Source organism: Cnephaeus nilssonii (genome assembly GCF_951640355.1).
Source record: "Cnephaeus nilssonii genome assembly, chromosome: 20".
NCBI classification, from domain to species: domain Eukaryota; kingdom Metazoa; phylum Chordata; class Mammalia; order Chiroptera; family Vespertilionidae; genus Cnephaeus; species Cnephaeus nilssonii.
In genome coordinates, this window is record NC_137091.1 from 14350732 (window position 1) to 14418643 (window position 67912).

Sequence of the window (67912 nt, forward strand, 5' to 3'; positions counted from 1 at the left end):
TTTGGAGAAATGTATTTTTAGATTCTTTACCCACTTTTAAATTTAGTTATTCGTCTATTATTGAGTTGTAAGAGTTCTTTTTTAATATATTTTTATTGATTTCAGAGAGGAAGGGAGAGGGACAGCTAGAAACATCAATGATGAGAGAGATCATTAATTGGCTGCCTCCTGCACGCCCCACACTGGGGATCAAGCTCACAACCTGGGCATGTGCCCTTGACCGGAATCAAACCCAAGACCCTTCAATCCAGTGGTGGCCAACCTTTCGTACATCATGGACCACCATGATGGCGACCGCTGCTTCAGTCCACAGGCCAACACTCTATCCACTGAACCAAACCAGCTACTTTCCAGTACCATTTTTTGAAAAGGCTATTCTTTGAATTGAATTGTCTTGGCTACCTTTTCAAAATTTAATCTTAAATATAAGGGTTTATTTCTGGACTCTTAATTCTATTCCACTTTTCATACATCTATCCTAATACCAGTAGCACACCATCTTGATTATTGTAACTTTGTAATAAGTTTTGAAAGCGGAAAAGTGTGAATCCTCAAATTTTGTTCTCCTTTTTCAAGATTGTTTTGACTACTCTGGGCCCTTTGTATTTCCATAAGAATTTTAACATCAGCTTGTCAATTTTTACAAAAAAAAAAAAAAAAAAGACACCTAGAATTTTCATAGGGATTATATTCAATCTGTAGATCAATTTGGGGAATATTACCATCTTAACAATATTAAGTCAACCAATCCATAAGCATGGGATTTTTTTTTTACATTTATTTGGGTCTTTTAAAATTTCTTTTAACAATGTTTTGAAGTCTCCAGAGTGTAAGTATTATACTTCTTTTGTTAAATGTATTCCTAAATATTTTGTGCTTCTAAGAGGTGTTAGGTAGGTACAGTTGGATGTGCACTGAGCTGCAGTGTGGCTTGTTGGGTCAGTGATTGTGGAGATAAAGTAACACCTATTGATACTATTGTGAATAGAATTGTTTTCTTAATTTTATTTTTGGGTTGTTGATTGCTAGTATACAGTTGATTTCTTTTTATGTTGATTAACCTTGTTGAACTCATTCTAACAATTTCTTAGTGAAATTTTTAGGCTTTTCTATATGAAAAACTTGTCCTCTGCAAATTGAGATAGTTTTACTTTCTCCTTTCCAATATGGATGCTTTTTATTTCTTTTCTTGCGTAGCTCTCTTTTCATTCCCCTTTAGGAGGAGCCTGGCATGCCTCACGAGTCAGCAGAAGATTTGTTTCATTTCAACGTTGGGGGCTGGCATTTCTCAGTTCCCAGAAGCAAACTTGCTCAATTCCCAGACTCCCTGTTGTGGAAAGAGGCTTCAGCTTTGACTTCTTTGGAAAACCAGAGGCTGTTTATTGACAGAGATGGTTCCACATTTAGGCACGTGCACTATTACCTCTACACCTCCAAACTCTCCTTCTCCAGTTGTGCAGAACTGAACCTGCTCTATGAGCAAGCACTGGGTTTGCAGCTGATGCCTTTGCTACAGGTAAGACTCTTCTCTTCCAGGAGTGGTGATCAGTAAACATAGGCCTTACATCACTAAGTGTTGTTTTGTATTTTGGTTGCTAAGATGACCCTCTTAATGGGGAAGTGTGATGAGTAAGTTAAAGTAATAATACACTGAGAATGCATGTTCTGAATAAAGGATTTCATCCTGATTCTGCTTAATCTATACCAGCAGCCAACATGGACCCAGAATGAGACTTACCACTTCCTGAGAGTATGCTCTTGACTCTTGAAACCCTATTTTAAGCTTCTACTGTTTTTGTTGTTGAATTTTAAAAGGTGAAAACTTTACAAATTGTAGGGTTTGTTATATACACTGTGTCTGAGATTTAAAATCGAAAAGATTGATCAAGAGTAGTACTTCTCATTTTGCCTGTTAGGTCCACAACATTTACAGCAAAGCAAAAAGTCCTCCAAACTGCATAATCTTTCCTTTGCCTTCACTTCTCTGTTTTCCAAGACTCCTTGTTTTCTCATTGTGAGTAATAGCTTTAAATGCCTTTACTTATAACCATTAAAGTATCACCAAAGACCATTGCCTTTTTTCTTAAATTTTCTCCAAATTACAGAAATCATTTCTGTGGCTTATCTTTAGTATATTTCTAATTTTTGAACAATGACATTTTTGAAAAAAAAAATGTTTTTATTGATTTTTAGAGAAAGAGGAAGGGAGAGGGATAGAGAGATAGAAACATCAATGAGAGAGAAACATTAATCGGCTGCCTCTTGCACACCCCCTAGGTTTTCAGGGGATCAAGCCTGAAACCTAGGCATGTGTCTTGACTGTGAATCAAACCAGTGACCTCTTATTTCATGGGTTGACACTCAACCACTGAGCCACACCGGCTAGGCTGCAATCACTTTTTTTTTTTTTTTTTTAATCCTGGAAGATGACTGGGAAGGACCCTTAGCTAGTCTTCAGATTAATCCCACCATCTGGACAAGGTGTTACTTTATCTCCACAATCACTGACCCAACAAGCCACACTGCAGCTCAGTGCACTACCAACTGTGCCTCCCCAACACCTCTTAGAAGAAAATTGAGGGAGACCATGCATGTCTGGGTCACATAGGAATGAGAACATTTATAATGTATATTTTTATAGGAACTCCTAACTAAATAATTAAATGTTTTCTCTTAAAAGTTATTATATATTTAGAAATCAAAATGCTTAACATACTCCAGTGCAAGTGGTTGTAGTATCCTTTTCAAGCTACCCACCTGAATTTTAAAAATTTTCAACTACTCCAAGAATGGACTACTAGAATTGCTTACAAGTGGCTTCAAAATCACTTAAAATGGCCTGGCATGTCAAGATTGCTGATGACTCTATAACAAGGCACCGATTTGTGGGGAAAAGGAAGGAGCCACTTGTTCACTGCAGAAAATCAAAGAGACAAAGGCAATTTTTTTTAAGAACCATTTTTAAATCACTTAAGCCTGTAATACAAACATTTATCAAACCCTTTAACGCCTTTGCTGTCTTCACTTCCCAAATTGAGACAAAATATAACTGAAAACAACTTCTAAATGGGAGGTAACCACTCAGAGGCCAATGAGTTGGTCCAATTCCAAAACTCCAAATTGTGTGCGGTAGAGTATTCAAAGAATCATGTGGATTGGCCTTTCTAAAACAGACCGTAAAACAAGTGCTTATGTTTTGGAAATGGTGTTTTCAAAAATAATAAACATTTAGGTTGGCACAACCGAAGCTGTATTTATTCACTGAAGCTGAGTGTAAATACAGCTGGAGAATGAACAGTCATCAAGCAAATCAACAGCCTCACACATTTCCATCACTTTCCTCACTAAGGCCTGTTCAGAGACTCGGTTTCTTGCCTAAATGTACAAACAATTGCTTGGAGAAAATGGAGCTTGCCAATTCTTCGTCTAAAGACTCTTCTCAGGCAGCACAACTTAATGCATTCAGCCAGTATTTACTGAAAGCATTCTACCACACTACCTCCCAGATTTTAGTGTCTCCATTTTGCATGTGAGGAGCCTGAGGCTTTGAGAGGTTACATGACAAGTGGGAGGCAGCTGGTTATTCCTATGAGCTTTAAGGAGAAAAGGAGATGATACAATAAAAATATAATGTGAACTACACATGTAATTTTAAATTTTCTAGTAGCCACATTTAAAAAAATTAAAGGCAGGTGATATTAATTTTAACAATATTTTTTATTTAACCCAATATATTTAAAATTAGAGGCCCAGTGCACAAATTTGTGCACGGGTGGGGTCCCTCAGCCTAGCCAGCCAATGGGGCCGATTGGGGCTGTCTTGCCCAGTCCCGATCAGGGCCGGTTGGGACCAGCCAGCTGCTGGGAAGGACTTCAGGAGGTTGGCTGTGGGAGCACACTGACCACCAGGGGGCAGCTCCTGCATTGAGCATCTGCCCCCTGGTGGTCAGTGCGCATCATAGCAACCGTTTGACCCATCGGTCAGTTGTTTGGTCATTCGGTTGCTTAGGCTTTTATATATATAGATACTATCATTTCAACATGTAATCAAAATATTAAAATTGATATATTTTACATTATATTTTTGTACTAAGTCTTTAAAATCTGATGTGTGCTTTATACTTATGACATATCTCAGACAGTCACATTAGCCTCATGTGGCTAATGGCTACCACATTAGACAGCACATAACTAAACTGTCCTAAACAGTTGGTGTTCTTCACTGTAGAATCCTTCAGATTTAGCCCCTAACAATAAAAATGGGACCTTGCCTCCCATTAACTGAAGTTCCCATGCACTCAACAGGTGGAGAATCCAACTCAGGATTATCTGTAACATGGTAGGCTTTGTTGGGAAGCCATGAGAAGGAGCCAACAATCAGAATGAGATGAGAAGCTTCTAGAAGACAGGCACCTGGGTTTACATTGCTTTGCTCTCCACTCCTCATCCCTGCACAACTGCAACCCTTATCTCTCTACCAATCCCCACTCACCTGCCTATCCCATCTTCCCCCAGCCTGTAGCTTTGGCCTCGAAGGGCACACTTGATACCTATTATTGCCTTGATTTTAAATGTAACATTTATTGTGAATTGAGCAGCAATCACAGATCAAGCACTAGAGATATAAGAATGAATCATGCCCTGACCAGTTTGGCTCAGTGGATAGAGCGTCGGCCTGCGGACTGAAGGGTCCCAGGTTCAATTCCAGTCAAGGGCATATACCTTGGTTGCGGGTAGGGGGTGTGCAGGAGGCAGCTGATCGATGTTTCTCTCTCATCGATGTTTCTAACTCTCTATCCCTCTCCCTCTCTGTAAAAAAATCAATAAAAACATATTTTTAAAAAAGAATGAATCATATAGTCATATAATGTCAGGCAGAAGTAAGTGCCACGAAGAATAGAGCAGTGTGCCTGGCCGGCATGGCTCAATGGTCGAGCGTTGACCTGTGAACCAGGAGGTCATAGTTCGATTCCTGGTCAGGGCATATGCCCTGGTTGCAGGCTCAATCCCCAGTGTGGGGTGTGCAAGAGGCAGCTGACCAAAGATTCTCTTCATTGGTGTTTCCCTCTCTCCCTCTCCCTTACTCTCTGAAATCAATAAAAAAAAATATATTTTTTAAAAGAGTAGAGCAACAGCCCACATCAGAGCATCAGGCATCTCTGAGCACTGCTGCTCCTTTGGAAAACTTCCATTAAGTCCCAAAGCTCTGCCAGCAGTGCATTTGTCAGCCATCTTTTGGCAATCACCCCCCCGCCACACACACACACACACACACACACACACACTGCTCCTGTGCCATCCGTCTTATGTTGCTTCTGATTGACTTACTTTTCATTACTATCTAGGCCAAAAACAACATTAATTATCCTTGTGCTAGCAATTAGCCATCTGAATTCAAATCTGTATTTTCTTTAAAGAAATCTTCTAATAACTTTCTGGATCATATGAAGAATAAAAACTCTAGAAGTAATATTCAGGCAGATAGAAGTGGCATTGAAGTCCATAGAAGACCAACCGCACACTCTATGGCAACTTCAGTTAGCAAAGGCAAAGGACAGCTGGGAGTCTAGCTCTGTGAAGTACCCTCCCTCCCTCCCTCCCTCCCTCCCTTCCTTCCTTCCTTCCTTTCCTCCCTTCTCCCTTTAGAGTTTTGTGGCATTTATGTCACTGATGATGGGGTGGGGATGAAATAATGGTGAGAGATGAAGGTGGAAAGGTAGTTTGGATTCTGACCACTAAGAGAAATGAAATTAAACTTAACATTATTTCCTTTAATCCCTACAACACTACCTCCCAGATTTTACTATTTCCAATTTGCACGTGAGGAGCCTGAGGCTTAGAGAGGTTAAGTGACAAGTAGGAGGCAGCTGGTTAAGAGCAGTGGTTAAGAACATGGGCTCTAGAATCTTGGGTTCCATTCCCAGCATCTCCACTTACTTGGGACACTAAATACTCTTTCTCTTCCTGGGCCTTGTTTCCCATTTGCTAAATGGGACTGATAGTGCTAGATCCTACTTTGTGGGTCGGGGGTACATTAGGAGGATTTAGTTTAAAAGTGCCTGGGCAATAAATGTTAGCTTTTAAAGGACAGTGTCAAGACTCAAACCCCAGTCCTTCCACAAGTCCACCAGCCACCCTAAATGGGGAAGCCTCACAATGGTCCCCACCCTTTGCAGATCTTTAGCAGTTATGTGGGTGCAGTTTATAGCCATAGCCACCAGAGGGCTCTTCTCAAATCTCAGGATTTCCATGAACAATTTCACAAGCCTCACCTGGGTTGACAGGAATTAAAAGCAGGTTCTTTTATTAGTTTCATACTGAATATGAGGTTTTCTATCCATTATGTGGCCCTTAGAGGAAAAAACTGGCCATGTGATGCCTTTGCAGGATGACTTTTCCAGCTATATCCAAAAATGTCTTAAGAAATTTTTCTTCTAAGCTAGGGACAGAAAAAAATGGGCTTGATGTTATGATAACCTGCCCCTTGAGCAGGACATTTGAGGGAGAATGGGTTCCTGAGTTCAGGCGGCATGAAGACACACAGCCCACCTGCCTGGGCTTCAGCTCTGCCTAGCTGGGGTGCTCCACTCCCGCCTCAGCCCACCCCTGGTCACCTGATCCTTGAAGTGGAAGAGTGCTTGGGCAAGTCACAAGTCCTTTGACCACAACTGACGCATCAGCAAAATCGCAATGCAGACACCACATCTGCCTCCCAGAGCTGTGTTGGCATAAAGGAGCGAATGGGTGTGAGCACTTTGAACAACGTACCCCGTGCCACCTCCATTTCCCTAGTTAGTCCAGGTTCCATGGTTAGGAGGAGCACAAACAAGCAAAGCACAACAATTATAACAGGTCAAAAGGGTTTTTGAACTCTTAAGGGGAAATGATAACAGAAAATCTCAAGTTTTTGATAGTTAAGTAGAAGTTATGCTTAAGATTGTGTAAAATAGATAACTATTAATCCACGTAAATTATAATCCAAAAATTATTTCAAAAATCAGGAGAGAAATCATCATTGAGATTTTTAATATCAGCATGTCATCTTACAGACCTAAATTTGTACATATTTGTGTGATTGACTCTATTCCAAAACATTTATCAAAGTAAGTCATGTACTATTTTTTCTGGTATTTTACCCTAGAGCTGTGATAATTATTTGGTTTAGAATTTCCATCTTCTTTATCCAAGACTCTAGATAATCTGAAGGAAGGGAAACACCATCTACGCGTGCGGCCTGCAGACATACCTGTTGCCGAGAGAGCATCTCTGAACTACTGGCGAACGTGGAAGTGTATCAGCAAACCCTCGGAATTTCCTATAAAAAGCCCAGCCTTCACAGGTATAATCACAGGCTGACCCTCCCGAAGCCCCCACCAGCTTCCCTTCTCATCCTAACAGAAGTGGCCTCCATCCAGAGAGTACCCTGATTTCTGAACTAGTTCTGAATGACTTCTCTCTCTCACTGTCATCTTCTTTGATCCTGTACCCTGTCCCATGCCCTCTCCATGGCTGCTCACCCACTGGCAGCAAACCTCCTCCTCCACATTCATTCCTCTGCATATTGGTTTCACTCGGGCAGAGCCGGGCTGAATTCCACGCTTCCTAGTAGCCCGGGAACTCCACCTCCTTTCAAGTCACTCTCACCACCACACAAGGAATGTCCCCAAGTGTTCCCTGTCTGATGTGTGCCTTGCAGGATGGATTAGCCTAACTGAGACACCAAACAACCAGTCACGATTATGGATGGGTTTGGGGCTTCCAGGAGATCAAAAGGATCTATTTTTACCTGTAGGTCACAATGGTTGGTTTGATCAATTGGAAAGAACCAAATAGATAACCAATGTGAATTTAATAACTTTGGATACATAAGCCAAAATTTTATATCATGTCCCACTGCCCTTCACTAGAGAAAAACTAGATGTCCATGCCCTGCTCCCCCCACACTCCTGCCAAACCTTAGGGTTACATCTAAATACAGAGGAAGCAGGCACCAGGCAGGGACCATCTCCTGGGTGGATCTTTTCAGCTTCCTCTGGGACCCCTGGGTCAGTGAGCGTCCTGGTGGCCGCTAGGAGGTGGTGACACCCTTTGCCCGTTCTCCTCCAGGCCTACATGATAAGGCACCTTTGGGGCTCATGGACACACCACTGCTAGACACGGAAGAGGAAGTGCACTACTGCTTCCTGCCCCTAGACCTAGTGGCCAAGTACCCAAGCCTGGTGACCGAGGACAACCTGCTGTGGCTGGCTGAGACTGTGGCCCTGATCGAGTGCGAGTGCAGCGAGTTCCGGTTCATTGGTGATTGCTCTATGGCGGGAAGAGGGCAACAGTGGGGGTCGGGGTGGAAGGAGGGGAGGGGACTGATAAGAGAGCGTCCACTCCTCCCCACATAGAGGCCCAGCTTGGTGCTTAGGACCTCAGCGGCTTCCCTGGGCAGAGGTGGAGGGGGCATGACAAAGCCTTTGGGGAGGCAAGCAGAATCCCAGCTTTAGACTCCTTCTTGCCTCAGGGCTATTTTGTTCCTTGTTCACTGGGGATGGCCTGGGTGTAAGGGACTGCAGCAGTATCAGGGACCACAAGAGGTGGTGTGAAGGGCAAGGCCCTGAGCTGGACTCCAAGGTCAGCTACTCATCTTGTTCTGCCCTTATGTATCCAAGTGGGTTCCAGGCCTTGGTTCCTCTCACCAAGGAACCCTAGGTTCATCAAATGACAAAATAGGGGTATTTCAAAGGATGGCCCCTACCTGCTCTCACTTCCATTAAATAAGAATAAAAGGGAAGGAAGGTGGATGGTGAGAGTTTCCCCAGAGTCCTTGTAGAATTATCCACCTGAATTAGTGACCTAAGGAGGGGTGAGATCTTCAACCCTGGACAGAAGAGAGCCTCCCTCCCCCCACTGCCCTAGGACAAGCTCTGGTGGGGGTGTGAACTGAATGACCCCTTTGATTCTAAGATGCTGCTGCCACCTAGATGAATAGGGCAGGAAACACCCCATTGTACTACGGGCCCAAAGCCTGAAACCCCAGCCATTCATATTCATTGCCACCTGGAAAGTTGTGATGTGCTTCTGAGTCTTCAAGTTGATTCACACAGGGCTTTAGCGTGGGCTGCACCTCTGCCTCCTACACTGCAGTCCAGGCAGGGACAGACTGCAAGTGCCACCTGCCAGCCCAGGCTCAGCTGGGCCCTTCCTCTCTAAGCAGCAAGACAACTGCCTTTTGGAATGACCTGCTCTTGGGTCAAGACTCACAGGGTAAGTCTCAGTGCCAATGTGCTCACCAGGAGGTCCTGGCTTGGGAGCCCCAGGCCAGGCCGTGGGAGACCACACCCATGGCCTCCAATACAGGAAGACAAAGTAATTTGTGGTCTTTCACCTTGAAAACCACAGACTTAAAGCTAATCTAACCAGGTATGTTTAAAAAACGTTTCAGAACAAGGAGAACCTAGGATAAGTTGCAGCACGAAACACCTGTCAAAACCTGGACCTTCAGTTAAATTAGAAATTACTTCATTAACTCATTTGGTTTTCCTTTGCTTTTCAAGTGAATTTTCTTCGCTCACAGAAGATTTTACTACCGGATAATTTCTCCAATATCGATGTGTTAGAAGCAGAAGTGGAAATTCTGGAAATCCCTGCACTCACTGAAGCCGTGAGGTTGTACCGGATGAACATGGGTATGTCACCCGGGGAAACGTGCCCTCCCCTTCACACTCGGGTGGTCAGGCTTGCGCTGGAAAAGCCAAGGGCAAACATTTCCCCTCCCACAACCTCTTTGGGCTTTGGCTGGCTGTGCAAGAAGCAGGTGTTTGGGCTTAGAATCAAGAGGAGGAATGTTCATCTGAAGCCCCGTGTGGCCTCTGTTCAGCCTCCCCACTGAGGGTGGATGGCTTACAGCCAACAGGGGCTGGAGGTAGCCCAGCTCAGCCTAGATGGGGAAACCAGGCCAGAATGTCCTAGGAAGGAGGCTGGGCCTGATGGCAGACTTCCCGGGGGCCAGGCAGGTCTGCTCTGCTTGTGGAAGTGGAGACACTGGAAACTTAGAGCACCCACCTGCCACTCCCGAATTCTGTTTTCCAGGCACGGTGCGGGGTGGGAAATGCTTGAGCAAATTCCTCACTAGTGCTTCAGTGTTCCCACCCACCTCCAAATTCCCTTGTCCCCTATTTCGAAACCCCTGGCTGCTGTGTCTGTTTCTGCCCTGACCTGACACTTCCTGACCCTGACCCAGTCAGGCCTTCATGCTCCTGGTGCTACTTCATTCCAGCTTGCTCCTCCCCTCACGGTTCTTATTTGCTTTTCGTCCCACTCTGCAATCCCTGCACATCCATTGAAGTTTCTGTGCATGTTTCAGGAGCTGGCTGCTTCAGTGTGGCCTCAGCAGGCGTTTGGAGAATGTATGGAGCCAAGCATGTGTGAAGTGAGGTCTGCACACCACCAGACATTTATCCCATGGGAATGGGCCTTTCCCTGTGTTCAGGTCCAGCTCTCCCAGCCTCCCTCCTGGCAGATTAATTCCTATCCTATTTGGGGGCCATGGCTTTTCAACCTGAGATAAGCCTGGAGGCTTGCAATTAGTCGATTTAGAGGGCTCAGCTAAAATAGGTCAAGATCAGCTCCAAAAGGGTGACTGTGTGTGTGTGTCCAGGCTTACTGTCCTACAGGTAACACCAGATAACAGGTCTGGGGGCCTGTCCCAGGCTCTACCAATCCACTGAAGGGGGTGTGACTTCAAACCCCTCCCCCAAGGGTTTCTGTTCCTCAGAGAACTCGGGTCCCTGAGGGAAGGTGGAGAGGGGCCTACTCCACAGAGCTATGTGAAGGCGGGCTCTGTAAGCCGCGGCAGTCCCCCAACGAGTGTGGGCTTGGCCTCTAAAAAGCACCACACCTAAGGGAAACGGCTGCAGTAGCCCTGGGGACAGGCTCTGCTCCTGTCCTGCTTCGCCGTTTCGGACAAGGTGCTTCATTAGCCTCTCAGCTGTGATGTGAGGCTAGCACTACCCCTCTTGTGGGATTGCTGTTGGGATTGGAGAGGATCCATGAAAATCACCCGGCAGCTTGCCCATCAGCCCACTGTGGCCACTGTAGACTGTGCATTGTGCCCACTGCAGGAGAACAAGGGCCTGCCCGTGAGCCAGCAACCCAAATGCCCACCTCAAAGTAACACCTACTGTGTCTTTGGGGGAAATTCTGCCCAGAAGGGAGACAGTGTGAATCCGGGAAGCTGGAGCACACCTTGGTTCTGTGCTATGGCTGCTGAACTCTCCCCTGGCCGGTTACCGGAGAGGTTCCTGCAGAGGCAGGGCCAGGTGGCTGCCGCGCCCCAAATTCTGAACTCCAAATGTTAGTGATGCAGCAGATTTCTCTCTTCTCCCCACCCCCTCCCAACTAGTAGTTTTGACCTCTAAACCTGACTCAGAAATGAAAAATTATACTGATTTTGAGAAGATCCAGACCTGGGCTGTGCAAGGAAGTAAGCTGGTTCTAAACCTCTTCAGTACTAATTCAAAGCAGCAGGAAGGAGAGCCAGAGGTCCCAATATAGGAATGACTACGAGGGGTCTAGGAGTCACCCTTTCTCCCGGCACAGGTGGCTGTTCCCGGACCTCCTGTCCTCCCCCAAGCCCAGGGAAGGGGGGCCGTGCAGCCGGCCTGGAGTCTGTGAAGCCGCTGTACATGATGGCCCTGGGCGTGCTGGTCAAGTACCCAGACTCCGCACTGGGGCAGCTCCGCATAGAGAGCACGCTGGACGGAACCAGACTGTACATCACGGGGAATGGGGTTCTCTTCCAGCACGTCAGGTAAGGCCCCCCTCAGCACAGCTAGCCCCTCGGTGGGCTTTGCCTTTCCCTAGGAAACACCTGGGCCCCACCAGCCAGAGGGAGGAAGTGTCCTTAGAGGCAAACCCCTCATCTTAGCCACTCCCACCACCATCACTGAACCCCAGCCTCAGAGGGGAGGGCTGGTGTCAAGGTGCCAAGGTTCCCAAACTGGCCCCTATCTCTGTTCTCTGCAAACCATGGCTCTGGTTCTGGCCCTAAGCTAGGTCTGAGGTGACCAAGCCACAGTCACAACCCTCAGGACGCTGTTACCGACCCCCCCATGCAGATCCTCCTACAAAGGTCCACCCCCCAATCCTTCAGAGGTTCACTGGACACACAGAGAGGCCAGAGCTAGGGATGAGTCTCCCCGAAGTAAGGCAAGGCAGGCTTCACAGAGGCGGTGATACCTGGCCTTTGCCTTGAGGGATGAGCTCAGAATGTCTCCATTAGTGCAGGGGCATGGATTCCAATCCTGCTTTATATGAGGAGAGCTGAGATTCGGAGTGGGACTTTTTTTTTTCTTTTAACTTTTACCCGAGGATATGTTTTTATTGATTTTTAGAAAGACAGAGAAAGAGGGAAGGAGGGAGGGAGGGAGGAAAGGAAGGAGGGAGGGAGGGAGGGAGGGAGGGAGGGAGGAAGGAAGGAGAGAGAGAGAGAGAGAGAGAGAGAGAGAGAGAGAGAGAAGAGGGGGGGGGGAAGAAACATCAATCAGTTGCCTTTTTGTATGTGCCCCACCTGGGGATTGAACCTGCAACCTAAGTATGTGCCCTAACAGGGATCGAACCGTAGCCGTTTGGTGTAAGGGGCAATGCTCCAACTAACAGAGCCACCTGGCCAAGGTGGAGCAATTCTTTTAGGTTCACAAAATACATTGGTACCAAAACTAAAGATAGAACTAGGTTTTTCTGAGTGCCGGAGAGAAGATCAGCCAACCCTCAATGCTATCCTATCCCAATATCGTTGTTGTGGGCCTTTGTAGCCCACCCCTATGTCCCAGAAGACAAAGACAAGCACCTTTGGATGCAGGGGGTTGATGTGCAGACTTTCTTGGGCACACAGGGTACTAGTCAACTACCAAGTCCGTGGCAGGTTACCACATAATGGCTGGATGTCTTGGGCAGATACTTATGAGGATAGAAAAGATGTGGCTGGGCCCTGGCCTGGCTTTTCAACCTGAGAAAAGGCCTGGAGGCTTGCAATTAGTCGATTTAGACTAGAGGGCTCAGCTAAACTAGGTCAAGATCAGCTCCAAAAGGGTGACTGTGTGTGACTAGGCTTACTGTCTTACAGGTAACACCAGATTCCCAGTTAAATCAAGGAAATGATGTTAGTGGTGCAGGACTGGGGCTCTCTGTGACACACCTCTCCCCTGGGCAGGAACTGGCTGGGGACTTGCCGGCTGCCCCTGACCGAAACCATTTCTGAGGTGTATGAGCTCTGTGCCTTCCTGGACAAGAGGGACATCACCTATGAGCCAATGAAAGTGGCTCTGAAGACTCATCTGGAGCCGAGGACTCTGGCACCCATGGATGTGCTCAGTAAATGAAGCTTCTTGTTTTGAATTTAGCATCAGGGGAGGGTCTGGAGGATCAGAGGGGAAAGATGGGGCTGGCCAGGGCCAAGAACTGTACATGGAAAAAGAAAGGAAAGCCAGACAGACGAACATTTGTGGGCTATGCCTAAAGGGAAACTTTCATGGGAAGTGACCCTTCTTACCCCAAGCCCACAAGTAGCCTTGGGCAGTACAGACTGGGCAGTTGAGACTGACCCAGTACGGGGCTGCACGGTCCCCGAGGCATGCCTGCTCCAGCACTGGGTGCTGACACGCTGTGCTCATCCATCCTCACTGCCATCCAGGGAGAAACAGTCCCTGAGTCTATTTAACCAATGAGGCAGAGGCTCAGGGGAGTAACTTGCTCAAATTATAGAGTTAGATCATGACTGAGCTGGAGTGAAGTCTGAGTCCAAAGACAGAGTTGTTCTCACCATCTGCCTATAACCTATTAACAAAAGTTTTTCTGGTCAAGTTTAGTCTGTATATTGTCATTCTGCAGCATGCAATATTTGTTGAGCACCTACCATATACCAAGACAAAAGTAGACACTGGGTGTACAAAAGTGACCAAAACAAATGCAGGCCTTATTTTCACAGAGCTCACAATCTAATTATGTATCTCTTACCCCTTACCTAATTATAATCTAGTTATATACCTATCGCTCATTACAAAGCTCAATAGAAACTGGTTCCCAAATATCTAGTCATCCCCAGAAGAAAGCCCCATTCTCCAGCCATGTCTAGAGGCCTGTTCTCTAAAGAAGTTGTCAGTGAACTGATGAGAGCAGGCGCTATGACATTCACCAAACCATAAGCGCCAACATAACCAGGGACTCCTAGCTCCAGTCAAAGTAACCACATGAAAAGCTTCCTACCCAGGGCACACCCAGCCGGAAACCAGAGGCAGGTAGCAATGTGAGCAGACATGAACCTCAGTTCAGCTTTCTTGAGAGAGGTGGGTCAGGGGAGGAGCGATGCCCTTGGGGTTGCGATTCCAAAGGGCTTACCTGTCCCATCCCAAGTCCCTGGCTTGGAAACCAGGAAACGAGAGGGTGAGCCGCAGGAAGCCCTGAGTAGCCGAGAAGGTTGGTGTCAGGGATTCCAGCTGCTTCTCAGAATAGGCAACACAGTATGACTGGTGAAGATATTGAGTCTTAACATGCAATACACTGTTGACCAAAATTTACCTTCTGGCCTAAGTGATATGTCCTCTCTCATTGGTTTCCTTAGATGAGGAGTGGATGGCAGAGATTACTGTGTATTCCCCTCAACAGATCATCAAGGTTTATGTTGGAAGCCACTGGTATGCAACCACCCTGCAGACCCTGCTGAAGGTACTGCTGCCCCAGGCTTCTGTAGCTGAGCAGCTTTGGAACCAGTCACCTGACCCTTACATAGCCTTCAGCACCTGCTTAGAGCAAGGACCTTTTGCCTGCTCTTTCCATAGGGACAGCTGGGAAGGCCCTCAGGAGTCTGGGTAGGGAGGAGGCCAGGCTGAGGGGCCTGGACTAAGAAAGAGGGAGGGTGGGGTTCCAGATGCCTCAAGAGGGTGGTCTAGGAACCAGAAAAACTTTAAGCAAAGACGATGTGTTTCTTCCTAGATGCTCTGCTCCCCAGTATGGCTCTCTGTGGCCAACAGATCCCAAAGCCTCTGTTCTAGAATGGTCGGGAAAATGAAGCTAGAAAAGACTGATCTGCTTTACTAAAGACCTAGCCCTTTGACTAACAGATTAACCATCTGGTGTCCAATCCCTTACAGTATCCAGAACTGTTGTCCAACCCTCAGAGAGCGTACTGGATCACATATGGACAGACCCTGCTGATCCACGGAGATGGCCAAATGTTTCGACACGTTCTCAACTTCCTGAGACTTGGAAAACTGTTCTTACCATCTGAATTTAAGTAAGCGAAGGAAGGACAGTGCACGATGAAACCCCATTCCTCTGTATCAAAGGAAACAGGTCTGCAGCCTTCAGGGAGGAGGGTCTAGTAGTTCCAACATGTGAACTGCTGTTGGAGGCAGCAGCTTTGCAGGCCTATGCCCCACCCACACTCGCACCCAGCTGCCCAGTCCGACATCTCCTTGTCGTCCGCAGGGAGTGGCCCCTTTTCTGCCAGGAGGTGGAGGAATACCACATCCCGTCCCTCTCAGAAGCCCTTGCCCAGTGTGAGGCGTACAAGTAAGGGGACTTTGCTCCAGGCCCCACGTTCTGGAGTTTGTTCCTTTATATTCCTCATGGGAATCCAGTTTTAAGTCCCACCTCCCAGTAGGACCTGTTCTCCTTGGGGTTAAGGGGGTGGGGCAGGCCAGGATTGGGCATTGACTTACGCCAAAACCCTTTAGACGTCCCTTCTCCCCTACTGTCCAGAGTTCACTCTCAGCCGGCCTGCCCGACAGGGCAATGGGCTAGAAGCTTCTGCTCACTAACCAATCCTCCTTGGAGTCTGCAGGTCATGGACCCAGGAGAAGGAATCTGAAAATGAAGAAGCTTTTCCCATCAGGAGGTTGCATGTGGTGACGGAAGGGCCCGAGTCACTGGTGGAGTTTGGTAGAGATGCCAAAGAAGTAAGGCCCAGCCCTCTTTAGTTTAGTGGTGTCCTCAGGACACTCCCACAAAGCTCAGGGCAGGCTTTGCTACTGGGGGGCGGAGCAGAGTGGTGCAGCTAGCATAGTAACTGGCTTCTGAACCTGGACGGAGGCACAGGGCACATTGGCTGCTGTGGCCTGGGATACTGATGTCCCTTTGGAGTTGAGAGGCCCCTGGGCTGACACCACCCCACTCAGACTAAGCAAAGCTCCTTGGTGGACCACGTGGGGGATGGGATCATCCTGGGTGAGCAAGTAAAGTCTCGGAGGCCCAGCTTATTAGACCTGGGGAGGCTCCAATGTGGAAACACAACATGCCCAGAGCTGTTCTGCCCTCCCTCCCCAGACCATAGCCTGCATGCCTGGGGACTTCCAGGACTGCAATGACAGGACTCCCTGGAACAAGGCCAAGGGGACCCTGGCCAGGTCCAGCCAAATGGAGGAGGCTGAGCAGTACTCCAGGACCATCCAGATGTCCTTGTGCCGAGGTGCCAAGCGGGCAGGCAATCCCAGCACATACTCCCACTGTTCCAGCCTATGTGCCAACCCCAGACACTGGGGGGCCTGCCCTGAAAGTCCCCCCAAAAAGAAGTCCACCACAGTCAACGTCACACAGAAATGTGAAACCAAAGACCCTCCTGTCACACCCATGCAAAAACTCATCTCCTTGGTGAGGGAATGGGACATGGTCAATTGCAAACAATGGGAATTCCAGCCTCTGCCGGCTCCTCTGAACAGTGCCTTGGAGGAGGCCACCCTGCAGCTCCCCTCGGGGAGTGAGGCTGCTTCCCAGCCCAGTACCTCAACTTCCTGGAAAGGTCATTCCACAGCCTCAGAGAAGGACCCAGGTCTGCAGGCAGGGGCTGGAGCTGGAGCCAAAGACAAAGGGCCAGAGCCAACGTTTAAACCATACTTCCCCACAAAAAGAGCCGTCACCCTGAAGGACTGGGGCAAGCAAAAGTCAAAGGAGAGAGGTGAGTCCAGCTCTGTGCCAAGCAGCAGATACCGATAGTGACTAACACAGAGGCATGGCTTTAGGGGCCGAGAAACCACATAAAGCGTTTGGGAAAGGGGCGCCTATGAAATAATGGAGCACAGAGGCGGCTGGGGTGAGAGTCAACAGAGGAAGGAAGAGAGCCTTGGTGCTGTGGAAGCAGGTCATCAGTCTAGCTGGAGGCCAGGCTTCACCTAGAGGCAGATAAGACTGAAGACAAAGTAATCAGAACAGGTCTTGTGGCCCAAGTTCAGGACCTGGCACTTTGCTCTGATCCTAAGGGGAGTGGGCAGCCATTGCAGCATTTTAAACAAGGGAGTAAAATAAATTAAAAATAGTCGGCCAGTGTGGCTAACTGGTTGAGCGTCAACCTATGAACCAGAGGGTCATGGTTCGGATTCCTGCTCGGCACATGTCCGGGTTGCAGGCTCGATCCCCAGTAGGGAGAGAGCAGGAGGTAGCCGATCAATGATTCTCTCATCATTAATGTTTCTATGTCTCTCGCCCTTTCCCTTCTCTGAAATCAATAAAAAAATTATTTAAAAACAAACAAGGGAGCAGTCAGGTGTGCATTCAGAAAGCTGGCTCCAGAAGTTAGAGTGGGGAGTCATTCTAGATGAAACAGGCTAGACAGTTCGGGGGCAGAAGGGGATTAAGGATTGGGTCAGAGGGGTCAGGTTTCTGGCTTGGGTGACTGCAAGGAAGTGGATGGCTACTGAGGTGGGATGGACAGGGCAGCGAGCTGGAGAACGCGGTGTGCTGTGTCTGGGGGAGAGGTGCAGAGCACAGGTGCCAAGGATGGCCACGATGGGCTGCTTCCTCTGCTCTGTCAAACACTCTTCAGAGTGGACATACATCAAAGGCTCGCCCAAAAAGCTCCTCCCATTTTATAACTACCAAGGTCCCCAGTCCCCAGCTGGGTTATCATCGGCCTTATTTGATACCAGTCTCAGTTCAGCAGCGAAATTTGGAGAGTTCCTTGGAGTCCTGCAATTTAGGATTTGGCTTGCCGTGATTCCAGGGCAACGTAGAGAGGAGAGCCAGGACAGCCCCCTGCCAACCCAGGGTGCCACTTCCGAGAAGCTGGAGGCAGCAGCTGCGGGAAGGTTGGGGTGACTGACTGTATTCCAGAGGTCCCTCCCTGCTTGAGCTCTGAGGTGGCTTAAGAACCCTCCCCCGACACTTTTTCAGAAAGCCCTGACCCTGAGCAGCCTCTGCCTGAGGCCAGTGACCTAGGCAGCGCAGGGGTCATCCTCAAGGTGAGCCACCCCCCTGTGGTGGGCAACGATGGCTCCTGCATGTTCTTTGAGGACAGCATCGTCTACACCACACAGATGGACATCCTGAGGCACACACTGCCCTCAGCCAGCCCCCTGCCCCGAGGTGAGGATGCCTGAGGCCGAGCCCCCCGAGGGTCCTCCAGGGGGAGTATCCCTCAGAAGCCCTTCCACAGGCTGCCTCTAAGGCCCTAGATGTGGGCAGAAGGGGCCACATCCACTCTCTCCTCTTAGAGGTGACCTTCCTGAGTTTCTCTCTGTCCTGGGAAGAGATGTTTTATGCACAGAAATGTCACCGCTTCCTGACTGACATCATCCTGGATTCCATCAGACAAAAGGACCCCAAAGCCATCACAGCCAAGGTGGTCTCCCTGGCCAACCGACTGTGGGTATGTACACGACAGGTTCCCTCTCCTCCTGTCCCCTGACCCCACAATAAGTGGAGAGTAGGCCAGGGGCAGAAGGGTGGCAAGAGAAACCGGGACAGGGAAGACAGGGAAATGTCATTTGGACCAAGCCTTGGCCAAGGCAGTGTGGGGTGACAGTGCCCCCTGGTCCCTGCAGCTACTGCAGGCCCAAGGGAGCCCAGCTGTGCATCCCACTCTGAGGGGCTGAGAGCAAATACGTCAGGCAGCTACCCTGGCCCTGCCTGACCGTGGGCTCTCCTGGCAGACCTTGCACATCAGCCCCAAGCAGTTTGTGGTGGATCTGCTGGCCATCACCGGCTTCAAGAATGACCGGCATACCCAGGAACGCCTGCACAGCTGGGTGGAGGTGAGAGCCACCTGCACCCCACTAGGATGCAGGATGCCTCAGAGGGGCACTGTGTCTTGCTTCCCAGAAGGCAAGGTGGACAACTAGACCTCAGGTCCCTGGGTCCAGTGGGGGGTGGGGAGGAAGGACAGCTGAAGTTACCCAGTCCAGAGTGGTCAAAAAGCAGTATTCAGGCTACTTGGTTTTCTAGTTTTCCTCCAATGATACTAATTTTGCCTTCATCACTAACAATAGCCACTCTCAGGGAAGCACATCATACAAGCCCAAGACTTTGGGATGCTGAAATCAGAGAAACTATTGGGAGTCAGACCTTTTCAACAGGTGATACCAACTTCGCCTACTTAACCATAATGTCACCACTTTTGTACATTCCTTTTATACCTAAGCTGCTTTAAAGCATTTTTATATGGAAAAAGAAAATGTTCAGTAAGGGCAAAGAAATGACCCAGGTTTTTGTTTTTTGATTCCTTAAAATGATTGTAGGCTTCAAAGTTTATATTTCACATTGTAGGTGAAAAAGATTTAGCTAATTTCTCTTTAATCTGGTATTTCTGTAATCAAGTACATTATTGTAACACCTTTACCACACACTCACTAGTGCCAAATTATTAGGCCTCTGGTGTCATTAGAAAGGTGAAATCAGCATCTACAGCTAGAAAGTGGGAAAATAGGGGCATTTTTTGACCCTCGGGTCAGTTCCCTGATAGCCACTCTTAGCCACAGCCCTGTAAGGTGTCCGTAGGTAGAAATGGGCCCAAGAGCATTGAAGTTTCCCAACAACTGGCCTTACCCTGTCCCTGCTCCGGCCCCAGCCCCTTCCCAGCCGGGAAGACCTGCCCACACAGAACTAGAGCAGGCAACTGGACAGGAAATCAGGGATAAGAATGACCTTCCTTTCCAGCTCACACTGCCTTTCGCCAGGAAATACGGCTGCTGCGTGAACCTGCTCATCCAGAGGGGCCTGTCTAGGTCTGTCTCTTACTCTATCTTGGGCAAGTACTTACAAGAGGGCTAGGGTACCCAGAGACACTACCCCCACATGTCCCGGGCTTCCAAGACTCATTTGAACCAAGGATGTCCCAGAATGCATGTATCAGTCTATTTTTTATTATAAACAAATAAAAGAGTAAATAACAAGTCAAAGTCCTAGGAACCCTCTCTGAGATGCCAAAAACCTAACAACCAGTGAAATGAGTTTAGACAACAAATCTAACTGAAAGCTATTCAAAAGGCACTGAGTCAATATAACCAAACTGACCCAGGTAAGAAGGGGCTGGGCCTGGGGAGCCAGGGCAGGCAACAGTAAGGGCCCAGGAGGATTGCCCCTTAGTTTAAGGAGCTTGGCTGAGACCAAGATTGGGAAGCAGCTGCTGGGATTTGCCCGTGCTCCTCCCGAGGAGTGGGGCAGCCCAGTCACTGCCCAGAGCCACTTGGTGCCCGCCAGCCTCGAGCATGGAAACACCCACCCTCTGCTCTAGCCTAATCCTAACCCACAACTGGGTGGGAACTGGAGAGACAGGAGCCCAGGACCAGGGTGCTCCTTCAGGCTCTGCAGCAGACTCCCCTGGAGTCCAGTGGGTACAGATGTCAGAAAGGGTAGTCAATAGGGCAGTGCGTGTGGGCTGGAAGTGGCCCAGGTGCCAGCTATGCCCTGGTCACAGTAGATCCAGACAGAGGGGATGTTCTTTGGAGTTATACGCTGCTGGATCCACTGCTCACCTTCGAGCCTGGGCTCAGACCTGTGGTGCCAACCTAGGCATGAGTGTCTATTTCCCCAGCTCAGGGTCCAGGTGGGGTCTGTGGGGAATGGCTCTGGCCCACCCACCCCCACTCCCACCTAAAGGAAAGGCCCAGACTGGGCTGGGGAGGGTCTGGTGTGTATGAGGTAAAATGGCACTCACATAAGACAAGTCCTCGAGGCCCCTGCCCAGAGCCTGCCCTGACACACAGCTGCTGTCAGAGCCACTGGAGCCACTAGCTGATGGGCACTGGGACGAGACCTCCGAGTCCTCAGGAGCTAGGGCAGGAGAGTGGGTGAGCTGTCAGCAGGGGTGGCCCAGAGCCCAAGTTATGCCCTCCTGCCTTTGGCTAAGCCCAGACCTACTCAAGGACGGCTGGCTGCCCAGCTCCCCTTCAGCCTCCAGCGCGGTTTCCTCTGGGAAGCTGGTGGAATACAGGGGCCAGCGGAGGCCCTGAGGAGTCGGGTCTCTGTACAGGTGCAGGTTGAGGGACCCTAGTACTGAGCCAGAGGCAGGGTCTGCAGGAAGGGAACTCGAGGCCCCCAGGTAGGGGCTCTCACAGTCAAACGGGGCCACAGCAATGGAGGCCCGAGAACGAACTTCTGCATAAGAGAGAGGGGCAGGTTAGGACAGGTGAGAGCCCACCTGGACCAAGGTCCTGAGGGGAGCGAAGACGGGCTGATAGAGGTCCTCATTGCCTCCTGCGCAGCTTTCCTTACCCCACCCACAAGGCTACCTCGGCACTTTAAAACGTAGTTGATGGTGCGGTCGCTAATAGCTTCCTCGTTGGGGGCGATGTCCCGGAAGGCTTTGTTCCCCACACCCATGGACACCATCTCAGCCATGCGCACCTCTGGGTGGAGAGAGGGCATAGCTGGGGCCCTTTGTGACATTAGCCTGGCCCTCGGCCTCTACTATTCCTCCCCCTTAAATAAGTGTTTCCTTGACACCCATTCCCAGCAGATAATCCATCCCATGCACTGAGCCTTGGGGGTGCCAGACTCTCTCCTCCCAACAATCCTGTGGGCAGGTATAATTCCCCTTTTAGAGACGAGGTCTCTGATACTCAGATTAAGACTGTGTCCAGCCCTAGCAAGTTTGGCCCAGTGGACAGAACGTAGGCCTGCGGACTGAAGGGTCCCAGGTTCGATTCTGGCCAAGGGCACATGCCTGAGTTGCGGGCTCGATCCCCAGTAGGGGGCGTGCAGGAGGCAGCCAATCAATGATTCTCTCATCATTGATGTTTCTATCTCTCCCTCTTCCTTCCTCTCTGAAATCAATAAAGAAATACATTAAAAAAGAAGAAAAAAAAGACTGTGTCCATGGCCTGGCCAGCATGGCTCAGTGGTTGAGTGTTAATCTATGAACCAGGAGGTCATGGTTCAATTCTCAGTCAGGGCACATGCCCGGATTGTGGGTTTGATCCCCAGTGTGGGGCGTGCAGGAGGCAGCCGATCCATGATTCTCTCTCATCACTGATGTTTCTATCTCTCTCTCCCTCTCCCTTCCTCTCTAAAATCAATTAAAAAATATTTTAAAAAAGAATAAAAAGATTGTGTCCACAGTCAGAGACAGTGACAGCAGGACTGCTGACTTTGAGGTTCTTTCCCCTACACTGGCTGCTGCTGCTGCTGGACCTCCTCCCCACTGCCCAAGTACTTCCAGGTCCCTAGGCCCTCCCTGGCCCCTGTGGGACGACAAAAGCTCGGGGCGGGGGCGGGAGGGCACGGTGAAGTAGGGGCAGGGACCTACCCTTGTTGTGGACGGCCTGCTTCCAGAGCAGGCGGGAGATGTCAGCCGTCCACGCCTGCTTGGTGGCCAAGCTGGCAGCTTGCAGCACAAAAGTGTCCCTGGCCTTGCGACGGCGGAACCAGATCTCAAAGCGCAGGTTGCTCTCCCCACAGCACTCGGTGAGGCCAAGGTCTGCCATCTGTGAGGCGGAGAGGGGGGTGGTGAGGCACGGGGAAGCAGGGGCCCAGGGTGGGGGCGGGGGGCCTACCTTGAAGGAGCGCTTGTAGGCAAACATGTCAATGCCTGTGGGTCCTCGGCGAGGCTTGCTGAAGAGCAGCAGCTCCTCAAAGAGGAAAACTCGGCGCAGGGACTTGTGGCGCCCAGTGCGTACTGTGAACTCATCTTGTCGCACCAGCTGCCCCTGTTCTTTGAGGTTAACCTGCCGAGTTGGGGCCCAGTGGGTGCCCAGCTTCTTTGGCCCCCTCCCTTGACACCCACTGAACCTGCCCACCACGGCCTGGCATGACTCACGTCACAGCCTTGGATGGCGTCCATGGCAAGCAGGTCATTGCCATGTCGCAGCTGGAAGCGCACCAGGCTCTGGGCAGCCTGCAGAGCATTCAGCTCCTGCATGGGCCCCCCGCAGGCCCGTGCCAGCTCCTGGAGCAGCAGTGCGTACTTGCTCATGCGCTGGATGGGCTTCAGCAGGTAGGAGGCCAAGTCCAGGTGGTCCCCCAGGGCTTGCTGCTTGTCCTGCCAGGTGGGTGGAGAGCATCAGGCAGCCTCAGGGTGCTCCCGCCATCCCCCGCCCCCTGCACTCAGGCTCACCTACCTTGAAGAAGGAGTGGCCGTAGCTAGCCAGCAGGGCATCGGAGCGAGGTTTATTTTTGCTGTACAGCGCATACATCCCAAACTGCACCCTCTGCGAGGACACGTGATTCAGCCCCAGGTGCAAGGGGGGCAGCTCCCACAAGCTGCCCTTGCTTTGAACGAGGGGTGATCTGGCAAGAGCAGGCCCTGTGCAGAGGGGGCCTGCCCACAGGGAAGAAGCCCTGTACCCAGCTCGGCTCCTCCTACAGCTCTGAGAACCCTCTGGTCTTACCTCCGCTTGGACTCCTCCTCTGCTCACTACACTCAGCCACCTTGCTCCGTCTCTCCCTGGACCACTGGGCCTCTTTCCTGCCACAGGCTTTACACTTGCTCTTTCCTCTGATGGGGACACTCTGACTCCAGCCCCACCCTCTGGCCTCAGCTCCAACCTCAGCTCCTCACAGGCCTCACTGCTCTAAACCTTGCCCCATTGGTAACTCGATCATCTCTCTCCTGATTATTTTCCTCCTAGCCCCAACTAGAACCTGGGATTACCTTTTTCACTTTTATGTCTCCTCTACCTAACTATGAGCATCCTGAGGGGCAGGGCCCTACTCGTCTCATTCACAGATATAGCCAGCACAAGACCTGGCACCAAGCATGTGCCCACAGCTTTTATTGGGTGTGGCAGAATAAGCAGGGGCAGTGTGGCCTAGGGGGCTTACGTGGCGCAGGAAGGCATAGGCCACCCGGGGTGGGTGCTGCGTGCAGGCCTCCAGCTCACGCAGGAAGAAGTGGCAGTGGAAGTCACGCAGCTTTTCCAGATTGCCGAAGAGGTGGGAACGCTGGCCACGGAGGCCCTGGGGCACATCGGGGCGATCCAGCTCAGGGAAGTAGTTCTCTATGGTATAGTCAAGGGCACGGACATACTCCTGCTCCGTAGCCACCATCTCTGCCAACACCAACTGGAGCCTACCAGGTAGGTGAAGTCAAGACCCTGACATCCGCCCTGCCACTGCCCTCCCTGCCCTGCCCAATGCCTGTACCTGTTGGGACTCCTGGGATCAGAGCTGCCTGGCAGAAGCATGGTGGGGGATAACCCTGGCTGGGCACCAGCCTCTGGTCTGTGACAGGCAGCCACACTGGCCGCTTGGTGGCAGTGCTGGACAGACTCTCTGAGACTCTGCCCCAGACTCCGATCAAGGCTGTATGCCTTCCTCAGCAGAGGGGTGGCAGGCGCAACTGGGACCTGGCTGACACACAGGCTAGCTGTGCTGCCCGTTGGTAGTGGCTTCAGTGCAGCCTCTAGCTTCTGGTCCAGGGCCAGCCAGGTGTCCTGGCACTGTGCCCAGGCCCAGCGGCACTGCTGGCGGATGCCTTCAGAGCCCAGGCCCGTGGCCAGAGCCCACATCTTTCGGAAGTGGGCAGGAGGCAATTCAGGGTGTTTAGTCCAGTGCAGCTGCAGCCGTTGCAGCACAACCCCTGGGCGCTCCTGCTCCAACTCTGCCAACACCCGCTGCCCCTCCTCAGCCCATGTTGAGGCCTGCAACACCAAGGCCACACAGGCACTGAAGGAGAATCCCACCAAGACCACTGAGCCTTCTCCCCATGCCCCATCCCCCAGGGTGCTGGCCCCAGGCCACATCCCCAGTGGCTGGATTTAGGGGTCAGACTGAAGACAAGGAGAGAGAACGGGCAGGACGACGAGCTCAGGCTGTGGAGGAGCTGGGAGCCACCCCTCGGGCCCTACTGACCACCCGGAGCCAGGGCAGGACCCTCACACACCTGCTTGAAGAAGCACGACAGCCTCTCAGCATCTGCCAGCCACTGCCGCCGCTGGGCCAAAGCTCTAGAGAATTCAGTCAGCTGGGCTTGCAGGGCCAGAAAGGGGGCCCCAAGGGGACCCAGTTCAGCTGCTTCCCAGCCAGCCAGTGGCTGCAGAAACTTCTCCCCTTGCCTGACCTGCTCCTGGAGACACAGACTGGGCTCAGCGGCTGAGGTCTGATGGTCTAGCCCCCAAGCCCAGGTCTCCTCCACTGACATTACACATCATCATCAAGTCTCTCCTGTCAAAGACCCTCTCCCCACTCCCCACATTTCCTTTTCCTCTCAGCCCCACAGCCAAACCTCACAATCATCGTGTCTTCACCTCATCAGCCCACTCTAATCCCACACCCAGCATATCTCAGGACTCATCTGACTCTGCAGCTCAGCAACATTCAACCTTCTCTCTCCTGGCGCCTGACCCTCCCCATGCTCCTGATTTTCCTCATCTGTCTCTGGTGGTTCCACCTCCTGCTCCCACACCCTTACCCGGGCCATTGAACACTGAGGCTCCTGAAGACAGTCCACTGTCTCTCCCCAGGCAATCTTGTGTAACCACCCTTCAAATGTCACCCACACCCCCACATCCACCAGTGACCCTCTGCAGCCAGATCTCTAAGCAGCAGGCCCAACCCTAATGGGTCTTCCTCTCATTCCCCCATGGCCATCTCCAAAGCACACCTAAGACTGGATTCACAAATGCCCTTCCCCCAGAAAGTCCTTGTCTCCTGGTACCTCTCTCTGGAAACTGAACCCATTCATTCTTACATTCTCCCTCTCCCTCTTACCCTCTCATGTGTGTCCACCATCAAATCCCAGCTAATCCATCCCCACTGCCATCATCCTGGCCAGAGCAACCATTTCCCATCTGGACCACTGCAACTCCCTCTTCAATGGACTCTCCACATCCATCCTCCAAATCGTTGGGTAATCTTTCTAGAACATGATCTGAATATGTGACTTTCCTGCCTAAATTGTGCACCTTTACAGTGCCCAGTGATCTGGCCACTGAGCACTTTTCCAGCTTGTTTTACCTCATCCCATTCACCTCTCCCTCCCTCTTCTGCTCTGCAATTCAACCTCACTGTCCTTACAGTTCCTCAGGCAAGTCATGCTCCCTCCTGCCACAGGACCTTTGCACATGCTGTTTGTTCCCTCAGCCTGGAATGTCTCATATCTCCAACACTCTTCTGCCTGGGTGACCCCAACCTATCCTTCAGCTCTCAGCTCAAAAGTCACTATCTCAAGAAAGCTTGCCCAACATCCCTCTGATCATGTCCTTCCTTCCTTCCTTCCTTCCTTCCTTCCTTCCTTCCTTCCTTCCTTCCTTCCTTCCTTCCTTCCTCCTTCCCTCCCTCCCTTCCCTCCTTCCCTTCCTTCCCTCCCTTCCTTCCCTCCCTTCCCTCTTTCTCTCCCCTCCCTCCCTCCCTCCCTCCCTTCCTTCCTTCCTTTCTTGCCTTGTCAAAATAAGGCCACCAAAAATTTTGGTTACCCCCCAAAAAGAAAAAACTGGGAGACAGATGGTCATGTCTTTCTTATACACTTTGGTAGAATCACCGGCATTGCTTCTCTCCAGAGCTTTTTGCCTCAGTTTGCAAACACACATTTATGACTGAACCTTTAATTACAACTTCTCTGCTGTACTACAAATCCCAAGAGAGTATAGATTTGCTTTCACCCACCCTGCATTACTAGTTCCTGGCAAAGTGCCCCAGTGCCTACAGAATAAACCAAGTGGCCAAACTCACCTGGGCAACCCGGTCCAGCTCCCGAAAAGGGCCTTGGGCCTGGAGCAGGGTGTCCATTGAGGGTTCCCTTGGCTTCTCCAGTGCTGGCCAGCCCACCTGCTGTAGCCACACTTCAATCTGGAGGGACACCAACAGGGCAAGGACACCTGTTATGGGCTGGGGGGTCATGCTTGAGATCAGGGGTGGGCCCATCTGGGCGAATAGTTCCCACCTGGTGCAGCCCGCCCTCCTGGGCCTTCAATGTCTGGATCAACTCCAGCGCCTGTACTCGACGGTTACTCTGCAGGGTCAGTTGGTGCAGCAGCCCATCCACGCGGCCATACAGCTCATCAGCCTTGTCCACCGCTGGCCTAGTGCAAGGCACACCATCTTAGGGCCCCTGCCAGCTGCCTTGCTCCATTCCACCCTGTCCTGGGACCACAATCCTGGCTGGTTCTGAGCCAGCCAACTGCGTCACTGGCATGGGATATGGTGTGCTGGTGCAAGATCGGGGAGCTGGGCTTGTACCTACCTGTAGTCTGGGCTCTGGGTCACTTCTGGGACCTCCTGCTTCAGCCAGGCCAGCTCCAAGCTCCCCTGGCATTGTAGCCATGCCAGCTGTGGAGAGTCTAGCACGTGCTGCATCAGGACCTGTGCCTGCTGTAGCAGCTGATCAACGTCCTGTGATTAAAGGCAACAGGTAGTAGAAGTGAGCATGGGAGAAAAAGAGGGAGACAGGAAACACTGGGAAGGAGTCAGGAGGAGACACTCACCCCAGTCTCCATGGGCTGGGGCAGAGCCTTCACAGTATCAATGGCCCCCTGGAGCAGGGTACAAACCACTTGGCAGCTCTGCAGTAGGGCTTCTAGACGCTGTGAGTAGGGGCAGGCATGACAGAGGGGTGCACCGTGCTGGTCCCATCTGGGTTCCAGGATGCTGCAGCCAGCTCTGTGATGCTCCACCCAACCCAGGATCGCTGTCCAACTCCCCAGGGTCCAAGTCAGTTGTCATTGCCCTGCCTGGATCTGGATCCCCTGCCAAGTCTCCCCCTCCGCTGGCCAGGTTGCCGGCATACCCACTCTATGCCCCACGCAGTGCACTGACCATCCGGAAGTGCAGCCAGGCCTGATGGCAGTAAGGAAGGCCTCCTCCCAGTGAAGCGGGTAACCAGGAAGTGGAGATGTGGGTCAGCAGGCTCTGAAGAGAGGACAACTGCTCTAGCTGCAGGAAAAAACGGTGTTGTGACCCAGGCCCGGTGGGGAAGCGTCCCACCTCCACCCCTGGCCAACATGGCTCAGTACCTGCAGCCCTGAAGGCACCTCCTTCGGCATTTTCCCCACCAGCAGCACCTGGTGCACGGCCCCTGGGACTGCCTCCTGAAAGAAATCTGAGCTCATCCCCGCCCCCAGCCTTACACAAATGGAACGGTTAGGGGTGGGGCGCCACAATCCAGTCCTCACCTGCAGTTGGCTGAGCCCCCAGAAGAGGGAAGAGCTCGGGGGACAAAGTCGGGCATCCACTAGCACGGTCAGTCCCAGGGCCTGTACTTCGCGCCTAAGGGAACAGGCTTCATTCAGTACCTGATTCCCAGGCCCTGCCATCTCTGGGCTCAGGCTCTACCCTCCACCGCCTCCTCCCAACCTCCTCCCCGCAACCTGGGGATGCTTCGCAGGTAGAGCAGCAGGCGGACGAGTTCCTGGCTGCTGCACTTGGGATGAAGCCAGGTGTGGCTATGAGCACACAGAAGCAGCACTGCCCGGCCTTCTACATCCCGAGTCCCTGTGGGGAGAGGGCAGTGAACATCTTCCCAGTCAAGGCACCCTACCTCCACCACCGCCGGTCCCTCCTGCTACCTGGCAGGGCAGCCATGCCACTGGCCAGCAGCTCCCAGGCGAGGTCTTGGGCCAGAAGGCAGTCAGCGGGCTTAGGGAGGCTGGATCCACTAGGGTCTTGGGAAGGGAAATGGCCTGGGTCTGCATGGGCCCAGCTATCCAAAGATCCCCTCCTCAGACCTGGGACTTTGGCCTGAGTAGGGTTGGGGCCCTCCCCAAGTCTTGGCATCCCTCTCCAGGGCCCTGCCAGCCCCTTCCCAGACATCTCAGCCCAGCCTCCCTTACCTGCCTCCAGCAGCTGTGATGATGTCTCAGATAATGGGCCTCCCAGGTTCACAGAATCGCTGCCCAACTCCCCAGGGTCCAAGTCAGTTGTCATTACCCTGCCTGAATCGGGGTCCCCTGCCAAGTCTCCCCCTTGGCTGGCACTACTGCCCTGTGCCAGGCTGAGGTGGGAGGACATTAGGCATAGGAGGCTCTTCACTTCAGAGGGCACTGGTTCCTCTGACTTGCCTGAGGAACCTCCTAACGCGCCCCTCGGGCCATCCCCTGACCCATCTACAGCCATCTGTCCTGGGGTTGGTTCAAGCTCCCCAGACAGGGGGCCGCCCTGTAGCCCTTCACCCTGAGCTGCCCCTGCTGGTGGTCTTGGAGGATTGGGGTCCTTAACCTGCACCTGGGGAGCAGGCTCCTCCTCATCCCAGGCATCCCTGAAACGGCACACAGCAAACCTCCAGTCGGTGGCTTGGCCCTGGGAGTCTGGAGACTCATCCCCATCCTCCAGGGACCCCTCCATCACCCACTCCTTAAGGCTGGGCCTGCTCATGGCAAGCGGGAGAGGGGCTGGGGCCTCGGTGAGAACGGAGGCCTCAGCTCATCCAGGAAAAGGGTTCAAAGCGGTCGGTAGGGTAGCGCTCGGTGGGCAATGCAGGCGGAAGGCACTAGGCCGCAGGAGGTGCCAGTTTGGGTGCCCCGGCACAGGGAGCGCAGATGCTGCCGCAGTTCAGGCCTGAGGAGAGGGGGAAAGGCAGGGGTCTCCCTTCCGCTCACGTGGGCTCCCGCCTTCCCAAGCGCACCCACGCGGCTTTGCAGGCCTGTGCGGGGGGGCGCTGCCTCGTGCTCGCCCTCGTGGGCCCAACGGGAACCAAGCCTCGCCCGGGGAACTCGTGCGCCTCCCCCCTCCCCCGTCCCCGCACTCATACCCCCGACACTCGCTACGAGGATCAGCGAAGAAGCCGGGGAGGCCACGCAACCGGAGCCCCCTGCGTAAGCAGCAGAGCCTCGACGGCCGTAACAGCGTGCAGCCGGCGTCCGCGGGCGCCGCCTCCTGGCCGCGGCGGGAGGGACCGCAGGGCGCTTGAGGTCGCGGCGCCGCGCCGCCCCCTGGGGGCCGGAGGACGGAGCCACAGCCCACCGCGCCCGACCCCACGGCGGACGCCCGGACGCCCGAGAGCGCCGAGGCCGCGGGCCCCTCCCTCCCCGCGGCCCAGGCGGCGGGATTCCACCCGCACCTCCAGGCCCCAGTGACTTTGACTCAGCTTCTGTCTGGTAAGGACAGAGACCAACGGCCATTCCATCGTGCCCACTCGCCCAAGAGTGAAAAGCGGGTTCCCGCTAGGGAAGGAGGTGTAGGCTTGCAAGTAAGGGACCATACGGATCCTCCTGGGGGTGGGGGGAAGGGTTTGGGATGGGGGGGGGGAGGGGGCTTCTGCTCCGGAATGCACGAAATGTGGGGGGAGTCCTGCCCCAGCCTCCCTAAGCAAAACAAGGAGCGCTAACTTCTCTCAGCCAGGAGAAGCGAAGTGTGGGCCTAGGGAGTCAGGAGGCCCCCAGAAAGAGAGACTCCCTAAGCCCAGATCAGCTGCTGGGGCTGCTAGGAGCCAGTAAGGGTATCTTCATGGAGGGTGGGAGGGAGGGTCCCCACAGGCCCAGGCGCCAAGAGACAAGTTGTATGATCCCATGATGGGAAGAGGGAGGGGGCAGGGAGGTCACTGGGGTGGGAGCTGACCCAGGCCTGGAAGAATCCACCAATCCACCAGGCCCAGACCCTCCACCGCCCGACATTCCTGGCACTTCTCTCACATACACTCCTTCCTCAGCCAACACCCCTTCCCCGGCAAAGTCCAGCCCAGGAGGCTAGGAATGAGGCCTGGTCCTAGAGCAGATAGTACCGCAGGCCTGCTCCTCCGCTTACCTGCTGGGTGAACTCGAGCAACTCAGTTCTCTTTGAGCCTCACCTTACTCGCCTGTTTAAAAAAGAAAACAAGTCATTTCTTTCTCTTGGGATTGCCATGAGCACTAGGGAAGACCCCATATGTCAAACGTCCACCTGCTGCCAGCACTTGGCCTGTGTTGGCACCCTGCCCCGCACTTCACCCTCGGTCATGGATGCTCAACTGGTGAAAGTCACTTGGATAGTTGACCTGTGAGATCCCTCCCAGTTCTGAAGTGTGAGGTCCCTTTGAGACATGTGGGCCTAGCCTAACACTCCCCCAAATTTCTGGGAAGATGGTTAGAAGGTAGGCTGCGTGGCCAGAAGAAGGCACTGTGCCCCCCAAGATGCTCAGGCCCTTGGTTCCTGGGTGCAATGGCTTCCCTGACTCTCAGGCAGGGACCTAGAGGAGGGAAGCCGAGCATCAGAAGCAGGCATAGTGGGAACAGCAATCCCCCCTCCTCCCAGCTGTCACGTCAGCACCCAGAACCCAGACTCTCAGCTACCGAGGAGCCTCCTTCATGAGCTGATCTGGCTGCAAGAGAGGAGCCTTGGAGTTGTCCTGCTCCATCCCCAACCCCCAGTGGGTCCTCTCATCCCACCCTCCTCTAGCTTCAGTGAGCATCACGTCCAACCTTGGCTCCCTCCCCAGCTGTCCGAGGGCCGCCCCACTGAGTCACTGCCTCCTGCTCCCTCCCACCCTTTCTGCTACCCACTGTCTGCCCACACCCGCCCACTAGCCAGGCCCCCTAGGAGCCCTAAGAGCTGAGGGGGGAACCTGCTGGCAGGCACACATACCCCTTTAATGCCAGAGGTAAATAAGAGGCCCCTAGCCACAGGCCATAGCTAACCCCAGCGCCACTGAGCACAGGCAAACAGATTCGGGCCAGGGCTTGGTTTATTCACTCCACATAGAATGTGCCTTGTAAGCTTCATGAAAACAGAGACTGTGTGCTGTCCACTCTGTACTTCCAGCAATAATAAGTGCTTAAGGGATGCCTGAGACTGGTCACACCGCCCCTGCCCTCCCGCGGCTCTCCATCCACGAGCCAGATGTAAGCCAGACTCACAAATGGAGACAGATTCAGAGGCTTCATCTGAAAGGGACACAAAAGAGGCAGAGAGCTACAGGATGCGCGGCCCCAGGATGGCAAAAATACAGATAGGAATGGGGACAGCCTGAGGCCTCGTGAGGAATACGGGAATCCTGGGGTCTGGGCCTGGAGCCAGCCTGGGCTGCTGACCACAGCAGGCTCTGTGGGCTGAGGTTGCAGGACTGAGCAGTGACTCATGGGGCCCATCTCTGTGGCTCTCCTGGCAGCAGCATATACTCACAGCAGCCTTTTCCACTGAGATCATAAAATGGGAATGGGCTTCCCTCCCCTGCCCTTTTCCCAGCCTTCCCTCACTTTCCCTCAGCCTCCCATTTCTTGCCAATGTAAATAAATCAAAAATAAAATGCTCTGCGCCTCAGTGGACCTAGTGATGAGAGACCTGTACTCATTACCCTAACTCCATCCCAGATTTACATGGCCTCTTCAATACTGCCCCAGATAGTGAGGGTGACATATACCCCTAACCTTCTAGACCTGTCTCACCTTTGACCTAAATAAACTCCAGGTTCCTTAGTGTGGCATTCAAGGCCATCCAGAGGCATCATCGGAGCCTTCCTTGTCCAGGTCCTATACTGGCCTGCAAAACTGATCTAATTACAAGTCTTAGTTACCTCTTCTCTACCTGGAATGCCCACACCCATCTCCCCAGGTCAAAATCCTTCCTCCTTCAAGGCCTGGATGCAGCTCAGGTGGCACTGAAGGCCATTCCTGCCGTTCTGCCCAGTCAGGTGGTGACCCATAGATGAGCTCTTGACTTGCTCGCTCTCCTGCATTCCAGGTGCCTGTCTCCCCGCCTGTGCTCACCTGCTTTCCTCCCCCAACCCCCTTGCCTCTGACCAACCCTATCCGCCTGGCAGTCCCTGTTCTTAGTTACCCAGCACCAGGCCCAGGAACCCCCTAGTACCCTCTCCCCTACACCATAGAACCCTTCTGGTAGGCCCGGGAATCTGCATGTTTGATAAGCTCCTCAATGATTCTGACACTGAAGTCTGAGAATGGCTGCCTGTCCTCTCCAGTACCAGCCCCTTCACGTCCCTGGGCTGCCGGGGTAGCCTCCCAACAGGTCTTCTCTGGCCTTTCCTCTACCACCCCATCCTGGGATTTCACACAGCTTCCATCTGGCTCAGCTACATTTGAGCTTCCTAAAGCACATCAGTGCCCACACCACTCCCAGATCCAAATTCTCCCAGGCCAGCTCTCTCTGGAAGACCCCCAAAACTCAGCAGGCAGACATCTGCCAAAAAAATAAAAAAACCATCAGCAGAGTCTGCCTACCCAAGCCTTGGGTCCCTGGCTGGTTTCTCCCAACCACATCACCCACTGCTTCTTGATTTTTGCTGGGTGTGCTCTAGGCATCCTTTGTTTATGCTGCTCTTTCTATCTAGAATGCACCCACCCAACTTTGCCTGTATTGTCTGAGCCTCTACACACACACACACACACACACACACACACACACACACACACACACTCCCAAAGCCTACTCAGATCTCCTCCTGTCAGGGCTCTTTGCCTTATCGTATAAGACCAATAATGACCAACATTTGTGATCCCCGTGGGCCAGGCTCTGTACTAGATTCTTCTTATTTTACCATTGAATCCTGATAGCAACCTTATAAGTATGATTGTTATCCCATTTTAGAGGTGAAGACACTGAGGCCATACATGGTGAATGACAGCTGGACTGTTAACTGCTAGGCCTTACCACTGCCATCTGTAAACAACTTGAGTGCAAAGCTTACATCACTCTTTTCTTCCCACTTTCCCCAGGCCTAACAGAAAAAGTGACTCAATTTGTAACCTTGGCAGTGTGTCAAGTCCTTCAGATCTTTAGAGACAGAAAGTGGGTTAGTGATTACCTAGGGCTGAGCCAGGGTTAAGGAGTAACTTTTGGGAATGATGAAAATGTTCTAAACTTAGATTGTGGTGTTGCACAACTCGATATATTAAAAATCTCTGTACTGTACATTGTAAATGGGTGAATTTTAAGGTATGCATGTTATATCTTAGTGAAGATAGATGTATTGTTTAATGTTTTTTTATTGATTTTAGAGAGAGGGGAAAGGAGAAGGAGAGAGAGAGAAAAACACCAATGTGAGAAACATCAATCAGTTGCCTCCTCATGCATCCCAACCGGGAATGGAACCTGCAACCTGGGTATGTGACCCAGAATCAAACCGGGACCTTTTGGTGCACAGAACAACACTCAACCAACTGAGCCACACTGACCAGAGCAAGATAGATGTCATTTTTAAAAGTCCTTCAGTCACAAGTCCCCTTTAAGGAGATTGAATCTGGAACTGCTGTTACCAGGAATTTCTATCCCTAGATGTTTCTGGAGCCCGCACTACCCGATCTGCATCATAAACACTCACAGTAGCCAGCTCCCCTGAGATTGCCCTCCCACCCCTGTGCCCAGCACTTCTGTTCATTTGTCCTGCACCTGCCTTCACGTTTTCAAGGAAGGCTCATCGGTCGTGTGGTGGCTGCATCTTTGGACACCATGGCACCTGACCTCTGGGGTCTCTTCTCCTGCTGGCCTTCACCATTTTGTGGACTCCCAGCTCTGTGACCCTGTGCCCGTAGTGGTCTTGGACTGCCGCTGCAGGCCCCTGAAAGGGGACAATATTGGGAAGGTCCAGGAGAGGAGGGAGGGAAGGCCAGAGGGCCTAACAGTCCTTCCCAGGATCCCCCTCCAATCTCTGTCCCAGAAGCCCTGGGGCAGGCGGTTGGAAGTTTCCATTTCCCTCACTAAATGCCCTTGTTGTCCACCCCATGCCCCTAGACCCCCAGACACTTGGACACGGGACACCCATCCATCTGAGGGATGTTTAATGTAGCTTCGGTTCAAGGTATAAAACACAGGGCAGGTGCTAACCCCAGGAAAGTCACCTGCCACCCTGTCAGCCCCCAGAGCAGTGGAGCAGTGGCCCTGGCTCCATTCCTGTTTGGGAAATGTCAAGGTAGTCACTGTCTCCCTTCCTTAGGAAACCAGATCCAAGGACCTGAAAGGTCCAGAGTTGGACACAGAGCAGCAGAGCCTCAGAGTGACCCTGGCTAAAAAGCAGCCCTGACCTGAAGCCTGGCCCAGCTCTGTGGCCTTAGTCCTGGAAAAGGAGGAGCTATCACCCCAATAACTGGCAGCAAACGGAAGGAGATAAAGCAAGAAGTGAAGACAGATTCCCAATGCCCTAAAAACAATTGGTTATAGGTAGCTGACATAACCGGGCAGCAAAGCCCGAGGTTGAAACCTGCTCCACCTCCAGCCTAAGCCCTCTGAGGACCAGCCCTTGAGGAACCTCATTGCCACTGTCCTGGAGCTGGAGCTACGGAGGGGATGGAGGGCAGAAAAGGCCAGTGTCCGCTGAGCAATGATGCCCTTGCACTGGGGGCAGGAAACTGCCTAAAGTGACCCCAGGAAGACCCTCTGGGGAAGGGACATCAGCAGTCCAAGTCTCCGGGCCCAGTCCCTAGCTCTAGACTGGGTCTTGAGCCAGGGTTAGGGTCTCACTCAAAGGGGAGGTGGCAGGAGTTAGAAGCAGCGGTGGTGGTGAAAAGGGCCCCTTTAAGGACCAGCCCAGGAGACCCTTCTGACCTGCCCTTAAGGAGCCCAGTTGCTACTTCAGTCCAGGCCCCTATGACCCCATGTCAGGCTGAGTGGGCTCCTCTGCCCTTTGTGCGGGAACTTCCCACGGGGACTCCAGTCTCCTGCGCCCCCTCGAGTCCCTGGGCTACAGCCGGCCTCCTCTGTTGAACTGGATGCACCAGTGAGAGCTGGCAGTGCCTGGGCTAAGATGCGACTGGTCCTCATGTTGCATGAGGGGCTGCAGCTCCTGTTGCCGGGGGATGTCAGCGCTGCTCTCACTGCGAGAGCGGCCAGCCTTGGCCAGGCTCGGGGGAAAGGCGAAGCTCGGGCGCGGGTCAAGAGGGGCCTGGGGCTCTTCAGCAGCCAGCGGGCAGGGAGGCAGACGTGTCAGAGTTGGGGCCTGGGTGCAGGACGGGGATGCCAGGCTCTCCAGGGATGAGATGCTCTGGTTCCAGCCCATCTGCATGTCCACGGGCACAATCTTGGTGGTTTCCGAGGATACATAGACCACCAGGTCCCCCTGCCCACTCTTCCAGGGTAGCTCCTTCTCTGCACAGGTTGGAGACGGGGGGATGATACGTGGACTCGGACACACCTCAAGGCTCCCTGGGAAAAGAGAGTACACACACACTCAGTACCAACACAATGGGATTCTCAACTATACATTTTCATAACTAAAATCATTCCACAGTTGCCATATTACATCCATTTGTGTGATTATTTGATGAATGCCTTGCTGAAGGGAAGCTCCACAGCTGGTTTTGCTCTCCATTGTATCCCAGGCATCTAGCACAGGGCTGGGCACATCGTAGTTGCTCAACAAATACCCTTTGAAATAGGAAAGCAATGAGCCAGGCAGAAAAAAAGCCCCATCGGTAATCAGCTCTCACCCGACTTGCAGTCTCAGGAACCACATTCTGCCAAGCCCCATCCCAGGGTGAGATGGCAGCGAGGGTGAGGAAGATCTCAAGTCTCCAGCCAAAGGCTTTGCTGCTGGGAGCCCTGTCTGAGCACCCACCACAGCCCTCTGGTGGGACAGAGCCCAGGAGTGTGAGCTCATACAAACCTAATAGCAGACTAAAGCCGTGCCAAAAAAGAAAGTGCCAGAGCACAGAGGACATGAGCTGAAAATCCCAGAATGCTGGCAGCCAGGATGGAAGGCTCAGCCCCTGTAGGACAGGAAGTCTGAGGTTCTGAAAGAGGAAACCTGGGAAAGAGAAGCTCTCTGGCCAATGTCAAGCACAATGCCTTGCAGATCAGTATGTGTCTGCTCATTGATAAAGTCCTGAGCAGCCCAATAAACTAGACTAGATTGAGTATATTATAAAATGTACTGATACTGTGATTGAAAATAAAAATGCCTCCCTGGAGAGACCTGAAATATTAACTACCACAATGAAATTAAAACAACAAAAACTTTCAGTGTTCACCTTTGGACACTAGGGAACTAACTCATGGTCTGAAAACTGATAAACAAAAGGGAACAAATCAAGCATTTATCCATTATTTCCTGTATGAACTATATCTCAAAATAACTAAGTAATTGATGAAAGGAAGTTGCTTAATAATGCAGACCCCCAAAAAATAAATGTAGAATATCACCATTGTGCAACCCCCAGTGAAATGTTGGATTTGGTCATGATCATCAGTGGCTGCTAAGACCAGTCGATGAAAAGCTGACAGGGAACTTGATAATGCAGGGTTCAGGGTAACAGCATCTGAACCCAGTGGTCAATGTTAACTTCACAAAAAGACACCTGGATGGTATGGGCTTCCTGATGTGTTGCAATAGGAAGTACACCATTACCACCTATAAAATATTTTTACCAAAAATTTAAAACTGTAATCTGATCTAGATGTAATTACCAGTTTAGAGGAAATATAAGATAGCTAAGAAAATGAGACAGAGTCTAGACACACAAAGTTAGAGAAGTTGCGGGAGAACATACAGGAAGAAGGGGTCAAAGGGTGGCCAGGAACCACTCACTGAATGGAATAATTCCTTCTGTTTTTAAAGATTTTTACCAATAAAAATAAGTAAAGGAAATATAAGGAATAGCGAAACATACTAAATGACACTTTTTGGATACAATTAGCAAAATCCCGACAAGGAAAGACTATGGAACAAAACAACCAGGTTATTTCAATAAATACATTGCAAGGGGGGGAAAGTAGGTGGCAGAGGTTTGGGGGAACCTATAAAAACTTGACACCATTGACATGTTGGCACAGATCCTTCTCTGTTGTGGGGGCTGGCCTGTGCATTGTAGAATGTTTAGCACCACCCCTGGCCTCTACCCACTCAATGCAAGTCATCACAACCCAAAATGTGTCCAGACATTGCCAAATGTCTTCTAAAGGCAAAAATCTCTCCACCACCACCCCCTTGAGAACCATTGCTAAAGGTTAAAAAAGGCTTTTTGACTAAATGCAGTATGTGGGTCTTGTCTGGATTTTTATTTGAAGAAATCTGTAAAAAACAAATATTAAGACAATCAGGGAAATTTGAACATTAACTGGATATTTGACAACCACAATTTAAAGTTTTATAATTGTATTATGGTTGTATCTTTAAAGAAGAATCCTCATCTTTTAGTGATACGTGTTGGAGTGTTTATTGATGAAGTGATATATTGGATATCTGCTTCAAAAGAACCCATTCAGTCCAACCAGTGTGGCTCCGTGGTTGAGCATCAACCCATTAACCAGGAGGTCATAGTTCGATTCCTGGTCAGGGTACATGCCCAGGTTGCAGGCTTGATCCCCAGTGTGGGGCATGCAGGAGACAATTGATCAATGATTCTCTCTCATCACTGACGTTTCTATCTCTTTCCCCCTCTCCCTTCCTCTCTATGGAATCAATCAATATATATGTGTGTGTGTGTGTGTGTGTGTGTGTGTGTGTGTGTGTGTGTGTGTGTGTTTAAAAGAACTCAGTGAATAATGATGGTATAGATGAAATAAGATTGATTAGAAGTAGATAATTCTTGAAGCTGGGTAACAGATCAATGGGAGTTCATTTTACCATCCTATCTAATGTATATTTTGAAATTTTCTACAATAAAAAAAAACTTTTAAAGACACTTGAGGGTGCTTGAGTCAACTAGCAGTGATATTTATGAGTGGGTTCGTTCTCCACATACGGAAACAAGTAAATAGTGTTATTTAGCCACAACAGTCCCATTTCTATGAATTCGGGCTTCTACCTCTAGAAAGGCTGCCACCCACAACAGGGGCTCTACCTGAGGGCAGGTGTGCTGAGCATGGGTCACAACAGAGCCAGGTATTAGCTTGTCACCTCATGTTCCTCCCCAGACTACAAAGGGAGACAGCGTGGTAGTGAAAAGGCTGTGGGCTTTGGAGTCAAGTTCTGGACCTGCTGTGGGATACTGGACAAGTCCCAAGTCCTGGTTCTCTGAGCTGTTTCCCCTTCTTGGTCATTGTGAGGGTTGAATCAAATCATGTACGTCAGGTGTCTGATATGAAGGCGATGCTCAGTAAATGCAGGTTGGTGAATAAATGAGTGAAGGGGGAAAGGGAGTTGTCTGGAGTAGAGACCGTGAGTGAAAAGGGAGAAGCCAACTGCACAGCTCCAGCTTGCTCCAGAAGAGAGGGAGGCAGGGAGGAAGCCATTACCTGAGACCTTGCCCTCTTGCAGAACCTCACTGGTGGCCCGAGCCACAAAGATGATCCCCTCGTCGTCCTTCTCTGTCTCAGAACTGTCGCTCTCCTCCTCCTCCTCCTCAGACTCCACAGTTAAGATCACAGCAGCTGGATAGGGACAAGAGCTGAGTCGGGATGGCCAGCCCAGCAGCTGCCTCTTGGTACTGCACAAGCCAGTTCCTTCTCCCCCGAAGCAGAGCCCACAGCTGGCAGAGGCGCCTGCTTCTCCTCTGGCTGCTTCAGCACTGGCCTGGGGGTTGGGTGCTTGCAAGGAAGGGAAGCGGAGCTACAGATCCCAAGGAGGCAAACTGGGCAAGCAGAGTCCTCAGAGGAAGCCATCAGGGAAGTCACACTTTCTAGCTTTCCCATTGTATCCTCTCAGCCCCAGATCCCATCAATTGAAAACATGAGCATTTGACCTGGCTGGTATGGCTCAGTGGGTTGAGCATCATCCCGTGTACCAAGAGGTCCCAGGTTCGATTCCTATCTTTCTCTCCCTGCACAAGCCAGGGAGAGAAAGATAGGAATTTTATTAAAAATCAATAAAAACATATTTAAAAGAAAAAAACATGAGCATTTGGAGAGCTGGAAGGCCCATCAGTGTTCAGCTCATCCTGGTTTTGCAGATGAGACACTGGGCCCCAGGTTCCCCCCATCCTTCAAGGCTCAGACCAAGCTCTCCCCTTCTCTGTGACACCTTTTCCACGTCCTCAGGGCCTGTAACTTGTAGTTAGCTATCAGACACCTCCTGTCACAAATCCTAATAATAAAAGTCTAATATGCTAAGTGTCCGACCATTTGTTCAACTGTTCAACCAGTCACTATGATACGCACATCAGGACTGAGCAAGACTGCCCTGTTCACCCCCATTGGGGACTGGGCAAGCCAGGGCCGGACATGCCCTGGAGCCCTCCCGCAGTCCTTCTCTGGCCCCGATCATGCACCGTTGGGGTCCCTCGGCCTGGCCTGCACCCTCTCGGAATCTGGGACCCCTTGGGGGATGTCAGAGCTGATTTCAGCCTGATCCCCACAGGCCAGGCTGAGGGACCCCACTGGTGCACAAATGCATGCACCAGGCTTCTAGTTGTCTAATAACTGCTTTGAACACATCCAGCTTTAAAATCAAGTGTGCCCATCTAGTCCCTGAGGGGAAGCACCCCAGCTCTGGCACTGAATACAGCACAAAGTAGATCCTCCGGGATTCTGGCTGATGGGTCCCTGCCCTTTCCCTCCCCCTCCCATCCTCAGCCTCCCCCTCCCCCACTCCCTGCTTGCCTGTGTCCCGAAAGCCCAGGTCTCCAGGAGATTTCCCATTGGTAGCTGCAGTGTTAGCCACACCATTCTTCTAAGAAGCAAGAAAAAACCCTAAGCCTCTGGTCCTGGCTCCAACCCCAACCCTGTTGTCTTCCTGACACAGCAGGGGATGGGATCTGTGTCAATCCCAGTGGTTCCACCATCCCTGGGCCCCCCAGGCAAGTGTGGAGTCTGAGTAACCCATACCCCAGTCTGGGCTGAATTAGGGGCTTATGGAGTTGCCCCCTCCAAGGAATCTGCCTTTCTCCTGCTCGTTTCATTTCTGGTAGGAAGTCCTGCTGCCTCCAGCAGGTGACTGCATGGCCAACAGGCTGATCTCCCTCTGAAGGCCTCCTCACCTTGCCCTTTGGGGGCTCCAGGAAGATGCAAAAGGGAACCCAGACTGCTGCTGCCACTAAGTCCCTGAGTATTATGCAACTAAGGGTCTCCCTGGGCTGGACTCCAACACTTGGGGGGCTCAAAACTGCATGCGGTCAGTCTCCAGCCCCAAACAGAGGTCCCAAAGAAAGCACGTGCCTTCTTGCAGCCAGCCTTGCGGGGTCGTGGCTTGCTCTTGGCGAAGCAGATGTTGTGCTTGGTGGACTTGAAGGACTCCAGCCGCCGCTTCATGTTCTGCTGGAAGACCTCCTTGTCCTGCCGCTCCTGCGCGTCCTCCAAGATGAAGTGGCGGCTGCAGCTGGCTTTGTACTGGCAATGACAGCCCCACCCCGCCATGAGGCTGGGTGCCTTGGCCTCCCACAGGAATCCCAGGCCACAGCCCCATGGTCACCATAGGCCCTGCCAGCCCAGTTTTTCAAGAACAAAACAAAAGTATAATAGGAATCCAGCCAGTCTGTATCTTCAGTTCACTGGGGAAAAACTTTCCTTTACCCCAAAACCTAGTCCCCCAAGTCTGGTTTCCCCTCTCCACTACTGCCCTTCCCCAATTCTCTCTGATTTAAAGTGACCAGAAGCAGGGGGTTATTATGAGACCACGGGGGGGGGGGGGGTGGATACTTCTTTCTTTGCACCTCCAGTTATGAACCTGTCCACTTGCCTGGTTCACACGCCCCCTTCTGGCTACACAGGATTCTCTCTCCAGGTGGAACTCTCCAGCTCGCCATTCCTACAACCACCTCCAGGATACCTCGGGCAGCACTTTGAACTCCCCCATCTCTCTCCTGACACCCCAAACCCTCTCAATACAACAACCACCTGTGCCCAATTCAGGACTAATCCCATCAACTGCTCCTTCCAACTCTTTCTCATAAAAACCTGCCACACACGTGCCTAAGACTGCCTCCATCTCTACCCTTGGCTCTGGCAGTCTTCATTATCTAGTGGAAACCTCCCAAGTACTTCCACCATTCCGGAGCATCTTGCCTTGCCTCCCACTCCCAGTCTTCCCCTTTCCTATACCTCACATGTTCTGCTTCCCTGCACCAATTCTAAGAGCTCCCTGCAAGTCTCCCATCTGCCCTCCTCTACATACTCACCCAGAGGTGCCCCTCTCTCGGGAGGTAAAGGGAGGAGTCCTCGCTCTCCACCCCAGCCTCTGCTTTGCTCAGCTCACTCCTGGCTGCCTCCATCAGTTCCCTGCTCCTATTTCTCCCTCTCCTGCTTCTTCTATCCCTCCCTCACCACTGCCCCTTACCTCCTTGAAAAAAACCTTTCCATTGACTCCACTGCCTCCCATTTGCTGCCAGACTTTTTTACTTTGATTGACACTTTCCCTCATACCCATTATTCCCAGAAATACTACTTCAGGGTCTGCAACTCCCCAGTGCTACCTTCTACCTGGTCACCAGTGCCATGGCCCCTAGTTCAGCGCTGGCCTGACCTCTGTGCAGCAGCCAGTCCCACTTCTGCCCCAGGCGTCCAGGACACCATCTGCTACTCCCAGGGTTCCTTCTCTCTCCTCCTTTGCTGGCTCCCCCTTCTTTTCTTCCATGTGCATTCCTCACAGTGTTGTCCTTGGCCTTCCTCTCTCCCTTCTAAATACTCTCCCCAGCAAAGATATCCATTCCTTTCAGCTTCAGTTAGCCCGGTGATAGAGATCTGTGGTTCCCAAACACCAGCCATCAGACTAGCAGCATTTGAATCACCAGGGGGAGGTATTAAACACAGAGATTCTTGCCTGGCCGGTATGGCTCAGTGATTGAGGTTTGATTGAACCAGGAAGTCATGGTTCGATTCCTGGTCAGGGCACATGCTTGGGTTGCGGGCTTGATCCCCAGTAGGGGTATGCAAGAGGCAGCCAATCAATGATTTTCATTATTGATGTTTCTATTTCTCTCTCCCTTCCTCTCTGAAATCAATAAAAATATATATATTTTTAAAAATTTAAACACACAGTTTCTTTTTTTGCATTTCATACGACAGAATCAGAATCTGTAGGAGGTAAAGTCAGGAATGTGTATTCCAGCAAGCTCCCCAGGGGATTCTGATGTAGCCAGGTGAGGAAACCTGTGATAAAGAATGCTTCCAAATCTATCTCCAGCCCTTATCTCTCTCTTAAACTATAATCATAGATTTCTAACTGCATACGAGACACTCCTGTCTCTCCTTGATGATATTTCTGTGGAGAACATGAGGAATTATGTATTATATTATGGTATAACTAAGTGGATTCAGAACCGGTTGAGTAACCATACCCCAAAAATGCTTGATCCATGTCAGTTTGGAGGAAAGTCTTTAGTAGGATGCCACAGGGCTCTGTCCTCAGCTCTATCCTGTTCAACATTTTTATGTTGACTTGGATGAATACAGAGTTAACAGGTTAGCAAATTTTCATATGATGTGAATCTGAGCGGATATTTGGTGGCAGACATGGGATCCAAACGATGGAATGATGGGCTAAATCAAATAAGATGACATTTAACAGGGATAAGCACAATCTTACTCCAGTTTTGTTTTTTTTAAATTATGTAAGAACAGGTTGGACAGACCCCACTAACCAATCTTACACACACACATATCCATAGACAACAAATCATTATGTACATCCTGATGTGACACAGTAAGAAACACATAGCATACTTCTTGAATGTTCCTGGAATATGACCACACTTCTAGACTTAACTACCAGGAAGCATAGAGGAGGGAGGAACAAGTTAAAAACCACCACTGAAATATAATCAGCAATATCTGTAAAATGGAAAATTCTCTGAGACAAAGTATCTAGTTTCTTCAATCAATAAATAACAAGGAGATAAAAGGAGGGAGAAGGAAATATTATAGTTTTTTTTTTTTAAATAAAGAGACAAATTTACCAAATGCAGTGTGTGGACTTTATTTGGATCCTGATTTAAACAAACCATCTGGAAAAAGATATTTAGGAACACTGGATATTTGATGTGAGAAGGAATTATTGTTAACTGTTGTAAGTGATAATGGTAGTATGTTGTGTGTCTTTTAAGAGAGTTCTTGCACCTAGACACATACTGAAATATTTAGAGATGGTATATGATATGATATGATATGATATGATATGATATGATATGATATATGGAATTTGCTTTGCGACAAAGTGTGGATGGGGTTTGGGGATCCAGAATATAAGATTAAATTATGCATTGATAATTACTGGAGCTGGGTAATCGGTAAATGAGTTATTTTATTCTCTCTAGTTTTGTGGATGAGTGAAATTTTCCATTAGAAAAAAGTAAACAAGCCCGGCAGGCATGGCTCAGGGTTGAGCATTAGCTTGGTCCCTACAGACAGGCAGAGAGGGCGTGCCTGGTCAAGGCTTGATCCCCAGGAGACAGGGGTGTGCAAGAGGCAGCCAATCAATGATTCTCTCTCGTTATTGATGTTTCCATGTCTCTCCCTCTCCCTTCCTTTCTAAATATATATATTAAACAAAATAAGTTAGATGAGATAGGGTTAAACTCCCATTAACTGAAGAAGACACTGGGGGTTTGTCTGATTGTAAGGACAATATGGGGCCGCAGGGTGGTGAGCCAAAGCTGAAGGGATTCTGGGCTACAAGAAGAGAATGGCAAGTTCTAGAACTAGAAAGGTAAGAGAGGCTCCATGCCCTGCCACAGCTAATGGCAGCTAGAATTGCACCTTCCAGTGTGGGCCTGTTTCTAGGACCAGAGAAGACACAGCAGGAAGAAGAAATGCTGGCCTCAGGGCAGAAGGCCTGTGGAAGGGAACTGCCTGGAAACCTTTGAAAATATATTCTGCAGAGCTGCAGGGAGTTAAATCAGGACCAGTGGGAGCAAGTTAAAAGGAGGCCAATTCTGTCTCAATGGTAGAAACAGCCTTGACTGTTAAAACTGCCAGAGATGGTAACAGCGGGCTCCCCATTTCAGGAAAGTTCAAGGTAATGGCTTGCTGCCCCCTTGTGGGGATGTGATAGGTTCCCTCCAGGATGGGGATGGGCCTTTCTAGCCCCCGAACTTCACAAACAACCTGCACCTGACTAACTCACGTTACCTAAAATAGTGTCTGCCTTCCCCATGCTAAGCTGGTCCCGCAGGCCTTTTCAGCACTCCAGCTTCCGTCTGTGACTGACCCCATCCAGCCCTCTGTTCTCCATCTCCTTCTCTCCCCTCCAGGGCCAACCACCCAGTCCTATGCTCCTCTCCCTTCCCACCACCCAGCTCTAATCCCGTGTTGCACTCCAGCCTCCTGACTAACTCACTCAGCCTCTCAACTGGCTCACACAGCCTTTCAACTCACCCCCTCCTATTTGACCTGCATTCTGCTACCAGGGAAGACATCTTTAAACAGCGCTTGTATCAGACCAGCCCTTACTCAGAAAAGAAAAGCTGAAAGTTATTACTGACAAGACGAAGCCCCCACTCTTCAACTGGGCATCTATAACCCCCCACAGCTGGTGCCAACCGCCTCTTGAGCCTGCGATCAGGGCCTCCTCAGATCACCCTCACCCCCTCAGAACTCTTACTCCCTGGCTGCTCTCACCCTGCGGCGCGGCTTGTAGAGGCCTCCACAGAGCAGATGGTGCATCACAGCATCCTCACGGTCCCGGCCACTACGTACTGTGTCAATCACCTGCAGATCCAGACACGCTCCACTGCCACTCTCCCTCCTGCAAGAAGCAGGGAGCACGCATGCCGGGGAAGGGCCAGGAGGCACAGGGCAGGGGAAGGGCGGAAGCGGAGGTGCTCACACACTTTCCCAGAAGTGATTCAGAGAGAGGGCCCAAGGGAGAGGAGCTTGAGGAAGGGGAAACAGGCTCCGGGACTTACAGCAGGTTGGTGACAGAGGTCTCTGCCACAGAATTGCGGCTGGGCATCGAGGGCAGCGTGAGCCCAGTGGAGGATAAGACGTGGCCTCCCTGGAGGGACCAAGACAAAGGTCAGCGGACAATCAGATTGAGTGTGTCAGAGGGCAACAACAAAAATAACAATAGTTAACACATTCTGTTCTTTTGATGGTCAAGACTCAACTTTACCTAATGAATCCTCAAAACTCTGTGGCACGGGGCACTCTTATTTCCACTTTCTTACAGTTGAGGAAACTGAGGCTCAGAGAGTGTAAGTGACTTACCCAAGGTCACAAGCCTAGTGATAAGAATTGAACCACATTTGAGACGAGATAGGGTTGAACTATCAACCAGAGTTTAGCTGACTCCCACCTTTCTCTGCTGTCTGCCAGACTCTGAACGTCAGCATCAGGCCAGGCTGGTTCCTGCAGCTGCCACTCCACAAGACCATTGAGTCTGCTGTCAGTCACCCCTTCCCGCCTTGCCCTCCTGGCCACCTGCTCACCCACCACCGGTTGCAGACCCACCTGGTCCACGAAGCTGATGGCATCCCGGATGTTGAGTCTGTAGTATACATCCCAGATCTGGTCCCGGATGCGGTAGGCTGACCGCCGCATCAACAGCTGACTCAGGTACTTCTTGTCAAACTGCTCCCACCTACAGAGGATGCCAGGCCCGGCCCTGAGTGCCATTCCCATGGCCCGGCCAGCTGGCCCTTCCTCAAATGGGGCAGGGACGCTACCAGTGCTGGCCTGGCTCTCTTTGTATGGGCCTCAGTCAGGAAAAATCTTGAAGCTAGTCATTGCCCTTATGGAAGTTAATTGTGTTATGGGAAAAGCCTGCCACTAACTGAAGTTAGTACAAATAACTGTAAAACTGCAACCGTGACAAGAACTACAAAGAATAATTACTGAGAGTGATAAGGATTTGTCCTAGCAGAGAGGCCAGGGACAGCCTCCCTAAGGACTTGATGGCTGTGGTGAGATCTGAAGGATGAGCAGAGATTAAGCAGGTGAAAGGGAGGCGAGGAAATGTTCTAGTAGAGAGAACTACATGTGTAAACATCCCAGTGGCCAGGGTGGGAGGAACAGGGTGGGTCCTGAAGCTCTGAACCAGGATCCATGTAATTAACAGGCAGATGGTCAAAGACAGAACAGAGCACAATGAGGTGGAGTCCAGCAGGTGCCAGACCATGCAGGGCCAGGCAGGCCTCACTGGGGGGCCCTGTCTTATCCTGAGAGTACTGGGATGCCACTGGAGGGGTTCAGGCAGAGGTCACCCAGCCTGAGCCCGCTGTGTCCCTTCTCAGGAGTGTGGCACATCCCCCATGCTGCCCTGGCTGGTGGGGCTGCTGCTGCTGAAGGAGCCTCGGGGCAGCTCCCTCACCTGTCCCTCCAGTAGTGATAGCCATGGTGCCCCACAACGTCCTCCACTGCAGCCAGAATGTGGTCAAAAGTCTAGAAGGGGGGTGGGTAGGGGGACTGGATCAGGACTCTGCTCAAAATAGGAAAAGGGAGAGAGGGACAGGTGGAGGGATGGGGTTCTGGTACCCACGTGCTCATGCAGCTCCTGGTTCAGGGTAGGTTTGTGATGCTCACTCCTCTTCACTTTCAGCCACTTGACCAGTGGCTTGATGGTCAGGCCCTACAGACAGGCAGCAGGTGAGCCCTGTCCTACCTAGTTCCCTGATGTGCTTCTCTCCCCATAATTAGGCTTCAGCTTCTGTATCCTGACCTCAGTGCATTCAAGGTCTGGGAAGGAAGGCCCTTGTACCCGCAACAGGAAGAAGAGCCCCTATCCCAAAGGCTCCAAGCCTCCCCCAGGACCTGCCACGCCCTCTCCCAACCAATCTTGTGGACTCTCCCACCTGCACGATGACTGTGAAGAAGACCACCACAATAGTAGTGGCCACAAAGTAGTCCTTGGCAGGGACCTTGGTCTTGTCCAGTAGGATGACGAGAGCGAAGGCCACAGCCCCCCGCAGGCCCCCATAGGACATCACCACCTGGTCAATCTTGTCCAGAGGGACCAGCCGGAACTGATTCAGCACCCACGTCTGCAGGACTACACCTACAGCAGGAGGGAGGCCCGTAGGAGCAGGGGATTGGGAGTGGAGCGCACTGGCAGTGGATGGCACCAAGTATCTGGGCTAAGGTCTGACAGAGGGGCTGGGAGGGGATAGTAACAAGGGAAGGCTTAGGAATTTACAAGGATGTGGACTCAGATTGGGAGATGAGCTGGGGCAGGGGCAGGAAGGAGAGTGGGAATGCAATACCGAGGGCTCGGAAGAATAGGATGAAGAAGAGAGTGCCCAGCACCAGCCCGGAGTCCCAGGCCCACTTAGAAGAGTCCACAGCTGAGATGCCAAGCAGCATGAAGATGACCGTCTCAGCGCAGCTGGCTAGAGTCTTCATTGTGTATTTGACAGTTGTGCGTGACTTATGGGAGATGTTGGCCTCCACATACTTCTTACAGCCCAAGCCACACATAGTCACCCTGGGAGAAGAATGGAGAGACAAGGCAAGTGAGAAGGGGTCTCAGGAGGCACAGTTCTGGGGTCTGAACATGCTACAGGAGAGGGTGTGGCCCATCACAGGATGTCACACTCTCCGCCCAGGAGGCATGGAGACCATCCAAGAATAGCTAGAGGTGGTCCTAGGATAAGGGTTCATATCTCCAGGCTTCCTGCTCAGTGCCTCTTAAAGGGGTAGGTAGGAGAAACATACTCTGAATAGCACACTTTCTGAGGCACCTTGGGGACTGCTGTGGCCACCCCAGCCAGTGGCACCAGGCCTTGAAGCCAATTCCACCTCAGCCCACACCCCACAGAGCACTTCAAGCGAGGAAGATTGGATTTTGGGGTCCCCAGGAAAGTTCTGGACACAGATCCTAGAACGTTACCTGAGGTTTATTGTCTCCCAAGGGGAGTTTGAGGCTCCCACTACCACAGGGGCTGAGGGGAACCGATGGACTCCTCAGGGCCCTGCATCTGTCCATATAAGGGCCAACCATCTCCAGTGCCCCCTCCCAGCTGCCTGCCTGCAAGTTCCCCAGGACTCACGCAAGAATGGCGGAGAGGGAGGCCATTTCAGCAGTGAGGTAGGCTGCATAGGCGAGGAGGAAGACCAGCAGTGGCTCGATGATGCGGACCCGCTTGGTGAAGCGTGTAGTCAGGGCCAGGAGGAAGGCAAAGACTAAGCCCACGGCTGCCCCGCCCAGACTGACCACAAACAGGGAGGCTGGGGGAGGAGTGGGTTGTCAGCATGACCCCTGGACCAAACCCGGGCTGACAAGACTTCTGCCTGGCAGGGAGTGGAGGAGGATGCCCACTGCACTCCCCGGGGAGCAGGATCCCAAGAAAGACCCTCCTTCTTAGGTTTTCAGGGCCCATTTCTCCTTAAAGGAGGGAAGGGAATGAGGCGGCCTGAAAAGCCTCCTCTGCCCTGATGCAGTGGGGACAGGAATGCAGCAACCCAGGGGAGGCAGACCTGCAGTGCCAGCTGAAAGTGGGGAGATACTGACCGACTCCCTTCAAGTAGTCAGTGGCCTGCACGTTGGCAGAGCCCATCTCCACAAAGGAGTTGCAGACCTTGTACAGCACCTGAGTGAGAAAAGGAGAGTCAGGAACGAGGGGGAGGCAGCAATTGGGACTGCTGGGAGAAGGGGAGCGCTAAGACTGCATTTCTTCCCCAGGGGATCTGGGGTGGGGGGAGGGTCTGAGCCTGCTCATACACCCAACCACTCAGAGCTGGGGGGAGGGCCTGGGATCAGGAATGGCAGCCAGCTGAGCACTCTCACCACGGTGACTGCATCATTGAGCAGGGACTCGCCAAAGACGATGATAAAGAGAGTCTCGTTGACATGCACCTCCTCAAAGACAGCCAGCACAGCCACGGGGTCCACTGCTGAGATGAGGCTCCCGAACAGCAGGAAGTCCAGCAAGCCAGCCTGCACTCTAGGGGCTTTCAAGGGACAGATGGGGGGCAGTAATTGGTGATGTACTGAGTCTCCTACTGCATTCCCTGTGACAAGCCCAAACTCCACCCCAGTGTTAAAACAAGGACACCGAGAGAGGGCCTGGGATGATAGAGAGCATCAGCCTGCTAATCAAGAGACTTAAGCCTAAGGCCTGGTGTTGCCACTCACCAGCTCTGTGATGTTGGCACTGTCATTGTCACATGACCTCTTAGCCATGCCTCCTCCTGTGCCTACCTCACAAGACTGCTGCAAAAATCAACCTGGGAGACGGGCTAAGAAAGCTCTGTGTAACCTGAAAAGCTGAAGTGGCACTGACAATAAACACTGCAGCAGCAGTAATCATAACCACCAGCAGGTGGAAACTGGCTGCTGCTGACTGGCTTTATTAGGGAGAACAAAAGAGCGTGCTTTCCCCCACACCTTGGTTCTCAGCCCAAGGGGTGCGACCCTCCCAATTCCCAGCAGGAGGGAGAGAGGCTCTCCATCTATGAGGGCTGAATGTGAAAAGCACCACAGGTGAGACTTGAACATGTCAAGTCTCTGTGAGCCTCAGTTTCCTCATGTATCTATTGGGAATAATAACAGTATTTTTCCCCACAAAGTTCTTCATTTAGCCAGTGCCTAATGCATTAAAAGTACCCTATTATTAGGATTACTATTAATATCACGGTCTCATGTCCTCTCTTCCCTACAGCTCAGGGAGTTCACTGACCCATTAGGAAAACCAGGATGGAGTCCTCAAGTGAAAATTGCAAACTTTTCCTTGCACCTTGGAAGAAGGCTGAATTACCAACATTCAGAATTGAATGAATTTGGGGGAGGGGCGCAGGAAATGAGGAAGAAGGGGAGCAGGTCACAGCAGCCTGAATGCAAAGAGCCTCAGTAAAATGGACCTCTCCTGCTAATCTTGGACCTGATATTAAATAAGTTTAAGGGCCTCTATTTCTTCATCCGTTAAATGGGATAAATTATACCTCAACAGGGCTGCTATAATGAGTCAGTGGGATAAATAAAGAGAACACCCAGTGTAGTGTCTTGCATTTTGTGAATGTATACTATGTATTTATTAAAAATAATAAAGTGAGTCAGGATGGTAGGCCCTCAAAGAAATGGTGAGCTGTGCCTCAGGGGAGCAGGGCTGGCAAGTGGCAGAATGGTAACAGGGTAGGAGGCAGCAGGGTAGGAGACACAGGCTTCCCAGCCATGGCAGCCCACACACAGCTGGGAGTCAGGTCCCTGATTATCTGTCATGTTGTAGGAGCCCAGATTCAACTGGCAAAGACCTAAATGAAGGCTTGAGGGCCCATCTGGAGCAATGCCTTCCCCAGAGGATCTGGGGTGGGGGGAGGGTCTGAGCCTGCTCATACACCCAACTAGTCAGAGCGGGAGGTAGGAGGGACCCAAGATGGAGCCTTCCGGTATGGCTCTTGCCAACATGGGATCTCCAAAGCTGGAGGAGAAAAGAGTTGGGTGATGAGTCTGGCAAAACCTCCCTCTGCCAGCTCAGGTCTTAGAGTTACTCACCCACAAGTCCAGCCTGCTGCAGGCCCCAGAGGGCAGCACCTGTTGTGAAGGCATTCCAGAGTGTGCCCACCACGGCATAGGTGAGGATGGCACCTAAGTTGTCAAAGAGCAGCCGGCTTGGCATGAAATAGCCTGAGTCTAGCACGATAGGAGGCAGAAGGAAAAGGAAGAAGGTGCCTGGCTCCAGCTGGTACTCAGCTTTCTTGGCCACAGCCAAGACAATGCCTCCAAGCACCAGTCCCAGCAAAATCAGCAGACAGCTCTCAGGGACCACAGACGTCACCTTCCGAGACAAGTGAAACACTGCAATGCAAGAAGAGGGCCAGAAGTTTCAGCTCACAGAACACACACACACACACACACACACACACTGGCCTATAACCTCCCAGTCTTAGAAGGTTATCCAAGGTCAGGACCCCTGACCCTGGGACCAAGGAAGGAGAAAAGAAATGCAGGACTCCTAGAATCTCCAACCTTCCAGGGCTACAAAAGTTGTCTATTTCTTGGTGCTGCTACCATGGTAACCTACACCATTGCTTGCTTTTTCCATTTCCAGAAATTCCCCCTCCTCTCTACTTCATATTCAGGGGACCTCACCTTTCTCTGATTTCCCTTATTCGTCACCATTATTTGAACCTCAGCAAATGCTACTCAATATACTTTTATGTATAACATAGGTGTAAAAATCAGGGCCTCTGGAGCCAGGCTGCTTGGTCCAAAGCCTGGCTCCTGGATTTACTAGTTCTGTGACTTTGGAGCAAATAACTTCACTTCTATGACTTTCAGTTTTCTCAAGAATAAAATGGGAATAAAAACAGTAATGATATCATAGAACTGTTGTGAGGTTTAAATAAGACAATCTACTCAAAAGTATTTGGCCCAGTCCTTTATAGTAAGCACTCAATAAATGTTACCTATTATTATATTACTGTGTCCTGTCTCCCTAACTAGACCATAATGAATATTATACCTCCTAGGAGCACAATGCTAGTCCAATGTGCTTTTCATTAAAAGGCTCACCAAGGACTCAGTACTTTAAAATGTATTGGGTTTAGCCCTGGACGGTTTGGCTCAATGGATAGAGCTTCGGCCTGTGGACTGAAGGGTCCCGGGTTCGATTCCGGTCAAAGGCACATGCCCAGGTAGTGGGCTCGAGGCAGCCAATCAATGATTCTCTCTCATCATTGATGTTTCAATCTCTCTCTCTCTCTCTCCCTTCCTCTCTCTGAAATCAATAAAAATATATATTTTTTAAAAAGCATTGGGTTTAACAATCAGAAGATCTCTAATTCTTCTGTCTCTATCACTTTCTAATTGTGTGATCTCAAGCATATTATTTAATTTATCTGAACTTCAATTTCTTCTCCAATAATATGGGGGAAATACCCATTACACAGGGTGAGGATAAAATGATATAGTGGGAAATGTGCCTAGTAGGATGTTGGATAAATAGCTGATTCTCAAATGTTAATTAAATATGGCTCTGGGGCAAAATAATAACAGATCTGTCTCTAGGAAAAGAGAAGGTGGTATGAAATGGGTTTCTAACATTATTTCCACTTCTACCTTTGCCTCTAAAATAAGTTCTTCCGGCTTCCTCTTGGTCCCTGAGGCCACGAGTGAACACCTCTGTCCAGGCAATCCCTTGGGGTGGTGGGTAGTGGGGTAGGCCTCCATGTTAGCCTGTGTGAGATTCAATGCCAAGACAGTGCCCTTTGGAAGCCCCTCCCCCAAAGGACCTAGGACAGTGCCTGGCACATAGTGGGATCTACATAAAGATTTGTTGAGCCTGGCCGGTGTGGCTCAGGTGTTGAACATCAACCCAGGAACCAAGAGGTCACTAGTTCAATTCTGGTCAGGGCACATGCTAGGGTTGCAAGCTCAATCCTCAGTAAGGGGCTTGCAGGAGGCAGCTGATGGATGATGTTCCTCTCTCACTGATGTTTCTATCTCTCTATCCCTCTCCCTTTCTCTCTCTACCAAAAAAAAAAAAAGCAATAAAGCATATTTTTAAAAAAGATTTGTTGAATAAAAGGGGCGGGGGGGACCTCCTAGCAATGAAGCTGGAGGAGGATATCCCAGAACATTCTGATATTCTGCCTATCTTTCTCCTCCTTGCTTTTTTTTTTTTTTTTACTGATGCAAAGGAGGCTCTCTTCTCCTACCTCCAGAGGAGGTGTCATCCAATCTAGGAAAAGCACTATGATTCTATGATTTATGGGGGAAACTACAGTCATTGCTATAAGCCTAAGTAAGACAGGAACTCTCCTACAGCTCACAAACTTCTCAGCAAACCCAATTCTTGGCTCCCAAATCTGAGGCTCCTCTCGCCTTGCTCTCCTTGCTGCCAGGCCCTAAGCTAAGTTCAGTCATAGATCTCCCACAGACTACCTTTGGTTCCCCCCTCTCCTCTCCTCTAGGAACCCTATTCCATTCTCATCTCCAGAGCATGCATCAACCCCAGCAATTCAATACCCATCACCAAAGCCTGTCCTCTGACAGAACTAGGCTCCCTGACAGCATTTAAAGCCCCATTCTCCATTATCAATGGGCTGCCACAGCAGAGTGGAGAGTTCTTCAGTTCCTGCTCAGCCTCCCTCCTCTCAGCAGTGTCCCTGGGGGAGGAGGGGGCAAATTCGAGTCTATGTGATTCCTACATGTACTGGTGAGATTGGAGTACAGACTGTGCCAGCATAGACGGGGAGTGAGTAGCAACACAGCTATAATTAGTCACCCCCACAGCAGAGTCTGAACAACAGGGAAAGGGAGGAGGGTCTCTGGTGGGAGGAGGGCCCACTGGCTGCTCAGAAGTAGGGAGGAGGGGACAGAGGCTAGGAAAGCTGCACTGTTCAAGGAAAGGATTCTGAAGCATAACCTTCAGTGTTGTGTAGACTGAAGGAGGTCGGGGGTATGAAAGCATCTAGTGCTGGCAGCACAGAGTAAGGCCCCAATAAATGGAAGTTTCTTATGCCCTGAAGTGGGAAGAGACTGCAGACCTGAACTTGAAGGGCTGGGGTGGGGTCCCACAGCTAGGCACAAGAAGGAGACATCTTTAGGGGACTAGAGGAAAAGTGACAGTTTAGTATCCCGAAAGAGTGGGACACTTGGACCTGGTCTCCAGGGAAAACTGTTCTTCGGGACCAGGATGCCTGGGTTTCCCCCAAGAACACCATCCCCTCAATGTCCCCTCACGTCCTCACCACTGCCAGGGGTTTCTGGGTGGCTGGGGATTGGTGGAGAAGCGAGACCTAAGGGCTTATTGCAAGGGAAAGAGGGGAGCAGAGAGGGCAAAGGAGTGTAGGGATGGGGACGTAGAGAGCTAGGGCAACCCCTGGAAAAGGCAAATCCTCAGAGCTCCCACGCGAGGAGAAGGGGAGGAGGGAAACCCTCAAGAGGCAACGCAGGAACTCTGTGAGAGCCCGGATTGTGGAATCACAACCCAAGTCCCAGCCCTGTGCCAGAAGGCGGCCCTGATTTGGGAACTAGGGGTTGGGGGCGGGTCCGCTGCCGGCCGGCACTCGGACATACGCACTCACCGATTTTGGCCAGGCTGGCCACCAGGATCCACAGGGCTACCAGGTAGGGGGCCTCCACTTCGTGCCACTGCCAGCGGAAGAGCACCAACCCTGGGAGGGGCTCGCCCGGAGACCCTGGCTCCTGGGTGGGTTCTTCGGTCGCTGCCGCCCCCACCAGGGGCAGCCCTAGCAGCGCGGCGCGCAGCATCCTGCCGCCCGCCTAGTCGCCCTCCCGGCCCCGCGCGGCAGCCGGCCCCGCGTCGCCGCCGCCGCCGCCTACCGGCCGCCCCCGCGTCACAGGCACGTGGGACGCGCTCCCCCCAATCCCGGATCTGATACCCCCAAGCCAGGTCCGGACTCTGAGATCCTGTCCCGGGCGTCCCGTCCGTACTCAGGCTCCCCGGCTCCTTCCGTCTAGACCAGTCTCAGCTCTGGAAATTCTCCAGTGCAGCCCTCCCCCAGGTCCCGCAACCTATCCCTTTCAACCCGCCTCCCCAAAACCTTCCCCCGCTCGGATTCGCGCTGTGAGCGACCACAGCACTCCCGAGTCACCTGCTCGTCCCACCCACGGGAGGTGGCAGCCCGCCGCGGTAGGGCCAGGGGGCCGAGATCCAGACAAAAGGGGCGGGTCTCCAAGGCGAGTCCCACCCGGCGGCGAGCCGCTGGCCCCTGGTACCAAGGCCACGGCCGCGGCCGCAGCCGCTGCCGGCGCCTTCCGCGCCGCCCAGCAGAGCCAGGGACCCCCTTTGGGCCCCAGACCAGAGCTGCGCACGCGCACTGGGCGCTCCCAGAAAGCCGTGATGGACAGCGCTGTCCCCAACGTCCCCGGAAAACCCAAGGCCCAGACTGGGCGCGGCTCATTCCGGGCTGAGGAGGAGGCCATTCCCCTCATCTCCCAAACCGAGGGGCACCGTTCCTCTTCATGTCCTTCGAACTACCGGGAACTCTTCTCACCTTTTCCGTGAAACAAGAGGACACATCTCCTTCCCCTAAACTATGGAAAACACAGACTACCAATTCCCCTCAAACTAAGAGGGATCCACCCAACTTTTCCCCCCAAATCTGAGGGGCATTGGGCTTATCTCGTCCCAAACTGAGGAGGACCGTCTCCACTTGGCATTCAAGCGGAGGGGCGCCCATCCCACTTCTTCTCCAAAACTGAGGGAAGCGTGTTTTCCCTCCCTCCTCAACCTGTGTCACCCCATCCTTTCCCCAGAACTGCGGAGCACCGCTCCCTCTTCTCCCCGCAACTAAAGGGAAATGATCCCACCTCTTCCTTCAAACTGAGTGGAATTTATTCTCTCTTCTTGCTCCAAACTGAAAGGGATCCATCTCCCTGCTTCCCCAAACGAGAGGATCCCATCCACTTCATTCCTCAAACGAAAGGAGTCCGGACCATCTCATCCCTAAACTGAGGGAGACCAGGCTAGCCACTCTCTGAGGAAATGTCCGCCCACCTGCCCTACCAACCCCTCCAAGGAGCGCCGCCTCACTGCTCCACGCCCAAAGAAAGCCTTCCGGCCCCCAGCGCGCTCTCCGAGGCGGGGCGCGAGCTCGGGCTTTCCCGCCCGCCGCGCCGGAGAACTAACGGGATTAAGATCGCGTCCTCTGAGTGGCTCGCCGCAAGCCCCGCCTCCGGCAGTGGTTGCCCCCGCCCCCGCGCTTTCCGGGACGAATCTTGGCTCCACCTCCTTCCTCGGCCCCGCCTCCTGGTGGCTCCGCCCCTCTTCAGCAGCGTCCGGTCCGGCCCCTCCCAAATCTAGTTTAGTTGTCGCGGCGGGACCGGGACCTGGTCCGAGACGCGCGGTGCGAGCCAGTGGCAGAGCCATGGCTGGCGGGGAAGACCGCGGGGACGGGGAGCCGGTATCAGTGGTGACCGTGCGGGTGCAGTACCTGGAGGACACCGATCCCTTTGCATGTGCCAACTTCCCGGAGCCGCGCCGGGCCCCCACCTGCAGCCTGGACGGGGCGCTGCCCCTGGGCGCACAGATACCCGCGCTGCACCGCTTGCTGGGGGCGCCGCTCAAGGTGAGGGGCGCCGGAGAAAGCATGGGGGCGATCGAGGGTTCAGGGTTGGTGCCATGAAAGTCTTTGGGAGGTGCCCCTCGGGGAGGGGCTGGAGTGGGTACGCTCCTCTGGGATACCTTTGGGCTGAGGACCCAAGGTCCGCGCAGCCCTGCTCGCGGGAACGTCTCTGAAACTGAGGGGAAACTGAAGAAGGGAGATGGGAGCTTGTGGTTTGCTCCACCCTGGCTGCCCCTAAAAGTGAGGCCCCCCTGGGGAGGTGGTCGAGGGGAGGGGGTATCACTAGCTGCCTGTCTGCCTGGGTAACTGCTCTGGATTGGGTGACGGCAGATATTTGAGCGGTAGCGGACCCAGGAGGCGGAGCTGGGGATGTGTGGACCAGCCTTCACCTCACCTGAAGCGGGGGCGGAACTACGAGGAGGGGCGGGCCACTGTAGGTGGCAAAGGCTTCCAGCGGTTCCTGGAGGTTGGATTGGATCCTGCTGTGTAGAGTGTTGCCCCTGCAGGTGGGGGTGGGGAGATGGCTTGGGAGAAGAAGAGACTTAACGGGGTGAGGGGAGTCCTCCAGAAGCAGCCCAGCCCAGGACTAGCCCAGCGCGGGAGGCTCCACTGGTGGAAAAGCCCTTTGAGTCACCGCCCCCACCACCCCGTACTCGCGCCGCCGCGGGCCAGCAGCTGGAAGGGAGGGGGCGGGCCGGGCTAATTTTAAACCGCCGGCCTACCCTAGTTTGCTTGCGCCCCGGAACCGACTCGCGCACAATACCGGGGGAGGCCCTTTTCCAGATGGCGGGCCCTACCTCTTCTCCGGCTGGCCGCGCTCAGCCCCCCGCAGGCAGCCCTTTCCGGCGCGCTGGGTTTCCGGGCCAGGACTTGGGGAGGCCACTACCACCCCGCCCGCCAGTCCACACCGAGTGGTGCGGAAAAGGAGAGAGAGTTGGTGGTGGTGCAATCCCCTGCTCCCAGCCTTAGCTGGGTCGCCGAGTTGCGCAAACTTGCCCCCCGGGCTCGGGGTCTCCCTTGGAATGTGCCCCGGGCGCCAGGCCCCCGGCCTGCATTCCTCGCGCTGCGGGCCAGCCCCGCCTCCGAGAATGGGCGGGAGAGGTGGTGGGACTATTGGCCTGGGGAATGGCACGTGTCCCTGCAAAGCCCGGTATTCAAGGCCATGACTTGTAAGTGTCAGCACGCTGCCCATTCCAGAGTTTTGATGCAACATCTACCCCCCTGTCCACCCTCGCCCTGCTCTGCTGAAAGGGGCAAACAGGTGGGCCTGGAAGAAGAGCGTCCACCAGCTGGAGGCCACCTCCTATTCATCTTGGGCGCTAGGGAGAGAGGGGTGCTGAACTGAGTCCAGGTTCCTGAAGCTCCTGGTGCGGAAATAAGCCTGGAGTCCACAGAGAACACAGTATTCCACCCACCACCACCACCCCTACTCTAGGACAGGACTTTCCAGCTATGGGCAGATTTGGGAGGACAGCTATAGGAAAGAGGCTCTGCCCTCTGTTCTCTGCTCCCTAGCTGAGGACACTACTGAACTCAGAGAATGTGTCATCTCTGCCAACTCAGTCCTTCCTAGTTTCCCCACTTTCAGGACCTCCCACCTGGTGTACTTGAGGGACTGCCATATCCCTCACAGGCAGGATATGGGGGTGGACACATTGGGTTACCACAGTGCCTAGAGCAGGACTCCCTGGGGCTGCCAGCTCTGCCAGCAATGGTCAGATGCACTGTGATGTGCTCATCCCAAATATAAACTGTGACCACAGCCCCAGAATAGAAGGCTGGAGGAAGAAGGGCTCAGAATAGGGTAGGGTCAGGGACATCAGAGATCTGCGAGAGGGGGAGCAGGGCCCTTTTTTGCAAGAAATGTCAACAACTGGTTCCTCCCCTAGTCCTATAAGTGGGTGCCCCAGGGGCACAGACATGACTCAGGCCTTGATAGTCTCTAGAGGGGAGAGGTGACCCAGAAATGCAGGCGTCTCTGTGCAGGGCTGTACAGCCGAAACGAGGGAGGGGTTTTGTACTCCCTGCTTCATCCTCTGTACAGTTGTCCAGCAAAGGAACAGGACATAGCCAAGTCTGCCCTCCCAGTCTGGGCACTGACCCACATCATCCCTGCAGACCCTGCCCCCTTTTCTGGGGATGTACAGAGACCCAGCCCACTTTCCCTCTGGGGCGCCACACCACACACCCCATTGGGCGAGGCCTAGCCTCTCTGAGTTCCCCTAGGGCTTCTTCCTTTTTAAAAGACTTGGAGCTTTCACACCACAGAGGGCCTTGCTCATTTCCTTTCAGTCTAGGAGGAAGCTCCTGGCCACAGCCTCTGACTCATCTCCTGGCCCTAAGGGGGGTGAGGCAGGGTCCTGGCAGTGCCTTGGGCCATGCCTGATGTCTCCAGGGAAACTCAGGAATATCTATCTTCCTTCTAGTGCCAGAACCTCTCCCATTCCAGGAACCTGCTCCTGCCCCAGGGGCAACCTGGCCCTCTGGCCCTGCCACTCACCTCCTTACCCTCCCTCGACTACCTTTGCTCTTGGGGTGGTGCTTCAGGAGCCACTCCCTTACACGCCACATCTGGGATAGCACTGACTTCTCCCTGGGCTCTGAGCAGAGGGACCTGGGTGTTGCTCTGACCCTGATGCAAAGGCTAGAGGGACCCCCTATTCCTAGCAGCAGAGATAGCCCTAGAAATCTGTCCATTACCAGCAACTTTGTTTCCCCAGCTGTGGCTAAAGATTAGAGTAGGACAGGGTGGCACTATCCTAGAATGTGTCCTGACCTTGCCCCCTCCTTGCTCCATCCTCAATCTACCCTTCAGAAGCAGTTGTGGCAAAGAGGCTAAGTGTTAAACTGACATACTGGGACCGGGACCGATCGGAGGGGTCCCAGAGGATTCTTAAGGGTAAGAAGGGGTGCTCTGATGATGAACTGAGACCTTTAGCCCCCTAATATAGAGGTTTCTTTGGGAGATTGTAGAAGATTGGGATGTGGGCATGAGTCATGGCCTCCCCACTCTCCCTATGGCTGGCATGTCCAATTAACTGCTCATTCTGGGCTAAGTAACCTGGTGAAGCACTCAGACTTAGATCCTGGCAAAAGTAGGCACTATTACCCCAACATGTATGGTGTGTGTGTGTTCATTAGCATTCCCTTGCTGGAACTGGGAGGACCAGTTTGGGGTATTTGTAGAGTCCAGACAGCTGAGAGGCTGTCTTCAGCACTTGGCAACCCTACAGGCCCCAACCCTCATTCCACCTACCCTCAGGGTTCCCTGGAGCACTTCCAATGAACTTCTGCGAAATTAAGATCTAGGCCAGTTAGGCCCATTCCTGGTTGTGCAGCAGGTGCAAATTCACTGAATTTCTTGGTCTCCTTACCTGTCAAAGGATTATCAGAATCAAACTAGGCAGCCCAGTGTATTATACAGAGGAGGCAAAACAAAGCCCATCCATGTTATCTCAACCAGGAAGTCATGGTCTCCTTGGAGATCTGAGATAACAGGAAAAGAGGCTCATAGAGCACAGGGTCTTGTGTTTATAGGAAAAGGAAAGAAAAAGGCAGTTAAATTATTTCCTAAAACAAGAATCCTCCAGCATATAATTCTGTCCTCTTCTCCATCTTCTTTGTACCCTGCCCCTGGCATGTTCACTCTCACCTGATTACACTGCTACGAAAAATACTGGGGAGTAGACACCAGGGTCCCCTAAGCTTGGCCTGCATATAAAATCATATGTAACAAGTTAGTTAGGGCTGCCAGAAAAACCTGAGCCCAGAGAATCCAAAGAAACATAGTCTGGAGGTTGAAATGAGGGGCTGAGCCTGGGAAGAATGGGGGAGGGACACCACCCCAAGACAGACAGCAGAGAAGTGTGGAAGACAAGAGCCAGGAGGGAGTCACGGATGTAGACCTACACTGACCATGTGCTGACCCTAAGCATTGTCAGCAGGGACCAGGGTTTGGGCTTACTCAGGCCTGGCCCAGCCCCAGGGTGTGAGAAACAAGGCCCAGAGGTTTGGCTCTCAGAAGGGTGACCCCAGGAAGGGGCCAGGGGTGTGAGGGACAAGCACCACTCAGCTGGCAGGAAGTCTCTGCTCTTTGCTGCTTGCCTAACCCTAACCCCCTCCCCCATCTCCATCCAAGACAAACAGCTGGAGGAGGGGGGCACTGTCCTATAGGCTTTGGGTTGCCAATTACCCATGAGCCTCCTCTCCATAAATGGAGCACTGGCAGGATTAGACAGGTGACATGGTTAGGGAAGCCACTAACCACCAGGGTTTAAACCTGCTCGTCTGAGGAGGCTGGGGTGGTAAGCACTTAGTCTTGAGGACCCCCTGCCCCACAGGGATACAGGCATCCCAGGTACCCTGCACACTTGAGACTAGAGCGTGCAAGTATGCGTGCAGGAGAGGAAGAAAGCGTGCTGGGCCCCAGCTTTCCATGGGTGTGCTTCTTGGGCCTGTGCCTGGCCAGTGAGGATATATATACAGGTGTCCCAAAAAAATGTATACACAATTTTTTAAATTTATTTTTTTTACAGAGAAGAAGGGAGAGGGAGAGAGAGTTAGAAACATCGATGAGAGAGAAACATCAATCAGCTGCTTCCTGCACACCCCCTACTGGGGATGTGCCCACAACCAAGGTACATGCCCTTGACCGGAATCGAACCTGGGACCCTTGAGTCCGCAGGCCGACGCTCTATCCACTGAGCCAAACCGGTTAGGCTGTATACACACGTTAACAGCTAATTTCTATTATATTTTGAAAATGAAATGTATTTTAATAAACACTGCCTTTATAATTATACCAAGTGTGTATACATTTTTTGGGGACACCTTGTATATACCTGACCATATATGCCTGGGTTTGTAAGCAGTTACTGCATATACTCAATCACCCCTCCAGTGTTTATCTTTATATAACTCCACCTCTCCCCTTGCTTGGCACCCTTGGCCATTGTGCCTCTACCTTTATTTGTGGCCTTTCTCTGAGTCAGGCCTGCCTGCCTCCAGGACTAGCTGGAAAGCAGGGAAGGCAGAGGCAGTGTCTTGTTCTCTGCTCTGTCCTCAGAACCTAAAACCAGCCCAGTTCTTGAATGTTTGGATGAGCTGTTCTATATATGTGTGATTTGGGGGGATCCCTGAGAGGGGTTGCAGCTCTGGGGGAGATATGTTTCTCTAGGGTTCCAGAAGGAGATGCAGCTGTGCCTGGATGGGGGTAGGGAGGGTAGGCTGCTGAGTCATCTGTGGGAAGAGGGATCAGGAGGAATGTGGGGCTGCCCTCAGCTGAGCTGGCCCCGGACAATGTACCCCAGCCCAGGGGCCTTACCCTCTCCCATCTCAGGCCTATTCCCAGTAGGCCATGGAGAAGATGACTCTGCTCCTACGGAGGGGAGAGAGGCCAAACCCGCCCAAGGCGCCCAGGGAAGGGCAGGCAGCCAGGCAGGAAGTGGGACAGAACAGGCTGGAGTATTTGTTCTATGTCCCATGTCCCAGTCAGTGGGGGGAGGTGGTCACCCAAGGGCCTCACAGGAAGGGCCTGAACTGCCAGGAAGGAGCTGGGTCAGGCTCTCAGGCGCAGCAGGGATGCTACGCAGAGGCAGAGGTGGGGGCAGGAGCTGGGCTCCCTTTCCCCTCAAGGGATCAAGGGCAGCTGGAAGTCCTTGGGCTAGGTCCAGAGCAAGGCAGGACAACAGGACTTTTAGTCCCAGTAAGATGGAGACCATAGGCACCCTGACTCTGCAGAGGGGGCTCTCTCTGGGTCATAGCACCTCAAAGAGGAGAGCCACTCAAGTCAAGGGGCCTTTGCTATGGGGAAGGTGTCCAGGAGAGGCACAGTGCTGCCATCAGCCTCTCCACAGTCACCTTACTAGGCCCTTCTACAAGTACTTCTCAAGGAGCCAAGTGTCCGCCCAGTAGTGGAGGGGAGCCAGGCTCAGTGGGGAGAGAGGCACGGGAAGCATGTGCCTTCTTGTTATGATGCAGGTTTCAGGGACCCACTATAGACTGAGTCAGACCCTAAAATCTGGTCTTCAATAGGCCCCTTGGAGGCCTCTGAGGTCCAGGTAGGACCATGGTCACTATAGCCCACTTGACATGGCAAAGACCCTCAGGCCTGGAGGGACTGGGAGCCTGTGGATTAGCCCCTGCTACTCACTGTCTTGATTCAGGGACACACATACACCTCCCAGCTGGGTTTGCACCTCCCAGTGATATCGTTGTATTTAACCCAATTATTAATTAACTGGAAAAGAACAAAGGGAAGGCGGAATATTTAGGCATGCCCAGTGAGGTCTGGGTGACGTAGGAAAGGTGATTATCTGTCCGTCACACCCAGGAGCCAGGTCATTGGCCGGAAGAGGCGTGGCCACTGCAAGGGCGCAAAATCTGAGATACATAAGCTCCTAAACAAACAGGTTCCCTCTCTTGCCTGCTGGGCTCCTGGTCCACTTGTTGCAGGGGCACACTCCCCTATATTCATCCACATGGCCACAGCCACGTGGATCGCACACAGTGGACTAATGGACAGTGACTAGCCTGATGCTATGCCGGACTTAACTCCACCATGGGACAGAAACTGTGGACGCTGGCTTTGCTTTTGGCTCTGCTGAATCCCCAGCTGCACCTTTTCCTGGACTGGTTTAAGGGATATGGGACTTTTGAAACCCAGGGATATACTCCATGCAAATAAAAATCACTCATTCTCCCATGCAAATCTTAGAAAATTCTTTTTCTCAAAATATCGTAAGAACCCAACCCCCAACACCCAGTGGGTAAGGGGATCCCCCACTTTCACCAGTGGATACCCCACTTCCACCAATAACACCAGCATTCTTTTTTTTTCTTTCTTTTTTTTTTCCTTAACACTTTCTCCCAGGGCTTGAATGCTTGTGGCTACAGCTTAACACCCCACAGGGCTGTGAACTTCCTCGAAGGCAGGAACTTCCTTCCACCTTCTCTCCATTCTCCTTCCTCATTTATGTTCATTAACTCAATACATGTTTAGAGAGAACTTACAATGTGCCAAATGCTATGCTAGGCTCTGCAGATATAGCATGCAGCAGGACTGAATGGTGCCCGAACCCAGAGAACACACGGTTAAAGGGGAAGAAGACTAGTGTCTAGGATATTATACTGCCCTGGGGAAGGCCTCAGAGTAGGGTACACACTGGCATGGAGTGGATTGCATAGCATTGCATAGCAAAAGAGTCCAGGAAGTCTTTTCAAAAAAGCCTTATGTAATCTGAAACCTAAAGAATGGGTAAGTGTTAGCCAGGAGAAGACATAGTACATACAAAGGCTTTGCACATAGTAGGCACATGAAGGATTGCTAAAGGAATGCTTGGCTACGGTGCAGACCGTGTGGTGTGCCTCTCTGCCAGCACCCTGAGTAGGAGGTAGGAGGTCATGAGGTCTCCGTACCTACCCCTGCCACCCCTTCCCCATCCCTGACAGCTGTTCTCTTTGCCCCCAGCTAGAGGACTGTGCCCTGCAAGTGTCTCCCTCTGGATACTACCTGGACCCTGAGCTGTCCCTGGAAGAGCAGCGGGAAATGCTGGAGGGCTTCTATGAAGAGATCAGGTCAGAGCTGGTGAGACCAGGAAGATAAGGCTGGCCACAACCTTGCCCCCACGAGGCTGGCTCAGGTGTCAGCAGCCAAGACACCTGCTCTCTAGCCAAGGACACATGTAGGTCACCTCCTGCTGCCCCAGGGAACTGTGCCAGGGGAATCCCAAGGCCTGGCCAGTGTTACCTGCTACCCAAGATGGAGTGGGGGCTCTCCCACATATCTGAGATACCTGTATTTGCATAAATCCTTCTGTCTGGCCAACACTTGGGCTTGGAGGAGCAGTTGGGGAGGAAGGAGCTGGGCCTGAGTTGGCATGTGGGGAGGTCTTTGGCTGCCTTGGTGTGGGGGAAGGGACCCCGCAGAATGAGCTGGGAGGTGCTGACTAAGCTGTTTGATTCCAGCAAAGGGCGGAAGCCTACACTGATCCTGCGGACCCAGCTCTCCGTGAGGGTCAATGCCATCTTAGGTGAGTGTGTGAGGGCATCAATGTCCAGCCCAGCTGGCTCAGTTTCTTTCAGGCATGTGCTGGACAGTGGACAGGACAGATAAGAGATAGAATATGTGGCCCCTCCCCATTCCTATTCTGACCTTTCCTTCTAGGGCCAAGGCTAATGCTGCAGCTAGACTGTAGTGGGGGCTGCCCAGAGCCAGGGAGTAAGTAGAGGAGGAGGTGGGGGGGGTGGGTGTCAAGAATACTAGAATAGCCCCAGCTGGTTTGGCTCAGTGCATAGAGCATTGGCTTGCGGACTGAAGGGCCCCAGGTTCGATTCCGGCCAAGGGCACATGCCTAGGTTGTGGGCTCAATCCCCAGTGGGGGGGCGTTCAGGAGGCAGCCGATCAATGATTTTCTCTCATCATTGATGTTTCTATCTCTCTCTCCCTCTCCCTTTCTCTCTGAAATCAATGAAGAAATACATTTCGTTAAATGAAAGTAAAACCTTTTTAAAAAAAGAATACTAGAATATTCTCTGAGGTTGCCTATGTCCCCTTGAGGTTACTATGTCCATCCACCCCTTGCAGAAAAATTGTATGGCTCCAGTGGCCCTGAGCTCCGCCGCTCTCTCTTCTCACTAAAGCAGATCTTCCAGGTGAGGCCCAGAGGTGGGCTGGGGGTGGGCATCCCAGCCTCAGCCCCCCTAAACTCCCCTATGGTGCCCCCAGGAGGACAAGGACCTGGTGCCTGAATTTGTGCACTCAGAGGGGCTGAGTTGCCTGATCCGTGTGGGTGCTGCTGCTGACCACAACTACCAGAGCTACATCCTCCGAGGTCAGCCCCACTCCTCCCCCAGGACCCTTGCCTTCAACGACCCCTTACTGACCTCTTCTTGTTTCTGTGTCCTCAGCCCTGGGCCAGGTGATGCTTTTTGTGGATGGGATGCTGGGAGTGGTGGCCCACACTGAGACCGTGCAGTGGCTGTACATGTTGTGTGCCAGCCTGGTAAATGGCCCTCCCCCCAGCCATGCACCCTTTTCCCACTGCCTCTCTCTGGGCCTCAGTTTCTTCTCCTGTAAGATGGGCTAGAATGGAGTGAGTCTGTGACCCCTCTAAGCCTAAAAGCACTTCAATGCCTGGGCCTACAGCCAGGGTCTTTTTGTTGAGACTTTCCTGTCTGGGTCCAGCCCCAGGAGTCCTTCCCCCACTGCGCCAGGAGCTGGCCCAGCTCTGGCCCAAGCCCCACTCATATGTGGTGATCCCTCCCCTAGTCCCGCTTGGTGGTGAAGACAGCTCTGAAGCTGCTGCTGGTGTTTGTGGAATACTCTGAGAGCAATGCACCGCTGTTCATCTACGCAGTCAACTCTGTGGCCAGCACTACCGGTCAGAGACTGTCCCTCCCTCCCCCACCACTCAGAGCCTTCTCCTACCTTTCGCCCCATGACGGCTCCCCATTCTGTGTGGCAGGTGCTCTGCCATGGGCCAACCTGGTGTCCATCCTAGAGGAGAAGAATGGTGCAGACCCTGAGCTGTTGGTGTACACAATCACCCTCATCAACAAGGTGTGTGTGGAGGGGGAACCAAACGCCAGGTATGAGCCCCTCAGACTCCTGCCTCAGGCCCCCATGAGCCTTAGCCTCGCCCTCCTATCCCCCCACCCTCCAGACGCTGGCAGCGCTCCCAGATCAGGACTCCTTCTACGACGTGACGGATGCACTGGAGCAGCAGGGCATGGAGGCGCTGGTCCAGCGGCACTTGGGCGCTGCGGGCACTGACATCGACTTACGTGCACAGCTTGTGCTCTATGAGGTGGGCTCTGGCCTGGGCTGCCAGGGCCCTAGAGAAGAGGGGAGGGAAGGGGCACAGTTTCCCAGCGCCCACCCTACCTCAGTTGCTCACATCTGGACCCATGTCTGCTAGAGTGCCCTGCGGATGGAGGATGGAGACATCGAGGAAGCTGCCGCAGGTGGGCGGCGGGAGCGTAGAAAGCCCTCTTCAGAGGAAGGCAAGAGGAGCCGCCGATCTCTAGAAGGCGGGGGCTGCCATGTGCGCACCCCGGAGCCTGGGTAAGAACAGTGCCTCAGCACTTGGGGAGGAGGAATGCATGCACCAGGAGTAACCTGTCTCCTGACAGACCTTGCCTCCAGCCCCACAGGCCCCGCCTCCTCTTTTTCTTCCTCCTCCTCCTCCGGCCCCGACCCACTCACAAGCCCAGTGCCCAGCCCCACGGGCCCTGCCTCTGGCCTCTGTACCTCTGTGAACCTCTTTCCTGCCCTCTCCGTGGCATCCTCAGCCGACAGCTCCTGTGAGAGGAGCATCTACAAGTAAGTAGGGAGACAGAGGCTACTCCCCCTCCCCGCGCCCCCAGAATCCTCTCCCCACCTGTCCCTCTGCTCTGCTCCCCTCCATGGACCCTCAGCCTCCTCTGCCCAAACGCGTGCTTTCTCTCTCTTTCTTTCCAGACTTCACCAAACTGCTCCTATTTGGTAAGTGACTGCTGGGGGGTGGAGTTCGGCTCTGACCGACCTCCTCCCCCTGGGGCTTCTCTTCATCTCCTTCTGGCATTATGTCTGGTCTCGGCCAATGTTACCTGTCTCCCTACCCCCTATTGTCCTTGTTTCTCTGGCACTGTCTCTGACTCTTGTTCTGCTCTGTCTTTGTCTCTTACTGCACCCTGTTCGGCTTCATGTCCGTCTCTCCCCTCCACTTGCAGTTTCCCCTTGTCATGTCTTCCCCAACCCCCTCCTCTTCCCACGGTGGCTGGGAAGGAATCCCTGATAGCACTGCCCAGGTCTGGGTAGGTGTGAGCAACTGGGCTTCCCGGTGGAGCAGACACCACAATTACTATTTCTTCTCTCATTTCCCCCCACCCACCCCCACCCAGGGCCCCTGAGAGCCCACCTGTCCCCCAGCCCCCTACTGGGCAGGCCAGGCTGGAGTAAGTACAGAGGCCAGCCTGCCAGGCCTGCCATGTGCTCAGGGCTTCAGCATTGCTTCTCCCAGCGGGGTCCCACTTGCCTGATGCAGCCAGAGCTTGGGGACTCTCGGGCCCCTTCTCTCCCAGACTTCTGCCTCCTCGGTTACCTAAGGACTAAGCAT

The 67912-nt window shown here is 52.4% G+C and overlaps 4 protein-coding genes across 9 annotated transcripts in view; 2 read left to right on the plus strand and 2 right to left on the minus strand.

Moving 5' to 3' along the window:
- Positions 1 to 284: 284 nt before the first annotated feature.
- Positions 285 to 20021, plus strand: KCTD19 (potassium channel tetramerization domain containing 19; the record flags this gene model as incomplete). The annotated part of the gene is made up of 16 exons (XM_079759751.1): positions 285 to 305; positions 1220 to 1516; positions 7188 to 7338; positions 8106 to 8297; positions 9542 to 9673; positions 11586 to 11796; positions 13198 to 13358; positions 14605 to 14708; positions 15134 to 15276; positions 15471 to 15554; positions 15826 to 15940; positions 16308 to 16935; positions 18147 to 18338; positions 18467 to 18621; positions 18905 to 19006; positions 19908 to 20021. 16 exons carry the CDS (start codon positions 285 to 287, stop codon positions 20019 to 20021), a joined length of 2802 nt encoding a protein of 933 aa, XP_079615877.1.
- Positions 20022 to 20105: 84 nt separating this feature from the next.
- Positions 20106 to 29499, minus strand: PLEKHG4 (pleckstrin homology and RhoGEF domain containing G4). Its single transcript, XM_079800342.1, has 21 exons — positions 28955 to 29499; positions 28691 to 28786; positions 28493 to 28616; positions 28298 to 28391; positions 28139 to 28213; positions 27942 to 28058; positions 27611 to 27709; positions 27370 to 27518; positions 27070 to 27208; positions 26859 to 26975; positions 25072 to 25254; positions 24333 to 24829; positions 24012 to 24258; positions 23309 to 23398; positions 23008 to 23229; positions 22745 to 22915; positions 22498 to 22675; positions 21482 to 21598; positions 21111 to 21347; positions 20908 to 21023; positions 20106 to 20745 (listed from the first exon to the last, which is right to left on the minus strand). Exons 1-21 carry the CDS (start codon positions 29493 to 29495, stop codon positions 20740 to 20742), a joined length of 3615 nt encoding a protein of 1204 aa, XP_079656468.1. The 5' UTR covers positions 29496 to 29499; the 3' UTR covers positions 20106 to 20739.
- Positions 29500 to 35721: 6222 nt separating this feature from the next.
- On the minus strand, positions 35722 to 56365 carry SLC9A5 (solute carrier family 9 member A5). 4 transcript variants are annotated; one of them, XM_079800346.1, is made up of 18 exons: positions 56285 to 56365; positions 56062 to 56202; positions 54813 to 55785; positions 51277 to 51579; positions 49573 to 49736; positions 49297 to 49375; positions 48836 to 49013; positions 48050 to 48270; positions 47642 to 47844; positions 47329 to 47418; positions 47161 to 47231; positions 46302 to 46431; positions 45758 to 45846; positions 45471 to 45597; positions 41076 to 41246; positions 40521 to 40590; positions 39219 to 39353; positions 35722 to 36188 (listed from the first exon to the last, which is right to left on the minus strand). In XM_079800346.1, the coding sequence occupies exons 3-18, from the start codon at positions 54997 to 54999 to the stop codon at positions 35728 to 35730; spliced, it is 2679 nt and encodes an 892-aa protein (XP_079656472.1). In that variant the 5' UTR covers positions 55000 to 55785; positions 56062 to 56202; positions 56285 to 56365; the 3' UTR covers positions 35722 to 35727. The 4 variants fall into 4 exon arrangements, with proteins under 4 accessions (XP_079656472.1, XP_079656473.1, XP_079656474.1 ...); XM_079800347.1 differs by lacking the exons at positions 56062 to 56202; positions 56285 to 56365 and having other exon boundaries at positions 40521 to 40587; positions 54813 to 56028; XM_079800348.1 differs by lacking the exons at positions 49573 to 49736; positions 51277 to 51579; positions 54813 to 55785; positions 56062 to 56202; positions 56285 to 56365 and having other exon boundaries at positions 48836 to 48927; positions 49297 to 49374.
- Positions 56366 to 56510: 145 nt separating this feature from the next.
- Positions 56511 to 67912, plus strand: part of FHOD1 (formin homology 2 domain containing 1) — a 15957-nt gene continuing 4555 nt past the window's right edge. Inside the window, exons 1-13 of one of the 3 annotated variants that reach the window (XM_079800345.1) lie at positions 56511 to 56819; positions 64285 to 64391; positions 64782 to 64846; positions 65401 to 65468; positions 65542 to 65647; positions 65724 to 65818; positions 66085 to 66196; positions 66281 to 66375; positions 66479 to 66622; positions 66734 to 66879; positions 66961 to 67137; positions 67276 to 67299; positions 67698 to 67751. In XM_079800345.1, the coding sequence (XP_079656471.1) occupies positions 56619 to 56819; positions 64285 to 64391; positions 64782 to 64846; positions 65401 to 65468; positions 65542 to 65647; positions 65724 to 65818; positions 66085 to 66196; positions 66281 to 66375; positions 66479 to 66622; positions 66734 to 66879; positions 66961 to 67137; positions 67276 to 67299; positions 67698 to 67751 (1394 nt within the window). In that variant the 5' untranslated portion in view covers positions 56511 to 56618. The remainder of the gene's footprint in view (positions 56820 to 64284; positions 64392 to 64781; positions 64847 to 65400; positions 65469 to 65541; positions 65648 to 65723; positions 65819 to 66084; positions 66197 to 66280; positions 66376 to 66478; positions 66623 to 66733; positions 66880 to 66960; positions 67138 to 67275; positions 67300 to 67697; positions 67752 to 67912) is intronic. The other 2 variants (XM_079800343.1, XM_079800344.1) reach the window with 2 other exon arrangements.

Bases quoted from the DNA above. Each gene is read 5' to 3' on its own strand.
- PLEKHG4 (XM_079800342.1), bottom strand. From the start codon at position 29,495: ATGAGCAGGCCCAGCCTTAAGGAGTGGGTGATGGAGGGGTCCCTGGAG. The intron at 27,710-27,941 runs GTCAGTGCACTG...CCCTACTCACAG, and splicing joins CCTGGCTGCACTTCCGGATG to CGTCTAGAAGCCCTACTGCA. The intron at 21,348-21,481 runs GTAGCCTTGTGG...TCTCTTATGCAG, and splicing joins CTACGTTTTAAAGTGCCGAG to AAGTTCGTTCTCGGGCCTCC.
- SLC9A5 (XM_079800346.1), bottom strand. From the start codon at position 54,999: ATGCTGCGCGCCGCGCTGCTAGGGCTGCCCCTGGTGGGGGCGGCAGCG. The intron at 49,014-49,296 runs GTCAGTATCTCC...CTCCTCCCCCAG, and splicing joins TGACTACTTGAAGGGAGTCG to CCTCCCTGTTTGTGGTCAGT. The intron at 39,354-40,520 runs GCAAGCAGGGAG...GTCCCTATCCAG, and splicing joins CCTGGGCTTTCGGGACACAG to CTGCTGTGATCTTAACTGTG.